General features: G+C 46.9%; 2 protein-coding genes and 2 pseudogenes across 2 annotated transcripts in view; all 4 read left to right on the top strand.

Moving 5' to 3' along the window:
• The first annotated feature begins 5,671 nt into the window (after positions 1 to 5,671).
• Positions 5,672 to 12,784, top strand: LOC138419308 (putative killer cell immunoglobulin-like receptor like protein KIR3DP1; annotated as a pseudogene).
• Positions 12,785 to 18,458: 5,674 nt separating this feature from the next.
• Positions 18,459 to 28,908, top strand: LOC138419310 (putative killer cell immunoglobulin-like receptor-like protein KIR3DX1). The gene is made up of 8 exons (XM_069552032.1): positions 18,459 to 18,492; positions 18,635 to 18,670; positions 19,837 to 20,115; positions 21,001 to 21,300; positions 22,377 to 22,676; positions 23,648 to 23,698; positions 24,437 to 24,554; positions 25,495 to 28,908. Exons 1-8 carry the CDS (start codon positions 18,459 to 18,461, stop codon positions 25,514 to 25,516), a joined length of 1,140 nt encoding a protein of 379 aa, XP_069408133.1. The 3' UTR covers positions 25,517 to 28,908.
• Positions 28,909 to 40,653: 11,745 nt separating this feature from the next.
• LOC138419311 (putative killer cell immunoglobulin-like receptor like protein KIR3DP1) lies at positions 40,654 to 48,142 on the top strand (annotated as a pseudogene).
• A 5,467-nt stretch (positions 48,143 to 53,609) lies between these two features.
• The window catches only part of LOC138419307 (putative killer cell immunoglobulin-like receptor like protein KIR3DP1), a 9,082-nt gene continuing 1,385 nt past the window's right edge, over positions 53,610 to 61,306 (top strand). Inside the window, exons 1-7 of the mRNA XM_069552026.2 lie at positions 53,610 to 54,073; positions 54,216 to 54,251; positions 55,412 to 55,690; positions 56,566 to 56,865; positions 57,936 to 58,235; positions 59,205 to 59,255; positions 60,020 to 61,306. The exon at positions 60,020 to 61,306 is cut by the window's right edge and continues 1,385 nt beyond it. Coding sequence (XP_069408127.1) covers positions 54,040 to 54,073; positions 54,216 to 54,251; positions 55,412 to 55,690; positions 56,566 to 56,865; positions 57,936 to 58,235; positions 59,205 to 59,255; positions 60,020 to 60,162 — 1,143 coding nt within the window. The 5' untranslated portion in view covers positions 53,610 to 54,039 and the 3' untranslated portion in view covers positions 60,163 to 61,306. The remainder of the gene's footprint in view (positions 54,074 to 54,215; positions 54,252 to 55,411; positions 55,691 to 56,565; positions 56,866 to 57,935; positions 58,236 to 59,204; positions 59,256 to 60,019) is intronic.

The following is a 61,306-nucleotide window of genomic DNA, read 5'->3' as shown; positions in this document are numbered from 1 at the left end:
AATCTTGTGCCTTTTAAGTTATCAACTGCTTGGCTCAACCAAGCAGAAGGCTGAAGAGCATAACACTGTGAGGACCCTGGTGTGAACTGAGCTGGCAAGTGGGGTGAAGATCAAGCTCCACGGAGCCTTAGTTGCTCATTGAGCACTCTGTGTGTGATGTCTCTCCTGGCTTAGAACTAAACCGACCAAGAACTCTTTTACCAAGAAATGTCAGGATCGCTTAAAGTGAAGACATTATGGGGTTCCCGTGTTGCTACTGTCACTGGTTCCATTTTTTCCCTATTTATCCTTTTTTTTTTTTTTTGGCCTTTTGGTGCGGGGACCAGATGTCATAATCTTCATTCTTCTGACTGTTCACAGTGAAGACATGAACCTCAGTTATTCTCATATATCTTCTTTTAAAAAAATATTTGAATGTTAGCATTTGATGCCCACATTCTGCAGAATCTGAATTCTTCAACCAACTACAGGAGATGGGTTTATCTGGGTCATGGGTGTATTTCTGCTGTGTGGCACCAATGGGTGGCACACAGTAGGTGCTCTGCAATAATTTATGAACTGACCGAAGATGAGAAGCAAATTCCATTTCTGGTGGGGACTGGGAAAATACAGTTCTGAGTCCTATTTGGAGCCAGACTATCCAGGCTGACTCAGGATGAGAACCTGGGTCCCACCCTCTAGAGTAGGCGATCAGTTGGGCAGAAAGAGAAAGAGCTGAGACCTAAGGTCTGGGGACCTAGGATGCCTCCTGAGACCTGCCTGGAGACATCGGCGCCGGGTCCACAGAGGGGCCGCCCCCTGCTGCGAGCCCAAGGCCATGGGAACCCTGAGGGTTCATGGCAGCCCCCCAGGGACCACATCCTGTATGTCCTCTACAGCCCCATGGTCTCCTCATCTGTAAGGGTGGGGGGGGTGGTGGCGGCTGGGCGCTCAGAGCTGCAGACATGCCTTCCATCCTCTCTGAGCTTCTCCTCCTCGGCCAGATGAGCAGGGCAGGGAGGGGACTGCAGGAGGACATGGGACGCCCACCCTGCCCCCAGTTCACGGAACCTCAGGGCTCGGGCAGCTGTAGGGGCCAGGGATCCTGATGGGGAGAGAATCAGCCCAAGCTTTTGGTGGCAAATCTTTGACTTGCAGGCCTGAGTCTGGGCCAGAGGCCCCCGAACCCTGCATGTGGGTACTCCTGGGTCTCCTGGGACCCATATCTCACTTGAGTCCCAGGAACTTGGTTGGGGGGCAAGGTCAGGGTACTGAGATTCTAGAGTGATGCTGGTGAAACCTGGAAGGGCTCCTGAGCTGAGCTGGGAAGGGAGGGGTGGGGAAGTCCTGGGACTCAGCCTCTGACTTCCTTCCCGGGACCTTCCACAAACTCACCATCTGGGCTAAGACTCTTTTGGGCAGCTCAAGGTGCCCATGTGAATATATCATATGTAGAGTTGGAATGTGAGAGTGAGCACACAGACCATCGGGGAGTATGCTGTAGTTGGCATGCAATATTTGGAGAAGGAAATGGCAATGCATTCCAGTATTCTTGCCTGTAAAATCCCATGAACATTGGAGCCTGCCAGCCAACAGTCCATAGGGTTGCAAAGAGTCGGACATGACGGAGTGACTTCATTTTCTTTCATTTTATTTTAAAATTCACTTATTTCACTGGTTCTATTTTTCATCTCATCATATACATATTCTATTGAAGTGTAGTTGACTTACAATGTCTCAGGTGCACAGCAAGGTGATTTTCAGTTATACAAACATGCATACATTATTTCTCAGATTATATTCCATTTTAGGTTATTCCAAGATATTGACTATAGTTTCCCGTGCTATACAGTAAATCTTTGCTGCTTGTTGCATATCTTCTTTTAAAAATAAAAATCTAGCATTATATTCATACCTCTGTTTATAAATTTATGGTATATTCCACGTCAGTGTTATGCTACACTGAGAGTGAAAGCATGATGCGAAAATCCCACCATGTCCAGGTTAAAGTAAATGGAAAACAATGGCAATGGTAATTGTGGGAGGAGATATTGAATCGCATTATGTTACTGGTGGGCATTCCTGGTGACTCAGATGATAAAGAATCTGCCTGCAACTCAGGAGACATGAGTTCGATATCTCGGTTGGGAAGATCTCCCGGAGAAGGAAACGGCAACCCACCCCAGCATGCTTGCCTGGAGATTCCCCATGGACAGAGGAGCCTGGCGGGTTGCAGCCCATGGAATCACAAAGAGTCAGACACGACTGAGGGACTAAACTATTCTCAAGGCTCTAGACTTGAAAGGTGTAACACGTTCCCATTCGTATAGAGATGAAAAGTGGCAAAACAAGCAGAACGTTTTATCTTGACCTTAAAGAGACATTATGACCAGAACTGCATGGACAGCTTCAAGAACAAAGGATTCCAGGATTAAAAGATTTCGACAGTGGAAGGGACATAAGTATAGCTATGGCTGATCCATGTTGATGTATGGCAGAAGCCATCTCACTATTGCAGTTGTCCTTAAATTAAAAATAAATAAATTAAGGGGAAAAAAAGCTTACAACAGGACTTTTTTGGTGGTCCACTGGTTGAGAATCTGCCTGCCTATGTGGGGGACACAGGCCTGATCCCGGGAAAGGGAAGATTCCTCATGCCTCGGGGCAGTTAAGCCTGTGGGCCACAAGCCCATGTGCCTAGAGCAGGTGCTCCACAACAAGAGAAGCCATGGCAATGAGAGACTCTGCTCCACAGCAAAGAGCAGCCGCCTTCCCACACCTAGAGAAAGCCTGTGCACAGCGACAAAGAGCCAGCACAGCCATTAACTGGTTAATTAAAACACTGCAACAACCAGCCACATCTCCTCCTCTTTTAGTGTCTGCATGTAACTGTGAAATTCTGAGTTCACATGTGGGTATTTAATCTGTATTGTACTCTCTTCCCCTTGGAATTTTCTTTCCCATGGGCTACAGTTATTTTACATTCAGTAAACACTGTTGGACCATCCCTCTCACTTCCCAAAAAGCCCATCTAACTCAGGTAAGATGATTCTTTGGAGCACAAGCTCACCATCTCGTTGGTCTGCTGGCTTTCCAAATAAAGTCACTATTTCTTTCCTGAAGACCTCGTCACTCTGTCCCTTGACAGACAATGTGAGGTTGGACTCAGAGCACATTCATGAGACTTTAGGAGAGGTGTCAATCATTTTAGACAGAATCCATAGACGTCACTCTCACAGTTGATATCTGTGGTTTAAAAGAAGATACTCAGATGGCCAACAGTCATATGAAAAGATGCTCAGTATTGTTGATTAGTGAAGTGAAGTGAAGTTGATTAGTCGTGTCTGACTCTTTGCAACCCCATGGACTGTAGACTACCAGGCTTCTCTGTCCATGGAATTTTCAAGGCAAGAATACTGGAGTGGGTTGCCATTTCCTTTGCAAATCAACACTGGAAGGAGGTACCACCTCATACTGATCAAAATGGCCATCATTAGAGAGTTGATAAATGACAGATGCTGGAGAGGGTGTGGAGAAGAGGGAAACCCTCTTACACTGTTGGGGAGTGTAAACTGGTGCAGCCACTGTGGAAAACAGTACGGCAGTTCCTCAAAAAACCAAAACCAGAATTTCCATATGATCCAGCAATTCCAGTCCTGAGCATATATCTGGTAAAAAACTATACCTTGAAAAGATTCATGCACCCCTTGTTCATAGCACCAAAACCTACAATAGCCAAGACATGGGAACAGTCTTATTGTCCATGGACAGATGAATGGATAAAGAAGATGTATCTGCTTATACACACAGAGAATGGAACACCACTCAGACATTTAGAGAATGAAATCATGCCATTTGCAGCAGCATAGATGGACCTGGAGATTAACATATTAATGGAAGCAGACAGAAAGAGAAAGACAATTTTCCTGTGATATCACTTGTATGTGGAATCTAAAAGGAACGTATCAATTTAACAGGAACAGACTCACAGACATAGAGAACAGGCTTGTGGTTGCCAAGGAGGGAAGGACTGGGAGCTTCGGATGAGCAGATGAAATCTATTTATACATAGGATGGATAAAGAATGAGGTCCCACAGTATGGCACAGGGAATTCTATTCAGTATCTTGCCACAAATCATAATGGAAAAGAAGATATATGTTGAGGTGAATCAATTTGCTGTACAGCAGAAATGAACTATACTTCAATACATTTTTTTTTAATTTTTAAACGTTGTGGCTTATATATCTGCAATGAAACATTACATGGCAGCAAAAATGCACAAACTGAAATGACAAAGAAAACAGATCAATTCTGAGACATGATATTAAGTCAATAAAAGGAATGTTTAAGAAGGGTGACAGTACTGTTACTCCATTACATATATAATGATCAAGAGGAGACCAGATTTATTACTTAGGGAGCGTCACAAATCTTAACGACCCCCACCCCCAGGAAAACGGTGTGGAATCGCTGCCCTGACTGATGTTCTTTCCTGTCTCTGAGCAACAGCTGAGCTGGGTGTATGTCTGCCCTTGAAGTCCTGACACAGCTGGGTCATTGTGTCCCAGTTTGGAGTTGATTGTTGTGGACACACCCCTCACTCAAGCATTCTGGAGCTTGGGAGTCTTTACTTGACATATTTTGTGTTCATCTGAGTATCGAGGAAGCAAGGTGGTCCACCTTTTCAGGCAGAACAAATCCGCCTCCCAAAAAACATCACAGTCACCTTTACACACGTTATCTTTGTGTACATGTGTGGTCCTTTGGTTGGAAAGGGAGGAAGAGAGAGACAGAGAGAGTGTTGTGTGTGCAAAGTCTCCACTCATAGTCATGAAATAATTACAGATGAAGAAGAGGCAGAGAAAGACAAATAACAGATGATATCATTTATTTGTGACATCTAAGAAAATGAACTTATTTACAAACAGACTCACAGAGAAGGAACTTACGGTTACCAGGGGGATAGAATCGGGGGGGGGGGCATTATATTGTAAGTTTGGTACTGACATATACACACGGCAATATTAAAAATGCATGACCACAAGGGCCTACTGTATAAAACAGAGAATTCTACCTAATATTCTGTAACTACCTAAGTGGGAAAAGAATTTGAAAAGCAGCAGATGCATGTATATGTATAACTGAGTCACGTTGCTGTACACCTGAAACTAACAGTTAGTTCCTTAGTCGCATATATTACAATGCAGCACTTTTTCATATTTTCAAAGAACCATAATATGCATGTCTGGTCCTCCATAAGAATGCAGAGTCAAAGTCTCTATTAATGAGTCTTTAATTGGCAACCTGCACTGAGCCTGACATACGAGGTGGGAACATGTGGTTTGTCTTCTGTGAAGAGTTAAGGTTAATGAGATTTATCATGAGCTTGGGAAAAGCTTCCTGCATGCTATACACTGAACTACCGTTTCTACTTCGTAAAGGCAGCAAGATCTGTTCGAATCCTCTTAGGTTTACACTGTTTAGGGAAACAAAAAGTGACGATCGGGCCATGAGGCATGCTCTGTGATGCAGCTCAAGTCAGACTTCCATCCCTGGCGTGAGGAGAGGCTGGCCATCTTCCCATGTGACATGAACCAGGCTGACTGCACCAACAACACCGCCTGCCTTCCGCATCCTGTGACTCTGTCAGGTTTGCTCAGTTCTGCCTCCTGTCTCACAGAAGCAGAGCCATGTGCCCCACACTCCTCAGCCTCCTGAGTCTCGGTGAGTCCAGAAATACATGGTTAAAGCAGGTTCCGGTGGAAATTGGGGGGTCCTCACACCACTGACCAGGTTCCCTGCATGAGAGTGCAAAGACTGTGGGGTCCATCCGGACAAGCCATATCTGACATGCTTTTCCTTCTAGGATTCTGTGTGAGTCTGAGGATCTGGGCGGCTGTGAGTGGTCCTCCCTATCCCTTATTTCTCTGTTGAGCAGAGCATTTAAGGCTTATTCAGAGGACAAATGGGGACTAGGGTGAGAATGCTGTGTCAGTACAGTGAGAGCCCTGTGCCCTGTGGATCCCAGGTCTTCACTCTCCCCAGAGGTTAGCCCAGCTCTGGACTCTGGACCTGAAGGCACAGTGTGAAGTCTGGGAGCTGGGAGCTAGGCCCACAGAGTGCCATTTCTATCATGAGAGGGGAGCAAGAGGCTGCAGCCCACAGACCCTCCCCTACAAGCTGGCTCATGGCATCTCCAGCTGGCCCTTAACAACAGGATCTGCAGGAAGCCCGCTGGACCTGAGCCCAGGGAAGGGTCTGCTCCTCAGGCAGGGCCACCTGGACCTTGTCACACATTTGATGTTGGTGAGCTAACAAAGGAGCCAGCTTCAAGCTTCATTTCCTTCTTTTCAGTCAAGTGGCTTTTTCACTTGTTGCCTGTGTTACTGTTAGTCACTCAGTCGTGTCCCCACAGACTGTAGCTCACCAGGCTCCTCTGTCCATGGGATTCTCCAGGCAAGAATACTGTATGGGGTTGCCATTTCCTTCTTGAGAGGATCTTCCCTACCAGGGACTGAACCCCGCTCAACTGCGTTGCAGGAAGTTTCTGTACCATTTGAGCTACAACAAATCCAACAGGGAAGCCCTCTCACTTCTTTTCCATGCATCATTTTTTGGTGGTGTTTCTTTTGCCTGCATCGTACAGCATGCAGGATCTCAGTTTCATGATTAGGGATTCAACCTGGGCCCTCTGCAGAGAAAGTGCTGAGTCCTAATGACCAGACCACGCAGGCATCCCCAGGTTTTGTGTTTTGATAGAGTTTTCAACATTTTGTCAACCCAAGGAGTTATTCTCCTGGTAAGAATCACTGCTGAGATTCATATTCTTAGAATCTCCATGATGTCTGTCCTGGGTTGACTGTGTCTCCGTCTGTCCCCAAGCCCCAGGTGTCCTTGAGTATCAGGGTGATGCACTTTAGGGTTGGTGCCTTGGAAGAATTGAAGGGGAAGCACTCCAACAAGACCAGTGGGGAGAGGGGACCATTCCTATTTTCCTCTCAAAACCTGTGACCCCTTCTCTCCTAGGTGAATATGACAAGCCCTCTTTGTCAGCCTGGCCAAGCCCCATGGTTCCCTTCTTCAGTGTCACTTCCATTCTCCTCTTAAGAGTTTCAGACTGTTCAAAACAGATGGGGCCAGTTTGCCCGAGCTCCATGGAAATCATTTCAACAACTTCACCCTTGGCCCGGTGACCAGAGAACGTGCCGGGTCCTACACATGTTCCAATTCTCCAGGTCTCTCTTTGGGTTTTCCAACACAGTGACCCCCTGCAGATTGTGGTCACAGGTAGGAGGGTTCCAGCCCAGCCCGGGACAGCCGTCTATGCAGGCAATCCCATCCTAGGTCCAAGTTCCTTATGTGGTCCAAGATTTACTCAGGATTTCCAGCCAGGAATGAATCAGGAAAGAGAACCCACTCTGAGAGTTTAAACTCAGGATGTTCAATAGATGGGGTGCTCTGGCAAAGGAAGGAGGAGCCTCCCTAGGCATTAGTTAGACAGGATGCTGCCGCTGCCGGACACCAGGGAGGATGGGAACCTGCCACCCACTAGGAAGCTGTAATCCCATATGAAGGAGTTGGAGCCCCAGGGAGGAGTACCAGGAATGTCTCCAGAGGCATGAGGTGGGGGTCATAGATGGGGAAATATTTCCTTTTTTCTCCACCTCCTCTCCAATCTCCTGCCAGTCATCACCCACATTCTAGATGAGTGTGAATGGAGCCAGGGAATGCATCGTCAGAATCACCCAGCTCCCCACCACACATATTAGGGACAGGATGACGCTGAGAGCATGGCAACCCACTCCAGTATTCTCTCCTGGAGAATCCTATGGCAGAGGAGCCTGGCAGGCTATGGTTCATGGGGTTGCAGAGTTGGACAGGACTGAAGTGTCTGAGTATGCATGCCTGAAGCTGAGAGCAGATCCCACAGCTAAAGAGCTTAGAATAAACACAGAGGAGGCTGGAGGTCTTGAGCAAAGAGAAACAGAAAAGCACGAGCCAGAGCCCAAGAACAAGGCTGAAGAAAATGCAACAGAACAGACAGGAAGGGTAACTGGCTTTGCTGCTTCACGGGGACATTTTTCACACCTTCAGATGTCAGGGGAAGCGCCAAGGTGGGGTGACTCACTGAAGCTCACAATCTCTTTGCTCCTAGGTGTCTTCACAAAACCCTCCATCTCAGCCCACCCCAGGCCCCTCATGCATGTGGGAGAGAATGTGACCCTCCGCTGTCACTCACAACAGTTGTATGACAAGTTTATCCTGCACCAAGAAAATACACAGGAAATTTCCGGAAACGTAGACAGATGCTCACTGGTGGGCATGCCCCAGCTGACTTCGTCATTGGCTCGTGACTTCGGTGAGTGTGGGCACCTACAGATGCTATGGCTCTCTCAGACACACACCCTATGAATGGTCATCCCCGAGCAACCCCGTGGACATCATCATCACAGGTGAGTGTGGCCAGACCAGTGCCTTCTGCTCTCTGTGTCACAGAAGGTCTAATGTCCAGTCCAGCATCAGTACAGGGAGAGAATGACAGGCGTGCAGAGACACTCACAAACTCGGGAGACGGAACAAAGCAGAGAGAGGAGGTGTGAAAGCGGAAGGGAAATGAGAACAGAGTCCCTGCCGTGTGCTAAGGAGAGACACAGCCGGTGACAGAGTGAAGAAGCAAGAACGTGAAAGAAGTACCAGAGCAGGGATGCGGGCAGTTCCCCACTCAGGCAGCCCAAGATGTTTGGGTAAGGGGTTGGTTTCCCGCTTTCATGTCAGAGCTCCCTCCTCAGTCAGCCACACACTGTGGTACCAGACGCCCTGCAGTCCAGCCCCTGGGTGTTTGAGATGGAGGCTGACACCCTGAAGTTGCTCAGACTTGCAGTTTAACGCATCCTTCTGCACAAAGAGTGGGGAGTGGTCCCTCCAACCCTCCCACTGAGGAGTCCCTTCCAACCCCTGGGGATGGGCATGGCAGCCCTGAACCCGCCCTCAAGAATGAGATGGTCAAAGATCGAATGAGATTCTGGCAATTTCCACTCCATAATCTCTTCTTCTGGGTCAATACCATGTTTTCTGATGGTCCCAGCAGTAATTGGTAAGTTCCATTTATTTCAAGAGAACCACCCATGTTTGATTTTTTAAATTTCTTTTTTATTTTTCTTTGTTGAAGTCTAGTTGATTTCACATGTTGTTAATTCTTGTTGTACAACAGAGAGGTTGTTATTCATATACATATATATAGTCTTTCATTTAAAAAGGACATTAAATGACAATCCATTTTAAAAATTATCAATTTGTTCAAGGGGATTATAGATGACACTCCATTTTTACAGTTATTTCTGATTTCTCCCTGGGCCAGGTATCCCTTGCTGTGGGTCTTTCTCTCCTGGTGGTGGGCGGCCTTCTCACTGCAGTGCCTCTCTTGTTGCACACTTCCAGCTTTTGTCCTCTATTTAGGACTACAGTTACTTTGTGGTCTAAGATCAAGGTCTCCTCCTTCCAGGTCGGTTCAAGAAACCCTCTCTCTCAGCCCCGGAGGGCCCCGTGGTGAGGTCAGGAGAGAACGTGACCTTGGTCTGCAGCTCCGAGAGCGCCTTTGACCAGTTCCATCTGCTCAGGGAGGAGGAGGACCTTGGGCCACTGCTCGCTGGAGGTTGGGGCCCCCATGGAGCATTCCAGGCTGAGTTCCCTCTGGGTCCTGGGACCCCAGCCCACAGCGGGGTCTACAGGTGCTACGGCTCCTTCACTCACTCTCCCTACTCGTGGTCAGACTCCAGCGACCCACTGTTCCTGTCTGTCACAGGTGAGGAACCTCTTCCTGGCCCATGCTTTGTTCTTCCTGTTCAGACACTATGCTGTGTGCAACTCTTTGCCACCCTTTGGACTGGAGCACGACAGACTCCTCTGTCCTTCACTATCTCCTCCTCATGGTTCACAGCCTTGTAGTGGTGAAGGGGCCTTCTTACCTCAGGGAAGCTCTGAGCCAGTCATGCAGGGCCACCCAAGACAGATGGGTCATATGGAAGGGTACTGACTAAAGGTGGTCTCCTGGAGGAGTAAATGGCAACCCACTCCAGCATTCTTGCATTGAGAACCGATGAAGAGTCCCGTGATTTACATTATAGTGAATGAGATTGCACTGGGCAAATGGTCCATTTGGCTGTTCCCAGAACATCTTACTGTATCATGAGCTCTAATACAAGGGCTCCGTGTTGCTGTCAGGGGACCTTAGGGCTTCTGGAGAAATTGAAGCATTGAGAACCAGAGAGGAAGAGAGATGGTAGTTGGCATCTCAACCCTCTTCCACCTCCTGTATGGATGCTCCACAGCAGAGTCCTGTCTATCCAGGCAAATACAGAAAAGGGTCAAGGTAGACCCAGGAGGAGGAGAAGCTGGGCTGATTTGGGAAGATCAGAGGTTGCCTTGGCTCCTTGTTCTTAGTGTTTTCCCAGAAGCACCTCTAACACACAGGTGATTACCGATTAAGGAGCACAGACATTCGTTCCTGGAGCAGAGAGGATGTCTCTAGCTCACAGCTGTCTTTCATCACCAGGCACATCCTTCCCGCCTCCTTCCACCATCACATCTCCAGGGTGGAGGATCTACTCAGTGCATTCATAGGGAGGGACTAGAAGTCCCCTCCTCCCCGATCAGTCCTCTGAGGGATGACAGAGTCAAGGACGGGCACGAGGTCAACCTTCCAGAAAGAATAGTCCTCATTCAGTGGGTATGAGGAAGGTTACCATTCACCCTTCTGACTTTTTCCCCTAGGATCCACTACAAGTACTTGCCCGTCAACCATGGGTCCACACACCACAGAAGGTAAGCAAGACGGTCTCCTGTCTCAGCAAGTTTCTGAGAAGACAGAGGGCTCCTGTGTGAGTGTTGGTTCTGCCACCTCCCAGCTCTGTAACTTTGGGCTCCTCAATGTCCCTGTCATGTCAGCATTTGAGTCCATGGTCTGCCTAGACCCAGAGGGGGCATTGAGCATCTGACAGTGTGACTGGGAATTTCTAAATTGAACGAAGCGGGTCAGAGTGACCTAACCCCATACTAAGGGAGCTGCTTAACTTCCCTCTGCCAGGATCTTTCCGGAGGATCACGGGGCAATCGGGGAATTTTAGGGAGCACCTTATATATGTGTTATTCCTCTGTTAGTGTTTTGTGAACTAAGCATTCCACAGGGCAGAAATAAGTGTCGTATCTTCTTGAGGACTCCATTCCAGATCTATGTGGATGGAGGGGAAAATGTATTGTGGATTAAAGGGTCATATTCAACCAAAAACACCATGCCTTGTCATACGGGGCAGCAGAGAAAAGCTGCATCAGTGCCCAGGGGACCTTGGTTCAGACGTCTGCTGGTCTCGCACAGCCTCTTTACTTTATCCACTGCTAGCATCTCTGCTGGATGCTTTGGTACCTCCTGGGACGTGGAGACCATAACCAATCAGGTTGATAGATACTGACAGTTTGATGAAAGAATACAGTAAATCCAGTGTGTAGGGCACAGCATGTGCAACAAATACCCAGGCCTTCTTCCATCTGCTTGTTGGCAGAAACACAGCTTCCTCAGGAACACTCCAGCACATGGTACATTGTCCTTGGGCTCTCCATAGCCTTCACCTCTACTAGCATCTTCCTCACTGCTCTTGTCTGTCACTGGTGTTCTACCCCAAATCGTAAGTCTGAATTTGCAAAATTAGCATCATCTGACCCAGGGGGTGGTGGGCTCATTGCAGAGAATGGCATTTTCACTTCTGGTAGGTTAAAAACTGATTTCCATTGTTGTAATCCCTGATCGAACAACTTCCAGAGACCCATGGAATGCTGTTCTTTTTATGAAAATATGTATTGATTTATCCTTGGCCGCATCAAGTCTTGGCTGCAGCATGGGGAATCCTCATTGTGGAGTTGGAATGCAGTTCAAGGCTGCAGAGCTCGTGGGCTCAACAGTTGCAGCATTAAGGATAGTTGCTTCAAGGCATGTGGGATCTCAGTTCTCCCACCAGGGATAGAACCCACGCTCCCTGAACTGGAAGGTTGACTCTTAATCCCTGGGCCACCAGGGACATTTCAAGTCCTGTTCTTCCCTTCAACTACAGCCATCCGTTTTCCTGTCCTGCATGATCCTGGGACTTTGCTGATATGTAGAAGAGCTTGGTCCACAATGGAGGATGTTGGATGGGTCCGTGGGTTTGCACAGGTTCCTGAGACAGTCCATGAATGGCTGGGCTTGAACATGGAATGTTTTGTTTTGTTTCATTTAGTGGAAAAGACAGGCTCAGCAACCTGGAACACACCCCTGCCTTTTTCTGCCTTTGATGTAACTATCAAAGTTACGGAGGTCTGGAATAACTGCATCCACCCTGAAGAGCCTTGACTCTCTTCCATTCACAGATGTTTCCATCATGGAAGGAGAGCCCATGGAAGACAGAACAGTGAATGGCGAGGTGAGTCCTCCCAGCCCAAACCCTTGTGTAGTTCTGAGCCCCTCCAATGCCCAGCGGCCCAGCCTTTGAAGATCACGTTTCAGTCCATCATTCTCACCTCTCTCCTCTCAGGACTCTGCAGCAGAAGACGTGATATACACTCACTTGGACCTTGGGACCCTCTCCAAGAGACAGTCCACTCCTTGCTCCCCTGAGGCCCATGCATCCCTCTGCCGAGCCCATTACCTATGAGGAATTCAACATAAACAAAGACCGTGCTGCGCCCTGAGCTGTCCCCATCCTGTGAGCACACAGAGTGTTACAAATTAAGGACCTAGATCTTTGTTAAAGGGGTTCCTCGTGGACATTCCTTCTCCCCCGAAGCAGCCCAGCAGCTCTGAGGTGAGAAATGGAGTCCAAGAATTATGGTAATGTCTTCAAAACCCTCACCACCTCTTAATAATCTCCTGGCTATTCCAGGACTATTGTAACTATTTCACTGTTTTGCAAGATGCTAGAATCAATCGCTCATACTGGGTAGCTTATCATGATCACCCTACTTTTTCTACAATTCTAATAAAGCATAAAAACCTTGCCAGTTGATTCTTCAAATTATTCAGTTTAAAATAAAAGAAAACCAATAAAAGAAAACTCCTCTTCAGGAACATTTTACAAGGGTAAACTTATTTACAGGCCAAAACAGACTTGTAGACTTAGAGAACAAACTTAGAGTTACCAGAGGGGAAGAGTGATGGGACAGATAGAGGGGAGTTTGGGATTGACATGTGAACACTGCTATATTTAAAATAAAATGCTTTCCATGAAAAAATAATAATGCTAGTTGGCAAAATAAAAAGATGAAGAATACTCTGTTTGAGATAGCCAGTGTGGTGCCACTACCATATGAGGCTGAATACATGCATGCTAAGTCAACTCAGTCATGTCTGACTCTTGCAACCCATGGACTGTAGCCGCCCAGGCTCCTGTGTGCATGGGATTCTCCAGGCAAGAATACTGAAATCGATTTCCATTCCCTTCTCCAGGGGATCTTCTCGGCCCATAGAACCTAGGTCTCTCGGTCTCTTGCGATGGCAGGTGGATTCTGTACCACTGAGCCTCCAGGGAAGCCCCCTTAGCTTTCTAAAAAGAACAAAGTCCTGGCTTTTTAGAACATGGATTGACTTGGAGGGCATTATGCTTAGTGAAATAAGTCAGACAGGGAAAGAGAAATGCTGTATGTTTTCACTTATATGTGGAATCTAAAAATCAAATAGGGATTTCCTTGATGGTCCAATGACTAAGACGCTAGGTTCCTTATGCAGGGGGTCCAGGTTCAGTCCCTGGTCAGGGAACAAGATCCCATAAGCTACAACTAAAAAGATACCATGTTCCACATCTCAGATCTGATGCAGCCAGATAAACAAAAATAAGTATTAAGAAAATAAAATAAATGAACAAATATAACAAAAGAGAATCAGACTCACAGATTCAAAGAACAAACTAGTGGTTACCGGAGGGGAGTGGGGAGAGGGGTGGCTGTGAGGGGCAGCAAAGTACGTAGAGTGGATTATAAAACACCAACAACCATCTATAAAATAAATAAGCCACAGGGCTATAATCTCCAGCACAGGGAATATAGTCAATATTTTATAAATTTTGTATTGTGTATAATCTATGAAAATACTGAATACTTTGTAATACATCTGTAACTAATATAATATTGTAAGCCAATTATACATAAATTTTTTAAAAAATGTTAGATGTTCAAAAAACTTGGCAGTGCATACATACAAGGAAAAGAAAATACAATATAGGAAAATCCATAAATTAAAAATAAATCATGAAATTAGTATTTTCAATAAAGACATTTAAAGAGAAAGAGCTGATACCTCAAGTCTGTGCTGAGATGCCTCTTGAGCCCTGCCTGGAGACATCTGAGCCAGGTCCACAGAGGGGCTGCCCCCTGCTGCGAGTCCATGGCCGTGGGAACCCCGAGGGTTGGCAGCAGCCCCCCAGGAACCACATCCTGTTTGACCTCTAGGGCCCCGTGGAGTTCTCATCTGTACGGGGGGTGGGGGAGAGGGGGGGTGCTGAGCACTCAGAGCTGCAGAGATGCCTTCCATCCTCTCTGAGCTTCTCCTCCTCAGCCAGATGTGCAGGGCAGGGAGGGGGCGGCAGGAGGGCACGGGACGCCCACCTTGCCCCCAGCTCACGGGAACCACATGGCTCAGGCAGCTGGAGGGGCCAGGGATCCAGATGGGGAGAGAATCAGCCCAAGCTTTCGGTGGCAAATCTCTCACGTCCAGGGCTGAGTCTGGGCCAAGGGACCCTAAACCATGCAGGTGTGTCCTCCCGGGTCTCCTGGGACATATGTCTCACTTGAGTCCCAGGAACTTGGTGTGGGGTGAGGTCGGGACACTGGGATTCTAGAGTGATGCTGGTGAAACCTGGAAGGGCTCCTGAGCTGAGCTGGGAAGGGAGGGGTGGGGACGTCCTGGGACTTAGCCTCTGACTTCCTTCCAGGGACCTTCCACAAACTCACCATCTGGGCTGAGACTCTGGGGCAGCTCAGGGTGCCCATGTGATTACACCGTATGCAGAGCTGGAATGTGAGAGTGAGCACACAGGCCATCAGGGAGGATGCTGCAGTTGGCCTGCACTGTTTGGAGAAGGAAATGGCAATGACTTCCAGTATTCTTTCCTGTAAAATCCCATGAACATTGGAGCCTGCCAGCCTACAGTCCATAGGGTTGCCAAGAGTCAGACATGACTGAGTGACTTCATTTTCTTTCATCTTATTTTAAAATTTATTTATACTACTGGTTTTATTTTTAATCTCATCATATACATAGTTTATTGAAGTGTAGTTGAGTTACAATGTTTCAGTTCCACAGCAAGGTGATTTTCAATTATACAAATATGCATACATTATTTTTCAAATTATTTTCCATCTTAGGTTATTACAAGATATTGACTATAGTTCCCTGTGCTATACAGTAAATCTTTGCTGCTTGTTGCATATCTTTTTTTTTAATTAGAAATCTAGCTTTGTATTCATACTTCTATTTTTTAATTTATGGTATATTCCACGTCAGTGTTATGCTACACTGAGAGTGAAAGCATGATGCGAAAATCCCACCATGTCCACATTAAAATAAATGGAAAACAATGGCAATGGTAATTGATGGAGGAGATATTGAATCGCATTGTGTTACTGGTGGGCATTCCTGGTGACTCAGAGGATAAAGAATCTGTCTGCAACACAGGAGACCTGAGTCAATCCCTCGACTGGGAAGATCTCCTGGAGAAGAAAATGGCAACCCATCCAGTATTCTTGCCTGGAGAACCCCATGGACAGAGGAGCCTGGGGTGGTGCAGTCCATGGGATCACAAAGAGTCAGACATGACTGAGGGACTAAACTATTCTCAAGGCTCTGAACTTGAAAGGTATAGTACTTTCCCATTCATATAGAGATAAAAAATGGCAGAACAGACAGAACCTTTTGTCTTGTCAGGGGCTTAAATGGACATTATGACCAGACCTGCATGGACAGCTTGAAGAACAAAGGATTCCAGAATTAAAAGATTTCCACAGTGGAAGGGACATAAGTATAGCTATGGCTGATCCATGTTGATGCATGGAAGAAGCCATCATAGTATTGTAATTGGCCTAAAATTAAAAATAAATAAATTAAGGGGAAAAAAAGCTTGCAACAGGACTTCCCTGGTGGTCCAGTCATTCGGAATCTTCCTGCCTGTATGGGGGACACAGGCCCAATCCCAGGAATGGGAAGATTCCACATGCCCTGGGGTAGTTAAGCCCGTGGGCCACAAGCCCATGTGCCTAGAGCGGGTGCTCCACAACAAGAGAAGCCACGGCGATGAGAGACCCTGCTCCACAGCAAAGAGCAGCCCCCTTCCCGCACCTAGAGAAAGCCTGTGCACAGCGACGAAGAGCCAGCACAGACATTAACAAGTTAATTAAAGCACTGCAACAACCAGCCACACCTCCTCCTCTTTTAGTGTGTGTATGTAAGTGTGAAAGTGTGAGTTCTTATGTAGGTGTTTAATCTGTATTGTTCTCTCTTCTTCCTGGAACTTTCTTCCCCATGGGCTAGGGTTGTTTTACATTCAATAAACACTGTTTGACCATCCCTCTCACTCCCCGAAAAGCCCATCTAACTCAAATAAGATGATTCTTTGGGGCACAAGTTCACCATCTTGTTGGTCTGCTGGCTTTCCAAATAAAGTCACTATTTTCCTCTCCTGAAGACCTCATCACTCTGTCCCTTGACAGACAATGTGAGGTTGGACTCAGAGCACATTCATGAGACTTTGGCAGAGGTGTCATTCATTTTAGACAAAATCCATAGACGTCACTCTCACAGCTGATATCTGTGGCTTAAAACAAGATACGCAGATGGCCAGCAGGCATATGAAAAGATGCTCAGCATTGCTAATTAGTAGGAAAGGCAAATAAACACTGCAATGAGGTACCACCTCATACCGATCAAAACGGCCATAATTAGACAGTTGATGAATAACATGCTGGAGAGCATGAGGAGAAGAGGGAAACCCATTTACACTGTTGGGGGAGTGTAAACTGGTGCAGCCACTGTGGAAAACGGTATGGCACTCCCTCAGAAAAAGTAAAAACAGACTTTCCATGTGATCTAACAATTCCAGTCCTTAGCATATACCTGGAAAAAAAATTTACCTTGAAAAGACTGATGCACCTCTATGTTCATAGCAGCAAAACTTACAATAGCCAAGACATGGGAACAGCCTAATTGTCCATCAAGAGATGAATGGATACAGAAGATGCATGTGCTTATACACACAGAGAATGGAATACTACTCAGACATTTAAAACATGAAATCATGCCATTAGCAGCAGCATGGATGGACCTGGGGATTAACATATCACTGGAAGGAGACAGAAAGAGAAAAACAGCTTTCATCTGATATCACCCATATGTAGAATCTAAAAGGGACATATCAATGAAACAGGAACAGACTCACAGACATACAGAACAAGATTGTGGTTGCCAAGGAGGGAAGGACTGGAGGCTTGGGATTAGCAGATGGAATTTATGTATGGAATGGATAAAGAATGAGGGATTTCTATTCAGTATCTTGCCATAAATCATTATGGAAAAGAATATATATGTAGAGCTGAATCAATTTGCTGTATGGCAGAATAATTTCAGATGAAGAGTTGGAGAAAGACAAATATCACATGATATCGCTTACTTGTGACGTCTGAAAAAATGAACTTACTTACAAAACAGACTCACAGAGAAGGAACTTATGGTTACCAGGGGGGATAGTGTCAGGGGGAGGATATATTGTTAGTTTGGGATTGACATATACACACGGCTATATTTAAAATGGATGACCAACAAGGACCTACTGTATAAAACAGAGAATTCTACTTAATATGTAACTACCTAAGTGGGAAAAGAATTTGAAAGCAAGAGATGCATGTATATGTATAACTGAGTCATTTTGCAGTACACCTGAAACTAACACAGTTAGTTCCTTAATCACATATACTACAGTGAGAATTTTTTCGTATTATCAAAGAGCCATAATATGCATGTCTGGTCCTCTCATAAGAATGCAGAATCAAAGTCTCTATTAATGAGTTTTTAATTGGCGACCTGCACTGAGCCTAACATACCAGGTGGGAACATGTGGTTTCTCTTCTGTGAAGAGTTAAGGTTAATGAGATTTATCATGAGCTTGGGAAAAGCATCCTTCATGGTATATACTGAATCACAGTTACTACTTCCTAAAGGCAGCAAGATCTGTTCGAATCCTCTTAGGTTTCCAGTGTTTAGAGAAACAAAATGTGACGATCGGGTCATGAGGCATGCTCCGTGATGCGGCTCAAGTCCGACTTCCATCCCTGGCTTTGAGAAGAGGCTAGCCATCTTCCCATGTGACATGAACCAGGCTGACTGTACCAACAACACTGACCGCTTCCGCATCCTGTGACTCTGTCAGCTTTGCTCAGTTCTGCCTCCTATCTCACAGAAGCAGAGCCATGTGCCCCACACTCCTCAGCCTCCTGAGTCTCGGTGAGTCCAGAAAGACACGGTTGGAGAGGGTTATGGTGGAAATTAGGAGGTCTTCACACCACTGACCAGGTTCCCTGCATGAGGGTGCAAAGAGTGCGGGGTCCATCGGGACAAGCCATATCTGATGTGCTTTTCCTTCTAGGATTCTGTGTGAGTCTGAGGACCTGGGCAGCTGTGGGTGAGTCCTCCCTATCCCTTATTTCTCTGTTGAGCAGAGCAGTTGTGGCTGATGCAGATGACACTAGGGGCCGGGGTGAGACCCGTGTGAGTACAGTGAGAGCCGCATACCCTGTGGATCCCAGGTCCTCCTATTGGCCTTGGTACCCATCTTCACCCTCCCCAGAGGTTAGCCCAGCTCTGGACTCTGGACCTGAAGCCACAGTATGAAGTCTGGGAGCTGGGAGCTCGGCCCAGTGAGTGCCATTTCTATCATGAGAGGGGAACAAGAGGCTGCAGCCCACAGACCCTCCCCTACAAGCTGGCTCATGGCATCTCCAGCTGGGCCTTAACAACAGCATCTGCAGGAAGCCCACTGGACCTGAACCCAGGGAAGGGTCTGCTCCTCAGGCAGGGCCACCTGGACCTTGTCACACATTTGTTGTTGGTTAGCTAACAAAGGAGCCAGCTTCAAGCTTTATTTCCTTCTTTTCAGTCAAGTGGCTTTTTCACTTGTTACCTGTGTTACTGTTAGTCACTCAGTCATGTCCGACTCTTTGTGGCCCCATGAACCGTAACTCACCAGGCTCCTCTGTCCATGGGATTCTTCAGGCAAGAATACTGGAGGGGGTTGCCATTTCTTTCTCCAGGGGATCTTCCCTACCTGGGGACTGAACCGTGCTCTCCTTCATTGCAGGAAGTTTCTTTACCGTGTGAGCTACAACAAATCCAACAGGGAAGCCCTCCCACTTCTTTTCCATGCATCAGTTTTTTGGTGGTGTTTCTTTTGCCTGCATCGTACAGCATGCAGGATCTCAGTTCCATGATTAGGGATTCAATCCGGGCCCTTGGCAGAGAAAGTGCTGAGTCCTAACCACCGAACCACCCAGGAATCCCCAGTGTTTTGTGTTTTGAGAGAGTTTTCAACATTTTGTCAACCCAAGGAGTTGTTCTTCTCCTGATAAGAATCACTGCTGAGAATCATATTCTTAGGATCTTTGTGATGTCTGTCCTGGGTTGACTGTGTCTCTGTCTGTCCCCCAGCCCCAGGTGTCCTTGAGTATCAGGGTGATACACTTTAGGGTTGGTGCCTTGGAAGAACTGAAGGGGAAGTGCTCCAACAAGAACACTGGAGAGAGGGGAATGTTCCTATTTTCTTCTCAAAACCTGTGACTCCTTCTCTCCTAGGTGAATATGACAAGCCCTCTTTGTCAGCCTGGCCAAGCCCCATGGTTCCCTTAGGACAGACTGTGACTCTTCAGTGTCACTTCCGTTCTCCATTTAAGATATTCAGACTGTTCAAAACAGATGGGGCCAGTTTGCCCGAGCTCCATGGAAATCATTTCAACAACTTCACCCTCGGCCCGGTGACCAGAGAACATGCCGGGTCCTACACATGTTCCGGATTCTCCAGGTCTCCCTTTGAGTTTTCCAGACACAGTGACCCCCTGCAGATTGTGGTCACAGGTAGGAGGGGTCCAGCCCAGCCCGGGACAGCCGTCTATGCAGGCAATCCCATCCGAGGTCCAAGTTCTTTACCTTGTCCATGATTTACTCAGGATTTCCAGCCAGGAATGAACCAGGAAAGAGAATCTACTCTGAGAGTTTAAACTCAGGGTGTTGAGTAGATGGGATGCTCTGGCAAAGCAAGGAGGAGCCTCCCTAGGCATTAGTTAGACAGGATACTGCCACTGCCTGTCACTAGGGAGGATGGGAATGACCCTGATCCAGCACCTGATACCCACTAGGGAGCTGTAATCCCATGTGAAGGAGTTGGAGCCCCAGGGAGGAGTACCAGGAATGTCTCCAGAGGCATGAGGTGGGGGTCACAGATGGGGAAATGTTCCCTTTTTTCTCCACCTCCTTTCCAATCTCCTGCCAGTCATCACCCACATTCTAGATGAGTGTGAATGGAGCCAGGGAATGCATCGTCAGAACCACCCAGCTCCCCACCACACATATTAGGGACAGGATGAAGCTGAGAGCATGGCAACCCACTCCAGTATTCTCTCCTGGAGAATCCTATGGGTAGAGGAGACTGGTAGGCTATGGTTCATGGGGTTGCAGAGTTGGATAGGACTGAAGTGTCTGAGTATGCATGCATGAAGCTGAGAGCAGATGCAACAGCTAAAGAGCTTAGAATAAACACAGAGGAGGCTGGAGGTCTTGAGCAAAGAGAAACAGAAAAGCATGAGCCAGAGCCTGAGAACAAGGCTAAAGAAAATGGAACAGAAAAGACAGGAAGGGTAATTGGCTTTGATGGTTCACAGGGACAGTTTTCACACCTTCAGATGTCAGGAGAAGCGCCGAGGTGGGGTGACTCACTGCAGCTCACAAGCTCTTTGCTCCTAGGTGTCTTCACAAAACCCTCCATCTCAGCCCACCCCAGCCCTCTCATGCGTGCAGGAGAGAATGTGACCCTCCGCTGTCACTCACTGCTGTGGTTTGACGAGTTTATCCTGCACCAAGAAAATAGCACAGGGAATTTCCAGAGACGTGGACAGATGCTCACTGGTGGGCATGTCCCAGCTGACTTCTCCATTGGCCCCATGACTTTGGCGAGTGCAGGCACCTACAGATGCTATGGCTCTTTCAGCCACTCCCCCTATGTGTGGTCAGCTCCCAGCGACCCCGTGGACATCATCATCTCAGGTGAGTGTGGCCAGACCAGTGCCTTCTGCTCTCTGTGTCACAGAAGGTGTTGTGTCCAGTCCAGCGTCAGTACCAGGAGAGAATGACAGGTGTGCAGAGACACTCACAGACTCGGGAGAGGGAACAAACCGGAGAGAGAGGAGGTGTGAAAGCAGAAGGGAAAAGAGAACAGAGTCCCTGCCGTGTGCTAAGGGGAAGACACAGCCGGTGACAGAGGGAAGGAGCGAGAACGTGAAAGAATGACCAATGGAGAAAAATGTACCAGAGCAGGGACGCAGGCAGATCCCCCTCAGGCAGCCACTGATGGCTGGTTAAGGGATTGGTTTCCCGCTTTCATGTCAGAGCTCCCTTCCTCTGTCAGCAGCACATGTGGTACCAGACACCCTTGTAGTCCGGCCCCTGGGTGACCGAGATGGAGGTCGACACCCTGACATTGCTCAGGCTCTTAGTTTAATGCATCCTTCTACACAAAGAGGAGGGAGTGGTCCCTCCAACCCTCCAGGAGTCCCTGAGGAGTCCCTTCCAGCCCCTGTGGGTGGGCATGGCATCCCTGAACAAGCCCTCAAGAATGAGACAGCCTAAGTTTGAATGAGATTCTGGCAATTTCCACTCCATAATCTCTTCTTCTGGGTCAATGCCATGTTTTCTGATGGTCCCAGCAGTAGTTAGTAGCTCCATTTATTTCACGAGAACCACACGTTTTTTTTTTTTTTAATTTATTTTTTAGTTATGTTTGTTGAAGTCTAGTTGATATAAGATGTTGTGAATTCCTGTTGTACAACAGAGTGATTCACTTATTCATATAGGTATATACTCTTTCTTTAAAAGTGGATGTTAAATGACAATCCTTTTTAAAAACTATTAATTTGTTCAAGAGGATTTTAAATGACACTCCATTTTTACAGTTATTTCTGAAGTTTTCCCTGTGCCGGGTGTCCCTTGCTGTGGGGCTTTCTCTCCTGGCGGTGGGCGGCCTTCTCACTGCAGTGCCTCTCTTGTTGCAAACTTCCGGCTTTAGTCCTCTATGTAGGACTAGAGTTACTTTGTGCTCTGAGATCAAGCTGTCTTCCTTCCAGGTCGGTCCAGGAAACCCTCACTCTCAGCCCAGGGGGGCCCTTTGGTGAGGTCAGAAGAGAACGTGACCTTGGTCTGCAGCTCGGAGAGTGCCTTTGACCAGTTCCATCTGCTCAAGGAGACGGAGGACCTTGGGCACCTGCTCTCTGTAGGGTGGGGGCCCCGTGGAGCCCTCCAGGCAGAGTTCCCTCTGGGTCCTGGGACCCCAGCCCACAGCGGGGTCTACAGGTGCTACGGCTCCTTCACGCGCTCTCCCTACTCATGGTCAGACCCCAGTGACCCACTGTTCCTGTCTGTCACAGGTGAGGAACCGCTTCCTGGCCCATGCTTTCTTGTTCCTGTTCAGTCAGTATGTTGTGTCCAACTCTTTGCCACTCTGTGGACTGGAGCACGACAGACTCCTCTGTCCTTCACTAACTCCTCCTCATGGATCACAGCCTTTTAGTGGTGAAGGAGCCTTCGTACTTCAGGGAAGCTATGAGCCAGTCATGCAGGGCCACCCAAGTCTGAAGGGTCATAGTGAAGAGTCCTGAGAAAACGTGGTCCCCTGTAGGAGGAAATGGTAACCCATTCCAGCATTCTTGCCTAAAGAACTCATGAAGAGTCCCAAACTTTACAATATAGAAAATGAGATTGCACTGGGCAAATAGTCCATTTGGGGTTTTGCATAACATCTTACTGTATCATGAGCTCTATTTCAAGGGCTCCATGTTGGTGTCAGGGGAACCATAGCATTTCTGGAGAAATGGAGGCAATGAGAACCAGAGAAGAGGAGAGATAGTAGATGGCATCTCAACCCTCTTCCACCTCCTGTATGGATGGTTCACATCAGAGTCCTGTCTACCCAGGCAAAAAAGAAAAGGGTCAGGGTAGACTCAGGGGGAGGAGAGGCTGGGCTGATTTGGGAAGATCAGAGATTGCCTTGGCCCCCTGCTCTTTATGTTTTTCCAGAAGTACCTCTGACATACAGGTGATTTTCCAATTTAGGAGCACAGACACTCGTTCCCGAAGCAGAGAGGATATCTCTAGCTTACAACTGTCTTTCACCATCAGGCATATCCTTCCCACCTCCTTCCACCATCCCTTCTCCAGGATGGAGGGTCTACTCAGTGCATTCACAGGGAGGGACCAGAAGCTCTCCCCTCCCCCATCAGTGCTCTGAGGGATGACAGAGTCAAGGACAGGCAGGAGGTCAACCTTCCAGAAACAAGAGTCCTCATTCAGTGGGTATGAAGAAGGTTACTGTTCACCTCTTCTGGCTTTTCTCCCCTAGGATCCACTACAAGTAGTTGCCCATCAACCATGGATCCACACACCACAGAAGGTAAGCAAGACAGTCTCCTATTTCAGCAAATTTCTGAGAAGACAGAGGGTCCCAGTGTGAGTGTTGGTTTTACCACCTCCCAGTTCTGTGACTTTGTGCTCCTCAATGTCCTTGTCATGTCAGCATTTGAGATCATGGTTTGTATTAGAACCAGAGGGTACATTGTGTTTATCATTCTCTGGGACTGGGAATTTCTACTTTGAACAAAGCAAGACAGGGTGACTTGACCCCATGCTTAAGGGAGCTGCTGAATCTCGCTCCACCAGCATCTTTGGGGAAGGATGGGGGCAAGGGGAGGATTTTAGGGAGCACCTTCAGTATGTCCTATTCCTCTGCTCGTGTTTTCTGAACTAAACATTCCACAGTTCAGAAATAGAAATGTGTCTTCTTGAGGATTCCATTCCAGGCATATGTGGATGGAGGGGGAAATATATGGAGGATTAAAACAGTCCCATTCATGCGAAAGCACCATGCCTTGTCATACGGGCAGCAGAGGAAAACTGCATTGGTGCCCAGGGGACCTGGTTTCAGACCACTGCTGGTCTTGCATGGCCTCTTTACTTCATCCACTGCTAGCATCTCTCCTGGATGCTTTGGTGCCTCCTGGGAAGTGGAGACCATACTGATCAGGTTGAGAGCTGCTGACACCCTTCGACACAAGGATACAATAACTCCTGTGTGTAGGGGCAGGGCGTATGTAATGGATAACCAGACCTTCTTCCGTTGGCTTGTTGGCAGAAGCAAGGCTTCTTCAAGGCCACTCCAGCCAGCTGCACCTTCTCCTTAGGCTCTCCGTAGCCTTCATCTATACCAGCATCTTCCTCGCTGTTCTTGTCTGTCACTGCTTACCCACAAAGTAAGTATGAAGAGCCAAACTGTCACTGGTGCTCTACCCACAGTCGTAAGTCTGAAAGGGAAGCACAGCATATTCTGACCCAGGGGGAGGTGGGCTCATAGCAGAGAATGGCGTTTTCAATTCCTGTAGGTTAAAAACTGATTTCCATTGTTGTAATCCCTGAGGGAATATCTTCCAGAGAACTAAAAAACCCTGTTTTTTTTATGAAAATATGTGTTAATTTATTCTTAGCTGCATCAGGTCTCTGCTGCAACATAGGGGATCCTCATTGCGGTGCTGGGGTGCAGTTGAAGGCTCCAGAGTTTGCAAGCCCAGCAGTTGCAGCATTGAGTATAGTTGCTTCAAGGCATGTGGGATCTCAGTTCTCCCACCAGGGGTAGATGCCACGCTCTCTCAACTGGAAGGTTGACTGTTAATCCTTGGGCCACCAGGGATGTTCCAAGTCCTGTTCTTCTCTTCAACCACAGTCACCTGTTCTTCTCCCCTTTATGATCTTGGGAATCTGCTGATACACATTAGAGGACGGTCCATAACGGAAGGTGTAGGATGGGCTCCGTGGGTTTGCACAGATTCCTGAGAGAGTCCGTCAGTGGCTGGGCTTATATATGGGACGGTTTTTGTTTTGTTTTTTAAATTTAGTGGAGTAAAGAGACTCAGCAACCTGGGGGCACACAGCTGCTTTTTTTGGGTTTGATGTCCCCACCAAAGATATAGAGGTCTAGAAGAATTCCCTCCCTCCCCTCCCTGAAAGCCTTGACTCTCTTCCAATCCCAGATTTTTCCATCACGGAAGGAGAGCACAAGGAAGACAGAATAGTGAATGGCGAGGTGGATCCTCCCAGCCCAAACCCTTGCTGTAGCCCGAGCCCCTCCAATGTGCCCAATGCTCCAGCATTAGAAAATCGAATTTCATTCCATCATTCACATCTCCTTCCTCTCAGGACCCATCAGCAAAGGATGTGATATTCGTCCACTTGAACTACAGGACCCTCTCTGAGAGACTGTTCACTCCCACTCCCGTGAGTCCCATGCCCCTCTTCGCCGATACCAGTCTCTATGAGGAATTCAATGTAAACCAAGACCATGCTGACCCTGACGTGGCCCCATCCTTTGAGCACACATAGTGTTATAAATTGAAGAGCTACATCTCTTTTTAAAGCAGTTCCTCCATGGGCACTCCTTCTTCTCCTCCAAAGCAGCCCAGCAGCTCTGAAGTTAAGAGTGGAGTCCAAGAATTATAGGATCGTCTTCAAAAATCCCACACATCTTAGTAATCCCCTGACTATTCTAACACTCTATTTTACCTATCTAACCTTTTGGGAGAAGGCATTCTAATCAATTGTTCATACAGGGTAGGGTACCACGATCATACTACTTTTTTGAAAATTCTATACAACTTGTGAAATTATTTGTTCTAGCTCTGTGAAAAATGACGCTGGTAGCTTGATAGGGAGTGCATTGAATCTGTAGATTGCTTTGGGTAGTATACTCATTTTCACTATGTTGATTCTTCCAATCCATGAACATGGTATATTTCTCCATCAATTAGTGTCCTCTTTGATTTCTTTCACCAGTGTTTTATAATTTTATATATATAGGTCTTTAGTATCTTTAGATAGGTATATTCCTAAGTATTTTATTCTTTCCATTGCATTGGTGAATGGAATTGGTTCCCTAGTTTCTTTTTCTACTTTCTCAGTATTAGTGTATAGGAATGCAAGGGATTTCTCTGTGTTGATTTTATATCCTGCAACTTCACTATATTCATTGATTAGCTCTAGTAATTTTCTGGTGGAGTCTTTAGGGTTTTCTATGTAGAGTTTCATGGGTTTTCATGTCATCTGCAAACAGTGAGAGTTTTACTTCTCTTCCAATTTGGATTCCTTTTATTTCTTTTTCTCTCTGATTGCTATTGCCAAAACTTCCAGAACTATGTTGACTAGTAGCAGTGAAAGTGGGCACCCTTGTCTTGTTCCTGACTTTAGGGGAAATGCTTTCAATTTTTCACCATTGAGGATAATGTTTGCTGTGGGTTTGTCATATATAGCTTTTATTATGTTGAGGTATGTTCCTTCTATTCCTGCTTTCTGGAGAGTTTTTATCATAAATGGATGTTGAATTTTGTCAAAGGCCTTCTCTGTATCTATTGAGATAATCATATAGCTTTTATTTTTCAATTTGTTAATGTGGTGAATTACAGTGATTGATTTGTGGATATTGAAGAATCCTTGCATCCCTGGGATAAAGCCCACTTGGTCAAAGTGTATGATCTTTTTAATGTGTTATTGCATTCTGATTGCTAGAATTTTGTTAAGGATTTTTGAGTCTATATTCATCAGTGATATTGGCCTGTAGTTTTCTTTTTTTGTGACATCTTTGTCAGGTTTTGGTATTAGGGTGATGGTGGCCTCATAGAATGAGTTTGGAAGTTGACCTTCCTCTGCAATTTTCTGGAAGAGTTTGAGGAGGATAGGTGTTAGCTCTTCTCGAAATTTTTGGTAGAATTCAGCTGTGAAGCCGTCTGGACCTGGGCTTTTGTTTGCTGGAAGATTTCTGATTACAGTTTCAATTTCCGAATTATGATGGGTCTGTTAAGATTTTCTATTTCTTCCTGGTTCAGTTTTGGAAAGTTGTACTTTTCTAAGAATTTGTCCATTTCCTCCACGTTGTCCATTTTATTGGCATATAATTGCTGATGGTAGTCTCTTATAATTTCACAATTTGTATGGAAATACAAAAAAACTCGAATAGCCAAAGCAATCTTGAGAAAGAAGAATGGGACTGGAGGAATCAACCTGCAAGACTTCAGGCTCTACTACAAAGCCACAGTCATCAAGATAGTATGGTACAGGCACAAAGACAGAAATATAGATCAATGGAACAAAATAGAAAGCCCAGAGATAAATCCACACACCTGTGGACACCTTATCTTTGACTAAGGAGGCAAGAATATACAATGGATTAAAGACAATCTCTTTCACAAGTGGTGCTGAGAAAACTGGTCAACCACTTGCAAAAGAATGAAACTAGAACACTTTCTAATGCCATACACAAAAGTAAACTCAAAATGGATTAAAGATCTAAATGTAAGAGCAGAAACTATAAAACTCCTAGAGGAGAACATAGGCAAAACACTCTGCTACATAAATCACAGCAGGATCCTCTATGATCCACCTCGCAGAATACTGGAAATAAAAGCAAAAATAAACAAATGGGACCTAATTAAAATTAAAAGCTTCTGCACAACAAAGGAAACTATAAGCAAGGTGAAAAGACAGCCTTTGGAATGGGAGACAATAATAGCAAATGAAGCAACTGACAAACAACTAATCTCAAAAATATACAAGCAACCTATGCAGCTCAACTCCAGAAACATAAACGACCCAATAAAAAAATGGGCCAAAGATCCAAATAGACATTTCTCAAAGAAGACATACGGATGGCTAACAAACACACGAAAAGATGCTCAACATCACTCATTATCAGAGAAATGCAAATCAAAACCACAATGAGGTACCATTTCACACCAGTCAGAATGGCTGCAATCCAAAAGTCTACAAGCAATAAATGCTGGAGAGGGTGTGCAGAAAAGGGAACCCTCCTACACTGTTGGTGGGAATGCAAACTAGTACAGCCACTATGGAGAACAGTGTAGAGATTCCTTAAAAAAATTGCAAATAGAACTGCTTTATGACCCAGCAATCCCACCGCTGGGCATACACACCGACGATACCAGAATTGAAGGAGACAGGGGTACCCCAATGTTCATCACAGCACTGTTTATAATAGCCAGGACAAGGAAACAACCTAGATGTCCATCAGCAGATGAATGGATAAGAAAGCTGTGGTACATGTACACAATGGAGTATTACTCAGCCATTAAAAAGAATACATTTGAATCATTTCTAATGAGGTGGATGAAACTGGAGCCGATTATATAGAGTGAAGTAAGCCAAAAAGAAAAACACCAATATAGTATACTAACACATATATATGGAATTTAGAAAGATGGTAATGATAACCCTCTATGTGAGACAGCAAAAGAGACACAGATGTACAGAATTGACTTTGGTCTTTGTGGTAGAGGGAGAGGATGGGATGATTTGGGAGAATAGTTGAAACATTTACTGTCAGGTAAGAAATGAATCGCCAGTGTATGTTCAATACAGGATACAGGATGCTTGGGGCTGGTGCACGGGGATGATCCCGAGAGATTATATGGGGTGGGAGGTGGGAGGGGGGTTCAGGATTGGGAACTCATGTACACCCGTGGCTGATTCATGTCAATGTTTGGTAAAATCAATACAGTATTGTAAAGCAAAATAAAGTAAAAATAAAAAGTAAAAAAAAGAAAATTCCAGTAAAGCATAAAAATTTGCAAGTTGAGTCTTCAAATTATTCAGTTTAAAATAAAAGAAAGCCATTATAAAAACCTCTGTTCAGTAATAGTTTACAAGGATGAACTTGTTTACAAGACAGAAACAGACTTGAAGACTGAGAGAAGAAACTTAGAGTTACAGAGGGGAAGGATGGGGGGAGAGATAGATTGGAACTTTAAGATTGACATGTGCACACTGCTACATTTAAAACAAAATGCTTTCCATGAAACAATAATCAAAGCAATGCAAGTGGGCCAAAGAAAGATGAAGTATATTCTGTTTGAGATATCCAGTGTGTTGCCACTTGCCACATGAGGCTGCGTGTGTGCATGCTAAGGCAATTCAGTCATTTTCGACTCTTTGTGACCCCATGGATGGTGTGTAGCTCACTAGGCTCCTCTCTGCATGGGATTCTCCAGGCAAGAATTCTGGAGTGGGTTTCCATTCCCTTCCCGAGGGTATCTTCTTGACCCAGGGATCAAACCTTCGTCTCTCACATCTCTTGCATTCGCAGGCAGATTCTTCACCACTGAGCCATCGAGGAAGCCCGTTCAACCCATTCCCAGCCGTGTGCCCTGAGGGTGCTAGGGTTCCTGGGGTAGAAACAGGACAAGATCCCCCTAGTCTGGATCTGCACTAGCCGATAAAGTAGTTACCCCGTCACGAGGTACAAACAATGACTCACAAGTATATGAAGTAAAGCATTCAGTTCTTCAGCCACACCCACCATATTTCAAGGGCTCAGTAGCATCATGTGGCCAGGTGCCATGAAGGACAGAGCAGATGTTAAAAAGTCCCGTCATCACAGAGAATTCCACGGGACATTCCACTCCAAATCACTGAGGGCTGCAGAGAGAACACTTGCCCCACAGAGGCTTTGCATGTGTTGTGTTAATCCATCGATATTGGCATGTTTTGTCTTTTATGTTTCTTTTCACCAAAGCCAAGGATTTCAGAATCTTGTGCCTTTTAAGTTATCAACTGTTGGCACAACGTGGCTTGGCTCAAGCAAGTGAAGGGATGAAGAGGATAACACAATGACGACCCCGGTGTGAACTGAGCTGGCAAGTGGGGTGAAGATCAAGCTCCACAGAGCTTTAGTTGCTCATTGAGCTCTCTGTGTGTGATGTCTCTCCTGGCTTAGACCTAAACCACCCAAGAACTCTTTTACCAAGAAATGTCAGGATTGCTTAAAGTGAAGACATTCTGGGGCTCCTGTGTTGCTACTGTCACTGTTTTCATTTTCCCCCTAATTATCCTTTTTTTTTTTTTTTTTTTTTTTGGCATCTAGGTGCAGGGAGCAGATGTCATAATCTTCATTTTTCTGAATGTTCACAGTGTAAACATGAATCCCAGTTATCCCCATATATCTTCTTTTAAAAAAATATTTGAATGTTAGCATTTGATGCCCACATTCTTCAGAATCTGAATTCTTCAACCAACTACAGAAGATGGGTTTACCTGGATCATGGGTGTATTTCTGCTGTGTGGCACCAATGCCTGGTACAGAGTAGGTGCTCTGCAATAATTTATGAACTGACTGAAGATGAGAAGTAAATTCCATTTCTGGAGGGGACTGGGAAAATAAAGTTCTGAGTACTAGTTTAGCCAGACTGTCCAGGGCTGATTCAGAACAAGAACCTGGGCCCCACCCTCAAGAGCAGGTGGTCAGACTGGGCAGAAAGAGAAAGAGCTGAGACTTCAGGTCTGGGCTGAGATGCCTCCTTAGCCCTGCCTGGAGACATGGGCGCTGGGTCCATGGAGGGCCCGCCCCCTGCTTCGAGTCCACGGCCGTGGGAACCCGAGGGGTGGTGGCAGCCCCCCAGTGACCACATCCTGTTTGTCCTCTAGGGCCCCGTGGTCTCCTCATCTGTACAGGGCGGGGGCAGGAGCAGCTGGGCGGTCAGAGCTGCAGACATCCTCTCTGAGCTTCCATCCGCTCTGAGCTTCTCCTCCTTGGCCAGATGTGCAGGGCAGGGAGGGGACCACAGGAGGGCACGGGACTCCCACCCTGCCCCCAGTTCATGGGAACCTCATGTTTCGGGCAGCTGGAGGGGCCAGGGAACCTGATGGGGAGAGAATCAGCCCAAGCTTTTGGTGTCAAATCTCTCACTTCCAGGGCTGAGTATGGGCCAAAGGACCCCGATCCATGCAGGTGTGTTCTCCAGGGTCTCCTGGGACCCATATCTCACTTGAGTCCGAGCAACTTGGTGGGGGGATAAGGTTGCGACACTGGGATTCTAGAGTGATGCTGGTGAAACCTGGAAGGGCTCCTGAGCTGAGCTGGGGAGTGAGGGGTGGGGAAGTCCTGGGACTCAGCCTCTGACTTCCTTCCAGAGACCTTCCACAAACTCACCATCTGGGCTGAGACTCTGGGGCAGCTCAGGGTGCCCATGTGAATACACCATATGCAGGGTTGGAATGTGAGAGTGAGCACACAGACCATCAGGGAGTATGCTGCAGTTGGCCTGCACTATTTGGAGAAGGAAATGGCAATGCTTTCCAGTATTCTTTCCTGGAAAATCCCATGAGCTTTGGAGCCTGCCAGTCTACAGTCCATAGGGTTACAAGGAGTCAGAGATGACTGAGTGACTTCATATTCTTTCATTTCATTTTAAAATTTATTTATTTTACTGTTTCTATTTTTATCTCATCAAATACATATTTTATTGAAGTGTAGTTGACTTACAGTGTTTCAGGTGCACAGCAAGATGATTTTCAGTTATACAAACACGTGTACATTATTTTTCAGAATATTTTTTATTTTAGGTTATTACAAGATATTGACTATAGTTCCCTGTGCTATACAGTAAATCTTTGTTGCTTGTTGCATATCTTTTTTTAAATTAGAAATCTAGCATTGTATTCATTCTTCTATTTTTAAATTTATGGTATATTCTACGTCAGTGTTATGGTACACTGATAGTGAAAGCTTGATGCCAAAATCCCACCATGTCCACGTTAAAAGTAAATGGAAAACAATGGCAATGTTAACTGAGGGAGGAAATCCTGAATCACATTATGTTACTGGTGGGCTTTCCTGGTGATTCAGATGATAAAGAATCTTCCTGCAACGCAGTACCAGGGTCCAGCCCTGGTGGATCCAGGACATTCGAAGCAGGGATGGCGTCGGCGAGGAGAGATTTATTTGTTCAGAGATATAAAGAGAGATTAGGAAAGAATAGTGTAGTGGAGGCAAAGAAGGCAATGGCACCCCACTCCAGTACTCTTGCCTGGAAAATCCCATGGATGGAGGAGCCTGGTAGGCTGCAGACCATGGGGTCGCTAAGAGTCAGACACGACTGAGCGACTTCACTTTCACTTTTCACTTTCCCACATTGGAGAAGGAAATGGCAACCCACTGCAGTGTTCTTGCCTGGAGAATCCCAGGGTCGGGGGAGCCTGGTGGACTGCCGTCTATGGGGTCGCACAGAGTCAGACACGACTGAAGTGACTTAGCAGTGTAGTGGAGAAAATAGAGGAGAAAAGAGGCTGTATTCCTTGGTTTACATAGAAAGCCAATAAAACCCCAAGACAAGGGACTTGCACCATCTATGTAGGCCGCAGGTGCTCGCTTGAATAGTGGAGGGTACCCCACCTTGGGCTCCCTCTCGCGTGAGTCTTAGAAGCCCAGGCAAATAAGTAGACACTGCGAGGCTCTATGCCCCAGATGGGAATCAGCCTCAAAAGGGAGACTATGAAAAGAACGACATGGGGGAGCCAAGCATCAGCGCAAGACCCACAACTTTATTTTCAAAGGCAGCTTATATACACCAAGTATAAAGCTCTCAATTAACTTTTTCCAGAAAAAGGTGGTGGGGGGACAGCCCCCTGTTAATGTCAGAGGAGTTCCTGAAAGCCATAATATAGTAAGGCAGATAGATTTTGGTTTGGGGGTAGATGCTCGAGTAGGTCCAGGGAGGTTCCCTTGAGATCCAACTCGCCTTTGCCTGTTGGGTCTCTTCCAAGTTGTACATAAACAAATAATGGAATATGCAGAGTTATGCAGGGGCAGCAGTCCCGACCCTTATTGAGACCAGGCTTTCCTTTTGCATACCTTCCCGTATACAAAAGGTCTCAGGTGATTTACATTATCTTCTGGCCAAGAAGCCTGTTAACATTTTTATGGCTCTTTTCCTAGATAAATGTCTATCAACCGGAAAACTCATTTTCCCTTAAAGTGTTTTTACTTTAATTTGCATCACCCTCAAAGTACTAAATAAAGTTATATTCCTGTAGAACAAAGGTGCAGTGGGTTATAACAAAGAAAGTACTTAACTCAAAGATCTAATGTTGCTAATGCCAGGGCTACTACCTTTTTTTTTTCTACATACCAACTATATCAACAAACAAAAGATATGAAAACTTGGCAGCAAGTATTGGCTCAACATGAAACCCTTAATCAGTTCTATTCTAATGATTTTGACTCTTTGGAAGGACCTACATTCCTAGAATTTTTAAAGCTTCCTGTGCCTCTCAGGTCGGGAGGCTGTAGACAATCACATGCCTAGCTGTAAGAGTCTGGATAAACCTGTCAGGCAGGCTAGAAAGCCATCAGAGGGGTTTTTGGATTGAAACACTCTTATTGTGCCCAGGAGACTTATTATCTAGAAGCTCTAAATTCACTTTTTCCAGAAAAATGTAGTGGAGGGACAGCCCCCTCTTAATGTCAGAGGACTTGGTGAAAGGCATGATATAGTAAAGCCGACAGATTCTGGTTTTGGAGTAGATGCTCAAGTACATCCAGGGAGGTTCCCTGAAGATCTGACTCACCTTTTCCTGTCTGGTCTCTTCCTCATGACCTTTGCCATGGGCAGGATTCCTCGTGCTGGCTCCCAGCAATGCAGGGGACCTGAGTTCGATCCCTAGGTTGGGAAGATCTCCAGGAGAAGGAAACAGCAACCCACTCCAGCATGCTTTCTTGGAGAACCCCCATGGACAGAGGAGCCTGGCAGGTTGCAGCCCAGTTCAGTTCAGTTCAGTCGCTCAGTAGTATTCCACTCTTTGCGACCCCATCAATCGCAGCACACCAGGCCTCCCTGTTCATCACCATCTCCCGGAGTTCACTCAGACTCTCGTCCATCGAGTCCGTGATGCCATCCAGCCATCTCATCCTCGGTCATCCCCTTCTCCTCCTGCCCACAATCCCTCCCAGCATCAGAGTCTTTTACAATAACTCAACACTTCGCATGAGGTGGCCAAAGTACTGGAGCTTCAGCTTTAGCATCATTCCTTCCAAAGAAATCCCAAGGTTGACTTCCTTCAGAATGGACTGGTTGGATCTCCTTGCAGGCCAAGGGACCCTCAAAAGTCTTCTCCAAGACCACAGTTCAAATGCATCACTTGTTTGGCACTCAGCCTTCTTCACAGTCCAACTCTCACATCCATACATGACCATTGGAAAAACCATAGCCTTGACAAGACCTTAGTTGGCAAAGTAATGTCTCTGCTTTTGAATATATTATCTAGGTTGGGGATAACTTTTCTTCCAAGGAGTAAGCGTCTTTTAATTTCATGGCTGCAATCACCATCTGCAGTGATTTTGGAGCCCCAAAAAATAAAGTCAGCCACTGTTTCCACTGTTTCCCCATCTATTTCCCATGAAGTGATGGGACCGGATGCCATGATCTTCGTTTTCTGAATGTTGAGCTTTAAGCCAACTTTTTCACTCTCCTCTTTCACTTTCATCAAGAGGCTTTTTAGCTCCTCTTCACTTTCTGCCATAAGGGTGGTGTCATCTGCATATCTGAGGTTATTGATATTTCTCCTGGCAGTCTTGATTCCAGCTTGTGCTTCTTCCAGCCCAGCGTTTCTCATGATGTACTCTGCATAGAAGTTAAAGAAGCAGGGTGACAATGTACAACCTTGACGGACTCCTTTTCCTATTTGGAACCAGTCTGTTGTTCCATGTCCAGTTCCAACTGTTGCTTCCTGACCTGCATACAGATTCTCAAGAGGCAGGTTAGGTGGTCTGGTATTCGCATCCCTTTCAGAATTTTCCACAGTTTATTGTGATCAACACAGTCAAAGGCTTTGGCATAGTCAATAAAGCAGAAATAGATGTTTTTCTGGAACACTCTTGCTTTTTCCATGATCCAGCGGATGTTGGCAATTTGATCTCTGGTTCCTCTGCCTTTACTAAAACCACCTTGAACATCAGGGAGTTCACAGTTCATGTATTGCTGAAGCCTGCCTTGGAGAATTTTGAGCATTACTTTACTAGCATGTGAGATGAGTGCAATTGTGCAATAGTTTGAGCATTCTTTGCATTGTCTTTCTTTGGAATTGGAATGAAAACTGACCTTTTCCAGTCCTGTGGCTACTGCTGAGTTTTCCAAATTTGCTGGCCTATTGAGTGCAGCACTTTCACAGCATCATCTTTCAGGATTTGAAACAGCTCAACTGGAATTCCATCACCTCCACTAGCTTTGTTCGTAGTGATGCTTTCCAAGGCCCACTTGATTTCACATTCCAAGATGTTTGGCTCTAGATTAGTGATCACATCATGATGATTATCTGGGTTGTGAAGATCTTTTTTGTACAGTTCTTCTGGGTATTCTTGCCACCTCTTCTTAATATCTTCTGCTTCTGTTAGGTCCAGACCATTTCTGTCCTTTATCGAGCCCATCTTTGCATGAAATGTTCCCTTGGTATCTCCAATTTTCTTGAAGAGATCTCTAGTCTTTCCCATTCTGTTGCTTTCCTCTATTTCTTTGCATCGATTGCTGAAGAAGGCTTTCTTATCTCTTCTTGCTATTCCTTGGAACTCTGCATTCAGATGCTTATAGCTTTCCTTTTCTCCTTTGCTTTTCACCTCTCTCCTTTTCACAGCTATTTGTAAGGCCTCCCCAGACAGCCATTTTGCTTTTTTCCATTTCTTTTCCATGGGGATGGCTTTATCCCTGTCTCCTGTGCAATGTCCTAAACCTCATTCCATACTACATCAGGTAGTCTATCTATCAGATCTAGGCCCTTAAATCTATTTCTCACTTCCACTGTATAATCATAAGAGATTTGATTTAGGTCATACCTGAATGGTCTAGCGGTTTTCCCTACATTCTTCAGTTTGAGTCTGATTTTGGCAATAAGGAGTTCATTATCTGAGCCACAGTCAGGTCCTGGTCTTGTTTTTGTTGGCTGTATAGAGCTCTCCATCTTTGGCTGCACAGAATATAATCAATCTGATTTCGGTGTTGACCATCTGATGATGTCCATGCGTAGAGTCTTCTCTTGTGTTGTTGGAAGAGGGTGTTTGCTATGACCAGTGCATTGTCTTGGCAAAACTCTATTAGTCTTTTCCCTGCTTCATTCTGCATTCCCAGGCCAAATTTGCCTGTTACTCCAGGTGTTTCTTGACTTCCTACTTTTGCATTCCAGTCCCCTATAATGAAAAGGACATCTTTTTTTGGTGTTAGTTCTAAAAGATCTTGTAGGTCTTCATAGAACCGTTCAGCTTCAGCTTCTTCAGCATTACTGGTTGGGGCATAGACTTGGATAACTGTGATATTGAATGGTTTGCCTTGGAGATGAACAGAGATCATTCTGTTGTTTTTGAGATTGCATCCAAGTACTGCGTTTTGGACTCTTTTGTTGACCATGATGGCTACTCTATTTCTTCTGAGGCATTCCTGCCCGCAATAGTAGATATAATGGTCATCTGAGTTAAATTCACCCATTCCGGTCCATTTTAGTTTGCTGATTCCTAGAATGTCGACGTTCACCCTTGCCATCTCTTGTTTGACCACTTCCAATTTGGCTTGATTCATGGACCTGACATTCCAGGTTCCTACGAAATATTGCTCTTTACAGCATCGGATCTTGCTTCTATAGCCAGTCACACCCACAGCTGGGTATTGTTTTTGCTTTGGCTCCATCCCTTCATTCTTTCTGGAGTTATTTCTCCACTGATCTCCAGTAGCATATTGGGCACCTAATGACCTGGGGAGTTCCTCTCTCAGTATCCTATCATTTTGCCTTTTCATACTGCTCATGGGGTTCTCAAGGCAAGAATACTGAAGTGGCTTGCCATTCCCTTCTCCAGTGGACCACGCTTTGTCAGACCTCTCCACCATGACCTGCCCATCTTGGGTTGCCCCGGAGGCATGGCTTGGTTTCATTGAGTTAGACAAAGCTGTGTCCTAGTGTGATTAGATTGACTAGTTTTCTGTGAGTATGGTTTCAGTGTGTGTCTGCCCTCTGATGCCCTCTTGCAACACATACCATCTTACTTGGGTTTCTCTTACCTTGGGCGTGGGGTATCTCTTCACGGCTGCTCCAGCAAAGCACAGCTGCTGCTCCTTACCTTGGACGAGGGGTATCTCCTTTCCGCCGCCATTCCTGACCTTGAATGTGGGATAGCTACTCTAGGCCCTCCTGCGCCTGTGTAGCCACTGCTCCTTGGGTTGCTCCTCCCTGCCACTGGCCCTGGCCTCGGGCTCAGCAGTCCAGGGGATCACAAAGAGTCAGACATGGCTGAGGGCCTAAACTTTCTCAAGTCTCTGAACTTGAAAGGTATAACACTTTCCCATTCGTATAGAGATAAAAAGTGGCAGAACAGACAGAACCTTTTGTCTTGTCAGCGGCTTAAAGGGACATTATGACCAGGCCTGCATGGACAGCTTCAAGAACAAAGGATTCCAGAATCAAAAGATTTCCACAGTGGAAGGGAGATAAGTATAGCTATGGCTGATCCATGTTGATGTGTGGCAGATGCCATCTCAGTATTGCAATTGTCCTTAAATTAAAAATAATTAAATAAGGGGAAAAAAAGCTTGCAACAGGACTTCCCTGGTGGTCCAGTGGTTGGGAATCCGCCTGCCCATGTGGAGGACACGGGCCCGATCCCAGGACCGAGAAGATTCCACATGCCTCGGGGCAGTTAAACCCATGGGCTACAAGCCCATGTGCCTAGAGCGGGTGTTCCACAACAAGAGAAGCCATGGCAATGTGACACCCTGCACCACAGCAAAGAGCTGCCCCCTTCCGACACCTAAAGAAAGCCTGTGCGCAGCGACAAAGACCCAGCACAACCATTAATTAGTTAATTAAAACATTGCAACAACCAGATACACCTCCTCCTCTTTTAGTGTGTGTGTGTAAGTGTGAAAGTGTGAGTTCACACGCGGGTATTTAATCTGTATTGGACTCTCTTCCCCTTGGTATTTTCTTCCCCAAGGGCTAGGGTTATTTTACATTCAGTAAACACTGTTTGAACATCTGTCTCGCTCCCCAAAAAGCCCATCTAACTCAAGTAAGATGATTCTTTGGGGCACAATTTCACTATCTCATTGGTCTGCTGGCTTTCCAAATAAAGTCACTATTCCTTTCCTGAAAACCTCATCACACTGTCCCTTGACAAGCAGTGTGAGGTTGGATTCAGAGCACATTCAAGAGACATCAGCAGAGCTGTCATTCATTTTAGACAGAATTCATAGATGTCACTCTCACAGTTGACATCTGTGGTTTAAAAGAAGATATGCAGATGGTGAACAGGCTTATGAAAAGATGCTCAGCATTGCTAATTAGTAGGAAAGGCAAATCGACAGTGCAAGGAGGTACCACCTCATACCGATCATAATGGCCATCATTAGACAGTTGATGAATAATAGATGCTGGAGAGCATGTGGAGAAGAGAGAAACCCTCTTACATTTTTCAGGGAGTGAAAACTGGTGCAGCCACTGTGGAAAACAGTATGCAAGTTTCTCAAAAAACCAAAAACAGACTTTCCTTAAGATCCAACAATTCGAGTCCTGAGCATATATCTGATAAAAAACTATAACTTGAAAAGACTGATGCACCCCTATGTTCACAGCAGCAAAACTTACAATAGCCAAGACATGGGAACAGCCTAATTGTCCATCGAGAGATGAATGGATAAAGAAGATGTATCTGCTTATACACACAGAGAATGGAACACCACTCAGACATTTAGAAAATGGAATCATGCCATTAGCAGCAGCATGGATGAACCTGGAGATTAACATATTAATGGAAGGAGACAAAAAGAGAAAGACAATTTTCATGGAATATCACCTGTATGTGGAATCTAAAAGAGCATATCAATGAAACAGGAAGAGACTCACAGACATAGAGAACAGGCTTGTGGTTGCCAAGGAGGGAAGGACTGGGAGCTTGGGATGAGCAGATGAAATCTCTTTACACATAGAATGGATAAAGAATGAGGTCTTAACTATGGCACAGGTGTTCTAGTCAGTATCTTGCCATAAATCATAATGGAAAAGAATATATATGTCAAGCTGAATCAATTTGATGTATGGCAGAAATGAACTATACTTCAATACACTTTTTTATTTATAAAAATTAGTGGTTTATATATCTGCAATGAAACATTACATGGCAGTAAAAATGCACAAACTGAAATGACAAAGAATACAGATCAATTCTGAAACATGATATTAAGTAAATAAAAGGACATTTTAAGAAGGGTGAGCATCACTAATATTAACAACCCCCACCCACAGCAAAATGGTGTGAAATTGCTGCCTTTACTGAGGTTCTTTCCTGTCTATGAACAACAGCTGAACTGGGTGTGTGTCTGCCCTTGGCCTCCTGAAACAGCTGGCCATTAGTTCCCAGTTTGGAGTTGATTGTTGTGGACACGCCCCTCACTCAAGCATTCTGGAGCTTGGAAGTCTCTCCTTGACATATTTTGTGTTCATCTGAGTATCTAGGAAGCAAGGTGGTCCACCTTTTCAGGCAGATCAAATCCCCCTCCCCAAAAAACACCACAGTCACCTTTACACACGTTATCTTTGTGTACATGTGTGGTCCTTGGATTGGGAAGGGAGGAAGAGAGAGAGACAGAGAGAGTGTTGTGTGTGCAAAGTCTCCACTCACAGTCACGAACTAGTTTCAGATGAAGAAGAGTCAGAGAAAGACAAAAATCACATGATACCGCTTAATTGTAACTTCTGAAAAAATGAACTTATTTACAAAACAGACTTACAGAGAATGAACTTATGGTTACCAGGGGGGATAGTGTCAGGGTGAGGTTTGATTGGAAGTTTCGGATTGACATATACACCCGATTATATCTTAATGGATGATCAAGGACCTACTGTGTAAAACAGAGAATTCTACTCAATATTCTGTAACTACCTAAATGGGAAAAGAATCGAAAAGCAATAGATGCATGTATCTGTACAACTGAATCACTTTGTGAACATCTGAAACTAACAGAGTTAGTTAGTTACTTAATCACATATATTACAATGTAGAATACTGTAAGATTTTCAAAGAGCCATAATACGCATGTCTGTTCCTCTCATAAGAATGCAGAATCAAAGTCTCTATTAATGAGTTTTTAATTGGCAACCTGCCCTGAGCCTGAAACATGACGTGGGTACATATGATTTCTCTTCTGCAAAGCGTTAACGTTAATGAGATTTATCATGAGCTTGGGGAAAGCATCCTGCATGGTATACACTGAAGCACAGTTACTACTTCCTAAAGGCAGCAAGATCTGTTTGAATCCTCTTAGGTTTACAGTGTTTAGGGAAACAAATGTGATGCTCAGGTCATGAGGTGTGCTCAGTGATGCGGCTCAGGTCAGACTTCCATCCCTGGCATGAGAAGAGGCTAGCCATCTTCCCATGTGACATGAGCCAGACTGACTGTACCAACAGTACCAGCCGCCTTCAGCATCCTGTGACTCTGTCAGCTTTGCTTAGTTCTGCCTCCCGTCTCACAGAAGCAGAGCCATGTGCCCCACACTCCTCAGCCTCCTGAGTCTTGGTGAGTCTGGAAAGACAGAGTCAGGAAGGGTTATGGGGGAAAACAGGGGGTCCTCACACCACTGATCAGGTTCCCTGGATGAGGGTGCAAGGAATGTGGGGTCCATCAGAACAAGCCATCTCTGACGGGTTTTCCTCCTAGGATTCTGTGTGAGTCTGAGGATCTGGGCAGCCATGGGTGAGTCCTCCCATCCCTTATTTCTCTGTTGAACAGAGCAGTTGGGGCTGATGCAGAGGACAATGTGGGTCTGGGGTCAGAACACTGTGAGTACAGTGAGAGCCGCGTGTCCTGTGGATCCCAGGTCCTCCTACTGGCCTTGATACTCATCTTCACTCTCCCCAGAATTTAGGCCAGCTCTGGACTCTGCACCTGAAGGGACAGTGTGAAGTTTGGCAGCTGAGACCTGGGCCCACTGAGAGCCATTTCAATCATGAGAGGGGAGCAAGAGGCTGCACCCCACAGACCCCTCTATGACAAGGTGGCTCCTGGCCTCTCCATCCAGCCTTAACAACAAGATCTGCAGGAGCACCCACTAGAGCTGACCCCAGGAAGGGTCTGGACATCAGGCAGGGCCACATTTGATGTAGGTTACCTAACAAAGGAGCGAGGGTCAAGGTTTACCTCCTTCTTTGCAGGCAAGTGGCTTTCTCACTGCTTAGTTGTGTTAGTGTTAGTCGCTCTGTCTTGTCCGACCCTTTGTGACCCCACAGACTGTAGCTCAGCAGGCTCCTCTATGCATTGGATTCTCCAGGCAAGAATGCAGGAGTGGGTTGCCATTTCCTTGGCCGAGAGATCTTGCCAGCTCAGAGACTGCTCTCCTGCATTGCAGGAAGACTCTTTACCATTTGAGCTACAACAAATGCAACAGGGAAATCCTTTCCTTTCTTGTCCAGGCATCAATTTTTGGTGATGTTTTCTCTTGCCTGCATTGTGCAGCTTGCAGGATCTTAGTTCCCTGATCAGGGTTTCAACTTGGGCCCTCGGCAGAGAAAGTGCTGAGTCCTAACCACTGGACAGCCAGGAAATCCCCAGTGTTTTGTGTTTTGAGAGAAAGTTTCTCAACATTTTGTTAACCCAAGGAGTGATTCTTCTAAGAATCACGTCAGAGAATCGTATTCTTAGAACTTCAAGATGTCTGTCCTGGGTTGACCATGTCACTCTCTGTCCCCAGGCCCCAGGTGTCCCTGAGCATTAGGGTGATGCACTTTAGGGGAGGAGAGTTGGAAGAATTGAAGGGGAAGCACCCACGAGGGCAGTGGGGAGAGGAGATAATTCTTATTTTTCTCTCAAAGCTTGTGTCTCCTTCTTTCCTAGGTGAATATGAGAAGCCCTGTTTGTCAGCCTGGTCAAGCCCCGTGGTTCCCTTAGGACAGATGTGACTCTTTGGTGCCACTCTAATCCTCCATTGTGATATTCAGACCATTGAAAAGAGATGGGACCAGTTTGCCCAAGCTCCAGGGACAACATTTCAACACCTTCACCCTGGCTTGGTGACCACAGAACATGCTGGGTCCTACACGTGTTCTGGATTCTTCAGGTCTCTCTCTGTGTGGTCTGATGCCAGTGACCCCCCTGCAGATTGTGGTCACAGGTAGGAGGGGTGCAGCCCAGCCCGGGACAGCCGTGCCTGCAGGCAATCCTACCCTAGGTCGACGTGCCCTTGCAGCCAAAGACGTCCTCAGGATTCCCAGCCAGAACCAAACCAAGGAAAGAGAACCAAGTCTGAGAGTTTAAACTTAGGGTGTTGAATAGAGGTATGCGTTCCCCTGGCTCAGGAAGGAGGAGCCTCCCTAGGCATTAGTTAGACAAGATGCTGCCACTGCCTGCCAACTGGGAGGCTGAGGGTGGACCCAGATCCAGCACCTGCCACCCAGGAGGAAGTGCTAATTCCATATGAAGGAGCTAGGGTCCAGTTAAGACCAGGCCAGCCCAGGAATGTATCCACAGGCATGAAGAGGGGGTCACAGGTGGGGACATGTTCACTTTTTTCTCCACCTCCTTCCCAAACTCCTGTCAATCATCATCCACATTCTAGGAGATGAATGTGAAGGGAGCCAGGTAGGTATTATACCTAGTATGTATTATACCAGAGAAGCAGACCCACCCCAGCACCCCCCCCCCATGCATAATAGGGATGGGATGAAGGTAGGAGCGTTGCAACCCACTCCAGTATTCTCAACTGGAGAATCCCATGGACAGAGGAGCATGGTGGGCTACAGCCCATGGGGCCCCACAGAGTCAGACACAGCTGAAGGGACTGAGTGTGTATGCATGAAGCTGAGAGCAGATCCAACAGCTAAAGAGCTTAGAATAAACACAGAGGAGGCTGGAGTTCTTGAGCAAAGACAAACAGAAAAGCATGAGCCAGAGCCCGAGAACAAGGCTAAAGAAAATGCAACATAACAGAAGGGAAGGGTAATTGGCTTTGCTGCTTCATGGCAAGGTTTTTCACACCTTTAGATGTGGGGTGGGGGGGGGGCGCCAAGGTGTGGTGACTCACTGAAGCTCACACCCTGTTTGCTCCTAGGTGTGTCCACAAAACCCTCCATCTCAGCCCACCCCAGCCCCCTCGTGCATGTGGGAGAGAATATGACACTCCGCTTTCACTCAGCGATGCAGCTTGACAAATTTATCCTGCAGAAAAAAAGCAGCACAGGGCGTTTCCCGACACGTGGAGGGACGTTCACTGGTGGGCATGCCCCAGCTGACTTTTTCGTTGGCCCCATGACTTTGGCGAGTGTGGGCATCTACAGATGCTATGGCTATCTCAGACACTCCCCCTATGAGTGGTCAGCCCCCAGCGACCCCGTGGACATCATCATCGCAGGTGAGTGTGACCAGACCAGTCCCTTCTGCTCTCCGTGTCACAGAAGGTCTGGTGTCCAGTCCAGCATCAGGACCGGGAGAGAATGACAGGCGTGCAGAGACATTCACAGACTCGGGAGAGGGAACAATGCAGAGAGAGGAGGTGTGAACACAGAATGGAAAAGAGAACAGGGTACCTGCTGTGTTGTAAGGAGACGCAGAAGGTGACAGAGCGAAGGAGCAAGAATGTGAAAGAACGACCAATGGAGAAAAATGTACCAGAGCAGGGACGTGGGCAGTTTCCTGCTCAGGCAGCCAGCGATTGTTGGTTCAGGGGTTGGTTTCCCGCTTTCATGTGGTACCTGACGCCCTGCAGTCCAGCCCCTGGGTGATCGACATGGAGGTTGGCATCTTGAAGTTGCTCAGCCTCTTGGTTTAACTCGTCCTTCTGTACAAAGAGTGGGGAGTGGTCCCTCCAACCCTCCCACTGAGGAGTCCCTTCCAGCCCCTGGGGGTAGGCAGGGCAGTGCTGAACACACCCTCAAGAAAGAGGTGATCAAAGATCGAATGAGATTCTGGCAATTTCCACTCCATAATCTCTTCTTCTGGGTCAATGCCATGTTTTCTGATGGTCCCAGCAGTAGTTAGTAGTCTGTTTGTTTAGTTAGTAGTCCATTTATTTCAAGAGAACGGCACATCTGGTTGATTATTAAAATTTATTTTATCTTACTTATGTTTGTTGAAGTCTAGTTGAATTCAGATGTTGTTAATTCCTGTTGGATAACAGAGTGATTTAGTTATTCATATACATATATTCTTTCTTTAAAAAAGGACATTAAATGACAATCCATTTTAAAAATTATTAATTTGTTCAAGAGGATTTTAAATGACACCCCATTTTTACAGTTATTTCTGAAATTTTCCGTGTGCCGGGTATCCCTTGCTGTGATCTTTCTCTCCTGGCGGTGGGCGGCCTTCTCACTGCAGTGCCTCTCTTGTTGCACACTTCTGGCTTTAGTCCTATACTTAGGACTAGAGTTACTTTGTGCTCTTAGATCAAGGTCTCCTCCTTCCAGGTCGATCCAAGAAACCCTCTCTCTCAGCCCAGGGGGGCCCCGTGGTGAGGTCAGGAGAGAATGTGACCTTGGTCTGCAGGTCCAAGAGCGCCTTTGACCAGTTCCATCTGCTCAGGGAGAGGGGGAACCTTGGGCGCCTGCATGCTGGAGTGCGGGGCCCCGGTGGAGCACTCCAGGCAGAGTTCCCTCTGGGTCCTGGGACTCCAGCCCACAGCAGGGTCTACAGGTGCTACGGCTCCTTCACTCGCTCTCCCTACTCGTGGTCAGACTCCAGCGACCCACTGTTCCTGTCTGTCACAGGTGAGGAGCCTCTTCCTGGCCCCTGCTTTGTTCTTCCTGTTCAGTCGCTATGTTGTGTCCAACTCTCTGCCACCCTGTGGACTGCAGGACGACAGACTCCTCTGTCCTTCACTATCTCCTCCTCATGGATCACAGCCTTGTAGTGGTGAAGGGGCCTTCTTACCTCAGGGAAGCTATGAGCCAGTCGTGCAGGGCCACCCAAGCTGATGGGTCATAGTGAAGAGTCCTGACTAAAGGTCATCCCCTGGAGGAGGAAATGGCAATCCATTCCAGTATTCTTGCCTGGATAACCCATGAAGAGTCCCATGTTTACAATACACTAAATCTCATTGTGGTGGTCAAGAAGGCCATTTGGCTTTTTCCATATCTTACTGTATCACTGAGCTCCTTCTCAAGGTCTTCATGGTGGTGTCAGGAGACCTTAGGGCTTCTGGAGAAACGGAGGCAATGAGAACCAGAGAGGAAGAGAGATGGTAGATGGCATTTCAACCCTCTTCCACCTCCTGTATGGATGCTCCACAGCAGAGTCCTATCTATCCAGGCAAAAAAGAAAAGGGTCAGGGTAGACCTAGGAGGAGGAGAGGCTGGGCTCATTCGAGAGGATCCGAGATTGCATTGTACCCTTGCTCTTAGTGTTTTCCCGTTAGCACCTCTGACATACAGGTGATTTTCCAATTAAGGAGCATTGATACTCATTCCTGGTGCAGAGAGGATGTCTCTTGCTTACAGCTGTCTTTCATTGTCAGACATATCCTTCCCACCTCCTTCCACCTTCTCTTCTCCAGGATTGAGGGTCTACTCAACACATTCATCGTGAGGGACCACAAGCTCTCCCCTCTGCTATCAGTGCTCTGAGGGATGACAGAGTCAAGGACAGGCAGTAGGTCAACTTTCCAGAAACAAGAGTCTTCCTTTGGTGGGGCAAGGAAGGTTACTGTTCACCCCTTCTGACTTTCTCCCCCTGGGAACCACTACAAGTACTTGCCTGTCAAGCATGGAGCCACACACCACAGAAGGTAAGCAAGATGGTCTCCTTTCTCAGCAAATTTCTGAGAAGACAGAGGATTTCTGTGTAAGTGTTGGTTCTACCACTTCCCAGCTCTGTGACTTTGGGCTCCTAAACGTCCCTGTCATGTCAGCATTTGAGATCATGGTCTGCATTAAAGCCAGAGGGGGCATTGAGTTTCTGATCTTCTGGGACTCGGAATTTCTAAATTAAACAAACCAGACAGAGCGACTTGACCCCATGCTTAAGGTAGCTGCTCACCCTCGATCCACCAGCATCTTTGGGGAAGGACGGGGGACAAGCAGAAGATTTTAGGGAGCACCTTCAGTATGCGCTATTCCTCTGCTAGTGTTTATGAACTAAACATTCCACAGTTCAGTAATAGAAGTGTTGTGTCTTCTTGAGGATTCCATTCGAGGTCTATGTGGATGGAGGGGGAAATGTATGGAGGATTAAAGCAGCCCCCATTCATGCAAAATCCCCATGCCTTGTCATACGGGCAGCAGAGAAAAACTGCATGGGAGCCCGGGGGACCTGGTTTCAGACCTCTGCTGGTCTTGCATGGCCTCCTTACTCCATCCACTGCTAGCATCTCTCCTGGATGCTTTGGTGCCTCCTGGGAAGTGGAGACCATACTGATCAGGTTGAGAGCTGCTGACACACTTTGACACAAGGATACAAGAACTCCTGCGTGTAGGGGCAGGGTGTATGCAACGAATAACCAGATCTTCTTCCGTTGGCTTGTTGGCAGCAGCACGGCTTCCTCAAGGCCACTCCAGCCAGCTGCACCTTCTCCTTAGGCTCTCCGTAGCCTTCATCTATAGCAGCATCTTCCTCGCTGTTCTTGTCTGTCACTGGTTACCCATAAAGTAAGTATGAAGAGCCAAACTGTTGCTGGTATTCTACCCACAATCGTAAGTCTGAAGGAGGGAAGCACAGCGTCATCTGACCCAGGGGGAGGTGGGCTCATAGCAGAGAATGGCGTTTTCACTCCCTGTAGGTTAAAAACTGATTTCCATTGTTGTAATCCCTGAGGGAATATCTTCCAGAGGACGATGGAACCATGTTCTTTTTATGAAAATATGTGTTAATTTATTCTTAGCTGCATCAGGTCTCAGGTGCAGCATGGGGGATCCTCATTCGTGCAGTTCAAGGCTCCAGAACTCGTGGGCTCAGCAGTTGCAGCATTGAGATAGTTGCTTCAAGGCATGTGGGATCTCAGTTCTCCCAGCAGCGATAAAACCCACACTCTCTGAACTGGAAGGTTGACTCTTAATCCTTGGGCCACCAGGGACATTCTAAGCCCTGTTCTTCCCTTCAAACACAGCCATCTCTTTTCCCCTTTATGATCTTGGGAATCTGCTGATATGCATCAGAGAATAATCCATAATAGAAGGATGGGATCCGTGGGTTTGCACAGTCTACTGAGAGAGTCCATCAGTGATGGATTGTAAATGGGATGGGTGTATTGTTTCTTTTTTTAACTTAGTGGAGTAGACAATCTCAACACCTGGAGCACACCCCTGCCTTTTTCTGGCTTTGATGTCCACATCAAAGATACGCAGATTTGGAATAACTGCCTCCACCCCAAAGAGCCTTGACTCTCTTCCATTCTCAGATGTTTCCTTCATGGAAGGAGAGCCCAAGGAAGACAGAACAGTGAATGGCGAGGTGGATCCTCCCAGCCAAACCCTTGCAAAGCCCGAGCTCCTGCAATGCCCAATGCCCCAGCCTTCAAAAATCACATGTCATTCCATCATTCACGTCTTCTTCCTCTCCAGACCCACCAGCAGAGGACGTGATAATCGTCCACTTGAACCATGGGACCCTCTCTGAGAGACAGTTCACTCCCACTCCCCTGAGCCTTATGCACCTCTCCACCGAGCCCAGTATCTATGAGGAATTCGATGTAAACCAAGTCCATGCTGAGCCCTGACCTGGCCCCATCCTTTGAGCACACAGAGTGTTATAAATGAAGAGCTACATCTCTGTTTAAAGGGGTTCCTCCGTGGGCACTCCTTCTCCTCCTCCAAAGCAGCCCAGCAGCTCTGAGGTGAACAGTGGAGTCCAAGAATTATAGGATCGTCTTCAAAAATACCACCACCTCTTAGTAATCCCCTGGCTATTCTAATACTCTATTTTAACAATCTATCCTTTTGAGAGAAGGTATTCTGATCAATTGCACATACAGGGTAGGTTACCATGATCATCCTACTTTTTCAAAATTTCTAGTAAAGCATAAAAATTTGCAAGTTGAGTCTTCAAATTATTCAGTTTAAAATAAAATAAAGCCAATTAAAAAAAAAACCTCTGTTCAGTAATAGTTAACAAAAATGAACTTGTTTATAAGACAGAAACAGACTTGTAGACTTGGAAAACAAACTTAGAGTTACAGAGGGGAAGGATGGGGGGAGAGATAGATTGGAAGTTTAAGACTGACATGTGCACACTGCTATATTTAAAACAAAATGCTTTCCATGAAACAACAGTCAAAGCAATGCATGTTGGCCAAAGGAAGATGAAGTAAATTCTGTTTGAGATATCCAGGGTGCTGCCACTTGCCACATGAGGCTGCGTGTGTGCCTGCTAAGGCGATTAAGCCATGTCCAACTCTTTGTGACCCCATGGATGGTGTGTAGCTCACTAGGCTCCTCTGTGCATGGGATTCTCCAGGCAAGAATTCTGGAGTGGGTTGCCATTCCCTTCTCGAGGGATCTTCTTGACCCAGGGATCAAACCCTCGTCTCTCATGTCTCTTGCATTGGCAGGCAGATTCTTTACCACTGAGCCATCGGGGAAGCCCCTTCAACCTTTTCCCAGCCATGTGCCCTGAGGGTGCTAGGGTTCCAGGGGTAGAAACAGGACAACAAGATCCCCCTAGTCTGGATCTGTACAGGCTGATAAAGTACTTACCCAGCCACGCAGTACAGACAATGACTCTGCACGTATATGAAGTAAAGCATTCGGTTCTTCAGTCACACCCACCACATTTCAAGTGCTCAGTAGCGTCATGTGGCCAGGTGCCATGGTGTGGACAGAGCAGATGTTTAAAAAGTCCCGTCACCACAGAGAATCCTACTGGACATTCCACTCCAGATCACTGAGGGCTGCAGGGGAACACTTGCCCCAGGGAGGCCTTGCATGTGTTGTGTTAATCCATCAATATTTGGATGTTTTTTCTTTTTTGCTTCTTTTCAACAAAGCCAAGGATTTGAGAATCTTGTGCCTTTTAAGTTATCAACTGGTGACACAATGTGGCTAGGCTCAATCAAGTGGAGGGCTTAAGAGGATAACACCATGAGGACCCCGGTGTGAATTGAGCTGGCAAGTGGGGTGAAGATCAAGCTCCAAGGAGCTTTAGTTGCTCATTGAGCTCTCTGTGTGTGATGTCTCTCCTGGCTTAGAACTAAACCGCCCAAGAACTCTTTTACCAAGAAATGTCAAGATCACTTAAAGTGAAGACATTCTGGGGCTCCTGTGTTGCTACTGTCACTGTTTCCATTTTCCCCCTAATTATCCTTTTTTTTTGTTTTGGCCTCTATGTGCGGGGAACAGATGTCATAATCTTCATTATTCTGAATGTTCACAGTGTAGACATAAACACCAGTTATTCTCATATATCTTCTTTTAGATAAATATTGGAATGTTAGCATTTGATGCCCATATTCTGCAGAATTTGAATTCTTCACCCAACTACAGAAGATGGGTTTACCTGGGTCATGGGTGTATTTCTGTTGTGTGGCACCATTGCCTGGTACACAGTAGGTGCTCTGCAATAATTTATGAACTGACCGAAGTTGAGAAGTAAATTCCATTTCTGGAGAGGACTGGGAAAATAGAGCTCTGAGTCCTAGTTGGCGCCAGACTGTCCAGGCTGACTCAGGATGAGAACCTGGGTCCCACCCTCTAGAGCAGACTGTCAGACTGGGCAGAAAGAGAAAGAGCTGAGACGTCAGGTCTGAGCTGAGATGCCTCCTGAGCCCTGCCTGGAGACATCGGAACTGGGTCCATGAAAGGGCTGTCCTCTGCTGTGAGTCCATGGCCGTGGGAACCCTGAGGGGTGGCGGCAGCCCCCCAGGAACCACATGCTGTTCTTCCTCTAGTGCCCCGTGGTCTCCACATCTGTACAGGGCAGGGGCGGGGGTGGCTGGGTGCTCAGAGCTGCAGACATGCCTTCCATTCTCTCTGAATTTCTCCTCCTCGGCCAGATGTGCAGGGCAGGGAGAGAACCACAGGAGGGCATGGGACGCCCACCCTGCCTCCAGTTCATGGGAACCACAGGGCTCAGGCAGCTGGAGGGGCCAGGGATCCTGATGGGGAGAGAATCAGCCCAAGCTTTTGGTGGGAAATCTTTGACTTGCAGACCTGAGTCTCGGCCAAGGGATGCTGAACCATGCAGGTGTGTTCTCCCGGGTCTCCTGGGACCCATATCTCACTTGAGTCCCAAGAACTTGGTGTGGGGCAAGGTCGGGACACTGGGATTCTAGAGTGATGCTGGTGAAACCTGGAAGGGCTCCTGAGCTGAGCTGGGGAGTGAGGGTTGGGGAAGTCCTGGGACTCAGTCTCTGACTTCCTTCCAGGGACCTTCCAGAAACTCACCATCTGGGCTGAGACTCTGGGGCAGCTCAGGGTGCCCATGTGAATACATCGTATGCAGAGTTGGAATGTGAGAGTGAGCACACAGGCCATTAGGGAGTATGCTGCAGTTGGCCTGCACTATTTGGAGAGGGAAATGGCAATGCATTCCAGTATTCTTGCCTGCAAAATCCCATGAACATTGGAGCCTGCCAGCCTACAGTGCATAGGGTTGCAAAGAGTCAGAGACAACTGAGTGATTTCATTTTCTTTCATTTTATTTTAAAATTTGTTTATTTTACTAGTTCTATTTTTAATCTCATCATATACATATTTTATTGAAGTGTAGTTGACTGACAATGTTTCAGGTGCACAGCCAAGTGATTTTTAATTATACAAATAGGCATACATTATTTTTCAAATTATTTTCCTTTTTAGGTTATTACAAGATATTGACTATAGTTCCTCATGCTATACAGTAAATCTTTGCTTCTTGTTGCTATCTTTTTTGCCTGGAGAATCCCAGGGACGGGGAGCCTGGTGGGCTGCCGTCTATGGGGTTGCACAGAGTCGGACACATCTGAAGTGACTTAGTAGCAGCAGCAGCATATCTTTTTAAAAATTAGAAATCTAGCATTGTATTCATACTTCTATTTTTAAATTTATGGTATATGACACATCAGTGTTATGGTACACTTATAGTGAAAACTTGATGCCAAAATCCCACCATGTCCACGTTAAAGTAAGTGGAAAACAATGGCAGTGTTAATTGAGGGAGGAAATATTGAATTGCATTATGTTACTGGTGGGCATTCCTGGTGACGCAGAGGATAAAGAATCTGCCTTCAAAGCAGGAGGCCTGAGTCAATCCCTCGGTTGGGAAGATCTCCTGGAGATGGAAATGGCAACCCACCCAAGCATTCTTGCCTGGACAACCGCCATGGACAGAGGACCCTCGTGGGTCGCAAACTATGGGATCACAAAGAGTCAGGCACAAGTGAGGGCCTAAACTATTCTCAAGGCTCTGGACTTGAAAGGTAAACACTTTCCTATTCCTATAGAGATAAAAAGTGGCAGCACAGACAGAACCTTCTGTCTTGTCAGGAGCTTAAAGGGACGTTATGAGCAGACCTGCATGGACAGCTTCAAGAACAAAGGATTCCAGGATTAAAGGATTTCCACAGTGGAGGGGACGTAAGTATAGCTATGGCTGATCCATGCTGATGTGTGGCAGAGGCCATCACAGTACTGCAATTGTCCTTTTATTAAAAATAAATAAATTAAGGGGAAAAAAAGCTTGCAAAAGGGCTTCCCTGGTGGTCCACTGGTTGGGAATCTGCTTCCCCATGTTGGGGACACAGGCCTGATCCCGAGACCGGGAAGATTCCACATGCCTCGGGGCGTTAAACCCGTCAGCCACAAGCCCATGTGCCTAGAGCGGGTGCTCCACAACAAGAGAAGCCACAGCGATGCGAGACCCTGCTCCACAGCAAAGAGCAGCCCCCTTCCCACACCTAGAGAAAGCCTGTGCACAGCGACGAAGAGCCAGCATGGACATTAATTAGTCAATTAAAACACTGTGACAACCAGCCACACCTCCTCCTCTTTTAGTGTGTGTGTGTAAGTGTGAAAGTGTGAGTTCACACGTGGGTGTTTAATCTGTATTTTTCTCTCTTCTTGGAATTTTCTTCCCCATGGGCTAGAGTTATTTCACATTCAGTAAACACTGTTGGACCATCACTCTAATTCCCCAAAAAGCCCACCTAAGTCAGGTAGGATGATTCTTTGGGGCACCAGTTCGCCGTCTCATTCATCTGCTGGTTTTCCAGATAAAATCACTATTCCTTTCCTGAAGACCTCATCACTCTGTCCCTTGACAAACAATGTGAGGCTGGACTCAGAGGACATTCATGAGACTTTAGCAGAGGTGTCGTTCATTTTAGACAAAATCCATAGACATCACTCTCACAGTTGATATCTGTGGCTTAAAAGAATGTATGCAGATGGCAAACAGGCATATGAAAAGATGCTCAGCATTGCTAATTAGTAGAGAAAGCAAATCAGCACTACAAGGAGGTACCACCTCAGACCGATCAGAATGGCCATCATTAGACACTTGATGAATAACAGATGCTGGAGAGGGTGTGGATAAGAGGGAAACCCTCTTACACTGTTGGGGGAGTGGAAACTGGTGCAGCCACTGTGGAAAACAGTATGACATTTCCTCAAAAAAAGTCAAAACAGAGTTTCCATATGTAAATAAAAGGACATTTTAAGAAGGGTGGCTGTACTGTTACTCCATTACATACATAATGATCAAGAGGAGACCTGACTTATTACTTAGGGAGCATCACTAATGTTAATGACCCCCACCCCCAGCACAATGGTGTGGAATCACTGCCCTTACTGAGGTTCTTTCCTGTCTATGAACAACAGCTGAACTGGGTATATGTCTGCCCTTGGCCTCCTGAAACAGCTGGGCCATTTTGTCCCAATTTGGAGTTGATTATGTGGACACGCCCCTCACTCAAGCATGCTGGAGCTTGGAAGTATCTACTTGATATATTTTGTGTTCCTCTGAGTATCTAGGAAGCAAGGTGGTCCACCTTTTCAGGCAGAACAATTCCCCCTCCCAAAATAACACCACAGTAATCTTCAGACACATTATCTTTGTGTACATGTGTGGTCCTTGGATTGGAAAGGGACAAAGAGAGACACACAGAGAGTCAGTCACGAAATAATTTCAGATGACGAAGAGTCAGAGAAAGACAAATATCACATGATATCACTTATTTGTAACATCTAAGAAAATAAGCTTATTTACAAAACAGACTCACAGATAATGAACTTACGGTTACCAGGGGGGATAGTGTCAGGGGAAGGTTAGATTGGAAGTTTGGGATTGACATATACACCCGGCTATATTTTAATGGATGACCAACAAGGACCTACTGTATAAAACAGAGAATTCTACTTAACATTCTGTAAATACCTAAGTGGGAAAAGAATTTGAAAAGCAGAAGATGCATGTATCTGTATAACTGAAACACTTTGCTGTACACCTGAAACTAACACAGTTAGTTCCTTGATTGCATATGTTACAATGGAAAATTTTTTCATATTTTCAAAGAGCCATAATATGCATGTCTGGTCCTCCATAAGAATGCAGAATCAAAGTCTCTATTAATAAGTCTTTAATTGGTAACCTGCACTGAGCCTGACATACCAGGTGGGAACATGTGGTTTCTCTTCTGTGAAGAGTTAAGGTGAATGAGATTTATCATGAGCTTGGGAAAAGCATCCTGCATGGTAGATACTGAAGCACAGTTACTACTTCCTAAAGGCAGCAAGATCTGTTCGAATCCTGTTATGCTTACAGTGTTTAGAGAAACAAAAAGTGACGATTGGGTCATGAGGCGTGCTCTGTGATGCGGCTCAGGTCAGACTTCCATCCCTGGTGTGAGAAGAGGCTGGCCATCTTCCCATGTGACATGAACCAGGCTGACTGTACCAACAACACTGACCGCTTCTGCATCCTGTGACTCTGTCAGGTTTGCTCAGTTCTGCCTCCTGTCTCACAGAAGCAGAGCCATGTGCCCCAGATTCCTCAGTCTCCTGAGTCTCGGTGAGTCCAGAAAGACCTGGTTGGAGAGGGATACGGTGGAAATTAGGAGGCCTTCACACCACTGACCAGGTTCCCTGCATGAGGGTGCAAAGAGTGCGGGGTCCATCAGGACAAGCCATCTCTGACGTGCTTTTCCTTCTAGGATTCTGTGTGAGTCTGAGGATCTGGGCAGCTATGGGTGAGTCCTCCCTATCCCTTATTTGTCTGTTGAGCAGAGCAGTAGCGGTTGATCCAGAGGACACAGGGGGACTAGGGTGAGACCCCTGTCAGTACAGTGAGAGCTGCATGCCTGTGGATCCCAGATCCTCCTATTGGCCTTGATACTCATCTTCACTATCCCCAGAGGTTAGCCCAGCTCTGGACTCTGGAACTGAAGGCACAGTGTGAAGTCTGGGAGCTGGGAGCTAGGCCCAGTGAGTGCCATTTCTATCACGAGAAGGGAGCAAGAGGCTGCAGCCCACAGACCCTCCCCTACAAGCTGGCTCATGGCATCTCCAGCTGGCCCTTAACAACAGGATCTGCTGGATGCCGGCTGGACCTGAGCCCAGGGAAGGGTCTGCTCCTCAGGCAGGGCCACCTGGACCTTGTCACACATTTGATGTCGGTTAGCTAACAGAGGAGCCAGGTTCCAGCTTTATTTCCTCCTTTTCAGTCAAGCGGCTTTTTCACTTGTTACCTCTGTTACTGTTAGTTACTCAGTCGTGTCTGAATTTTTGCTACCCCATGGACTGTAGCTCACCAGGCTCCTCTGTCCTTGTAATTCTCCAGGCAAGAATACTGGAGGGGTTACCATTTCCTTCTCCAGGGGATCTTTCCTACCTGGGGACTGAACCCTGCTCTCCTGCATTGCAGGAAGTTTCTTTACCATTTGAGCTACAACAAATCCAACAGGGAAGCCCTCTCATTTCTTTTCCATGCATCAGTTTTTTGGTGGTGTTTCTTTTTCCTGCATCGTACAGCATGCAGAATCTCAGTTCCATGATTAGGGATTCATCCTGGGCCCTTGGCAGAAAAATTGCTGAGTCCTAATGACTGGACCACCCAGGAATCCCCAGTGTTTTGTGTTTTGAGAGAGTTTTCAACATTTTGTCAACCCAAGGTGTTCTTCTCCTGATAAGAATCACTGCTGAGAATCATATTCTCAGAATCTCCGTGATGTCTGTCCTGGGTTGACTGTGTCTGTCTGTCCCCAAGCCCCAGGTGTCCTTGAGTATCATGGTGATGCACTTTAGGGTTGGTGCCTTGGAAGAATTGAAGGGGAAGCACTGTAACAAGACCAGTGGGGAGAGGGGAATGTTCCTATTTTCCTCTCAAAACCTGTGACTCCTTCTCTCCTAGGTGAACATGACAAGCCCTCTTTATCAGCCTGGCCAAGCCCCATGGTTCCCTTAGGACAGACTGTGACTCTTCACTGTCACTTCCGTTCTCCACTGAAGACATTCAGACTGTTCAAAACAGATGGGGCCAGTTTGCCCGAGCTCCATGGAAATCATTTTAACCCCTTCACCCTTGGCCCGGTGACCAGAGAACATGCCGGGTCCTACACATGTTCCGGATTCTCCAAGTCTCTCCTCGGGTTATCCAGACACAGTGAGCCTCTGCAGATTGTGGTCACAGGTAGGAGGAGTCCAGCCCAGCCTTCTATGCAGGCAATCCCATCCTAGTTCCAAGTTCCTTATGAGGTCTAAGATTCAGTCAGGATTTCCCGTCAGGAAGGACCCAGGAAAGAGAACCCACTCTGAGAGCTTAAACTGAGGGTGTTGAATAGATGGGGTGCTCTGGCAAAGGAAGGAGGAGCCTCCCTAGGCATTAGTTAGACAGGATGCTGCCCCTGTCTGCCACCAGGGAGGATGGGGAGTGACCCTGATCCAGCACAGGCCACCCAGTAGGGAGCTGTAATCCCATATGAAGTAGCAGGAGTCCCATGGAGGAGTCCCAGGAATGTCTCCAGAGGCATGATTCAGGGGTCATAGATGGGGAAATACTCCCTTTTTTCTCCACCTCCTTTCCAATCTCCTGCCAGTCATCACTCACATTCTAGATGAGTGCGAATGGAGGCAGGGAATGCATCGTCAGAACCACCCAGCTCCCCACCACACATATTAGGGACAGGATGAAGCTGAGAGCATGACAACCCACACCAGTATTCTCTCCTGGAGAATGCTATGGACAGAGGAGCCTGGCAGGCTATGGTTCATGGGGTAGCAGAGTTGGACAGGCTGAAGTGTCCAAATATGCATGCACGAAGCTGAGAGCAGATCCAACAGCTAAAGAGCTTAGAATAAACACAGAGGAGGCTGGAGGTCTTGAGCAAAGAGAAACAGAAAAGCATGAGCCAGAGCCCGAGAACAAGGCTAAAGGAAATGTAACAGAACAGACAGGAAGGGTAATTGGCTTTGCTGCTTCATGGGGACATTTTTCCCACCTTCAGATGTCAGGGGAAGCGCCGAGGTGGGGTGACTCACTGAAGCTCACACGCTGTTTGCTCCTAGGTGTGTCCACAAAACCCTCCATCTCAGCCCACCCAGGCCCCCTCGTTCGTGCAGGAGAGAATGTGACCCTCCACTGTCACTCATCGATGCTGCTTGACAAATTTATCCTGCACAGAAAAAGCAGCACAGGGCATTTCCAGAGACACGGAGAGACGTTCACTGGTGGGCATGCCCCAGCTGACTTCCCCATTGGCCCCATGACTTTGGCGAGTGCGGGCACCTACAGATGCTATGGGTTTCTCAGACACTCCCCCTATGAGTGGTCAGCCCCAAGCAACCCCGTGGACATCATCATCACAGGTGAGTGTGGCCAGACCAGTCCCTTCTGCTCTCTGTGTCACAGAAGGTCTGGTGTTCAGTCCAGCATCAGTACCAGGAGAGAATGACAGGCGTGCAGAGACACTCACAAACTCGGGAGAGGGAGCAAAGCAGAGCGAGAGGAGGTGTGAACACAGAAGGGCAAAGAGAACAGAGTCCCTGCCATGTGCCAAGGGGAAGACACAGCCGAGGACAGAGCGAAGGAGCAAGAACGTGAAAGAACGACCAACGGAGACAAATGTACTAGAGCAGGGATGCGGGCAGTTCCCGCTCAGGCAGCCACCGATGGTGGTTAAGGGGTTGTTTTCCCGCTTTCACATCAGAGCTCCCTTCCCCTGTCAGCAGCACACTGTGGTACCGGCGCCCCTGCAGTCCAGCCCCTGGGTGATCGAGATGGAGGGCGACACCCTGAGGTTGCTCAGCCTTGTGGTTTAACTCATCCTTCTGCACAAAGAGGGGGGAGTGGTCCCTTCCACCCTCCCACTGAGGAGTTCCTTCCAGCCCCTGGGGGTGGGCAGGGCAGCCCTGAACATGCCCTCAAGAAAGAGATGGTCTAAGATCGAATGAGATTCTGGCAATTTCCACTCCATAATCTCTTCTATTGTTCTAATGCCACGTTTTCTGATAGTCCCAGCAGTAGTTAGTAAGGTCCATTTATTTCAAGAGAACCGCACATGTTTGATTTTTTACATTTATTTTTTATTTATATTTGTTGAAGTCTAGTTGATTTAAGATGTTGTTAATTCCTGTTGTACAACAGAGTGATTCAGTTATTCATATACATATATACTCTTTCTTTTAAAAAGGACATTAAATGACAATCCATTTTAAAAATTATTAATTTGTTCAAGATGATTTTAAACAACACCTCACATTTAGAGTTACTTCAGAAGTTTTCCCTGTGCCAGGTGTCCCTTACTGTGGGGCTTTCTCTCCTGGCGGTGGGCAGCCTTCTCACTGCAGTGCCTCTCTTGTTGCACACTTCGGGCTTTAGTCCTCTATTTAGGACTAGACTTACTTTGTGCTCTGAGATCAAGGTCTCTTCCTTCCAGGTCTGTTCAGGAAACCCTCTCTCTCAGCCCAGGGAGGCCCCGTGGTGAGGTCAGGAGAGAACGTGACCTTGGTCTGCAGCTCCGAGAGCGCCTTTGACCAGTTCCATCTGCTCAAGGATGGGGGAAACCCTGGACGCCCGCTCACTGGGGTGTGGGGCCCCTTTGGAGCACTCCAGGCAGAGTTCCCTCTGGGTCCTGGGACCCCAGCCCACAGCGGGGTCTACAGGTGCTACGGCTCCTTCACTCGTTCTCCCTACTTGTGGTCAGACTCCAGCGACCCACTGTTCCTGTCTGTCACAGGTGAGGAACTTCTTCCTGGCCCATGCCTTGTTGTTCCTGTTCAGTTGCTATGTTGTGCCCAACTCTTTGTGATACTGTGGACTGCAGCACGACAGACTTCCCTCTCCTTCACGATCTCCTCCATGGATCACAGCCTTGTAGTGGTGAAGGGGCCTTCATACTTCAGTAAAGCTATGAGCCAGTCGTGCAGGGCCACCTAAGACAGATGGGTCATAGTGAAGAGTCCTGACTAAAGGTGGTCCCCTGGAGGAGGAAATGGCCACCCACTCCAGCATTCTTGCATTGAGAACTGATGAAGAGTCCCATGCTTTACACTATAGTAAATGAGATTGCACTGGGGAAATAGTCCATTTGGGTTTTTCCATAACATCTTACTGTATCATGAGCTGTATCTCAAGGGCTCCGTGTTGGTGTCAGGGGAACCATAGCATTTCTGCAGAAATGGAGGCAGTGAGAAAAAGAGAGGAAGACAGATGGTTGATGGCATCTCAGCCCTCTTCCACCTCCTGTATGGATGCTCCACAGCAGAGTCCTGTCTATCCAGGCAAATACAGAAAAGTGTCAGGGTAGACCCAGGAGGAGAAGAGGCTGGGCTGATTTGGGAAGATCAGAAATTGCCTTGGCTCCTTGCTGTTAGTGCTTTCCCAGAAGCAGCTCTGACACACAGGTGATTCCCAACTAAGAAGCACAGACACTCGTTCCTGGAGCAGAGAGGATGTCTCCAGCTTGCAGCTGCCTTTCACCACCAGGCACATCCTTCCCGTCTCCTTCCACCATCCCGTCTCCAGGATGGAGAGTGTACTCAGTGCATTCATGGGGAGGGACCAGAAGTACCCCCCTCCCCCATCAGTGCTCTGAGGGATGACAGAGTCGAGGACAGGCAGGAGGTCAACCTTCCAGAAAGAATAGTCCTCATTCAGTGGGTATGAGGAAGGTTACTCTTCACCCCTTCTGCCTTTTCTCCCCTAGGATCCACTACAAGTACTTGCCCATCAACCATGGATCCACACACCACAGAAGGTAAGCAAGACGGTCTCCTATCTCAGCAAATTTCTGAGCAGACAGAGCGTTCTTATGTGAATGTTGATTCTACCACCTCCCAGCTCCGTGACTTTGGGCTCCTCAAAGTCCCTGTCATGTTAGCATTTGAGGTCATGGTCTGTATTAGAACCAGAGGGGGCACTGAGTTTCTGATTCCCTGGGACTGGGAATTTCTACATCGAACAAAGCGAGACGGAGTGACTTGATCCCATGCTTAAGGAAGCTGCTCACACTCGCTCCACGAGCATCTTTGGGGGGAGGATGGGGGGCAAGGGGAGGATTTTGGGGGGCAAGGGGAGGATTTTAGGGAGCACCTTCAGTATGTGCTATTCCTCTGCTAGTGTTTTATGAACTAAACATTCCGCAGTTCAGAAATAGAAGTGTTGTGTCTTTTTGAGGATTCCATTCCAGGCATATGTGGATGGAGCGGAAAATACTTGGAGGATTAAAGCGGTCCCCATTCATGCAAAAGCACCATGCCTTTTCATATCGGCAGCAGAGAAAAACTGCATGGGAGTCCGGGGGACCTGGTTTCAGACCGCTGCTGGTCTTCCATGGCCTCTTTACTTCATCCACTGCTAGCATCTCTCCTGGATGCTTTGGTGCCTCCTGGGAAGTGGAGACCATGCTGATCAGGTTGAGGGCTGCTGACACACTTTGACACAGGATACAAGAACTCCTGTGTATAGGGGCAGGGTGTATGCAACGGATAACCAGACCTTCTTCTGTTGGTTTGTTGGCAGAAGCACGGCTTCCTCAAGGCCACTCCAGCCAGCTGCACCTTCTCCTTAGGCTCTCCGTAGCCTTCATCTATACCAGCATCTTCCTCACTGTTGTTGTCTGTCACTGCTTACCCACAAAGTATGAAGAGCCAAACTCTCACTGATGTTCTACCCACAATCATAAGTCTGAAGGAGGGAAGAACAGCGTCATCTGACCCAGGGGGAGGTGGGCTTATAGCAGAGAATGGCATTTTCACTTCCTGTAGGTTAAAAACTGATTTCGTGTTGTAATCCCTGAGGGAAAATCTTCCAGAGGTGGAACCATGTTCTTTTTATGAAAATATGTGTAAATTTATTAGCTGCATCAGGTCTCAGCTGCAGCATTTGGGATCCTCATTGTGGTGCTGGGGTGCAGTTCAAGGCTCCAGAGCTGGCAGGCTCAGCAGTTGCAGCATTGAGGATAGTTGCTTCAAGGCATGTGGGATCTCAGTTCTCCCACCAGGGATAGAACCCACACTCTCTCAACTGGAAGGTTGACTCTTAATCCCTGGGCCACCAGGGACATTCCAAGCCCTGTTCTTCCTTTCAACCACAGCCATCTGTTCTTCTCCTATTTATGAACTTGGGAATCTGCTGATAGGCATTAGAGGATGGTCCATAACAGAAGATGTAGGATGGGCTCTGTGGGCTTGCACAGATTCCTGAGAGAATCTGTCAGTGGCTGGATTTATTTATGGGATGGTTTTTTTCTTTTTCTTTTTTTAACTTAGTGGAATAGACTGACTCAGCAACCTGGGGCACACCCCTGCTTTTTTGGCTTTGATGTCCCCACCAAAGATATGGAGGTCTAGAAGAATCACCCCCACCCCAAGAGCCTTGAGTCTCTTCCATTCGCAGATGTTGCCATCACGGATGGAGAGCCCAAGGAAGACAGAACAGTGAATGACAAGGTGGATCCTCCCAGCCAAACCCTTGTCATATCCCGAGCCCCTCCAATGCCCCATGCTCCAGCCGTCGAAGATCACATCTCATTCCATGATTCACATCTCCTTCCTCTCAGCACCAATCAGTGAAGGATGTGATATTCGTCCACTTGAACCACAAGACCCTCTGAGGGAGTGTTCACTCCCACCCCCCTGAGCCCCATGCACCTCTTCACCGAGACTAGTGTGTATGAGGAATTCGATGTAAACCAAGTCCATGCTGACCCTGACCAGGCCCCATTCTTTGAGCACACAGAGTTATAAATTGAAGAGCTGCATCTTTTTCTAAAGGGGTTCCTCCGTGGCACTCCTCTTCTTCCAAAGC

Source organism: Ovis canadensis, chromosome 14 (assembly GCF_042477335.2).
Source record: "Ovis canadensis isolate MfBH-ARS-UI-01 breed Bighorn chromosome 14, ARS-UI_OviCan_v2, whole genome shotgun sequence".
Classification (NCBI taxonomy): domain Eukaryota; kingdom Metazoa; phylum Chordata; class Mammalia; order Artiodactyla; family Bovidae; genus Ovis; species Ovis canadensis.
This window is presented reverse-complemented; position numbering and strand designations above follow the sequence as displayed.

Coding starts and splice junctions, on each gene's coding strand:
- LOC138419310 (XM_069552032.1), top strand. CDS start 18,459: ATGTGCCCCACACTCCTCAGCCTCCTGAGTCTCG. Junction 20,116..21,000: donor CCTGCAGATTGTGGTCACAG/GTAGGAGGGGTC, acceptor CTTTGCTCCTAG/GTGTCTTCACAAAACCCTCC. Junction 23,699..24,436: donor GGATCCACACACCACAGAAG/GTAAGCAAGACA, acceptor GCTTGTTGGCAG/AAGCAAGGCTTCTTCAAGGC.